At 35.4% G+C, this 72,089-nt stretch overlaps 4 protein-coding genes and 1 pseudogene across 4 annotated transcripts; 3 read left to right on the forward strand and 2 right to left on the reverse strand.

The window, feature by feature from the left end:
* The first annotated feature begins 1,302 nt into the window (after positions 1-1,302).
* On the forward strand, positions 1,303-3,487 carry LOC132562744 (collagen alpha-1(XXV) chain-like). The gene is made up of 4 exons (XM_060227502.1): positions 1,303-1,493; positions 2,219-2,325; positions 2,592-2,645; positions 2,838-3,487. Exons 1-4 carry the CDS (start codon positions 1,303-1,305, stop codon positions 3,485-3,487), a joined length of 1,002 nt encoding a protein of 333 aa, XP_060083485.1.
* A 7,172-nt stretch (positions 3,488-10,659) lies between these two features.
* LOC132562745 (hemicentin-2-like) lies at positions 10,660-33,782 on the reverse strand. Its single transcript, XM_060227503.1, has 15 exons — positions 33,776-33,782; positions 32,848-33,207; positions 29,460-29,723; positions 19,016-19,270; positions 17,263-17,544; positions 16,070-16,396; positions 15,033-15,332; positions 14,229-14,333; positions 14,090-14,111; positions 13,880-13,935; positions 13,461-13,488; positions 12,933-13,015; positions 12,500-12,527; positions 11,177-11,244; positions 10,660-10,936 (listed from the first exon to the last, which is right to left on the reverse strand). The coding sequence occupies exons 1-15, from the start codon at positions 33,780-33,782 to the stop codon at positions 10,881-10,883; spliced, it is 2,241 nt and encodes a 746-aa protein (XP_060083486.1). The 3' UTR covers positions 10,660-10,880.
* An 18,092-nt stretch (positions 33,783-51,874) lies between these two features.
* On the reverse strand, positions 51,875-54,455 carry LOC132562746 (uncharacterized). Its single transcript, XM_060227505.1, has 8 exons — positions 54,374-54,455; positions 54,219-54,240; positions 53,901-53,956; positions 53,670-53,697; positions 53,456-53,535; positions 53,097-53,133; positions 52,446-52,513; positions 51,875-51,976 (listed from the first exon to the last, which is right to left on the reverse strand). The coding sequence occupies exons 1-8, from the start codon at positions 54,453-54,455 to the stop codon at positions 51,924-51,926; spliced, it is 426 nt and encodes a 141-aa protein (XP_060083488.1). The 3' UTR covers positions 51,875-51,923.
* A 2,204-nt stretch (positions 54,456-56,659) lies between these two features.
* Positions 56,660-58,110, forward strand: LOC132562747 (uncharacterized). The gene is made up of 2 exons (XM_060227506.1): positions 56,660-56,704; positions 57,223-58,110. The coding sequence occupies exons 1-2, from the start codon at positions 56,660-56,662 to the stop codon at positions 58,108-58,110; spliced, it is 933 nt and encodes a 310-aa protein (XP_060083489.1).
* A 3,441-nt stretch (positions 58,111-61,551) lies between these two features.
* Positions 61,552-65,057, forward strand: LOC132562748 (monocarboxylate transporter 12-like; annotated as a pseudogene).
* Positions 65,058-72,089: the final 7,032 nt, after the last annotated feature.

Below are 72,089 nucleotides of genomic sequence, written 5' to 3' on the forward strand. Positions count from 1 at the left end.
ACAGTGTTGATGGTGTTTTGTCCATGTGTAGTTATACAGGGTATTGTTCTTATAACTTTTCTGCCACCCTTAGTACCTCTCCTAGTGCGTGAGCAGAATTCACTGGTCAGGGTAGATGGAGACTTAGTAGCACACGGATTTAATCTCTCAATAACATTCTGCCACGGCTGATTAGGCACATGCTTCACACGTCTCAGTGCTAACAATAGGCACCTGGTGTAGGTAAAAGTCATGGTCTGATAGTCACAGTGTGGTCATATAGAGTATCACATGAAATTAAAACATCCAAAAGTTCATAAAACAGGAAGTTCATAAGACAATCCAAAACTGATTAGTAGGATCACCATGCACCAATGTAGGTATCTGCTAAATCAGGATGATGTCTAAGAAGTATATCTGGTAAAAAAACATGAGATTGTCAGGAGCGCAAAATGGGAGCAGCCTATCCAGCGCTAACCAGTACTCATACACCTATGTTCGACTTCATTCAGCGTTTTCTTACCAATACTGTAATCCGTTATACTGGTTCTATGTAGAAGTTCTGTATCATTTTTTCGAATGATCGTTTACGTGATAATTATGATCATGCTATAAGTGGCACGGAGTTTGTAATACCAATATCCGTGTTTATATCTCTGTTGAAACCAGCAGTATGTTGTATACCTTGTTTGGATAAATTTACACGATTATTGTAAAAGCTAAAAAAAAAAAAAAAAAAAAAAAAAAAAAAAAAAAAAAAAAAAAAAAAAAAAAAAAAAAAAACAAAAAAAAAAAAAAAAAAAAAAAAAAACAAAAAAACAATATTTAAACTCACATTATCTTATAAACTTAAATGTATGTTACCGTACCACTACCAAAAGATCAGCTACGCTATTATTCTATGCTTAAAATTAAGTTTATTTGCACTGTCCTACACTGTTATTTTTGCCTATTGATTTATAGTAAAGATTCTACTGTGATAATAAATAACTTACGATGACAAAATCTGAGAGCAATTCTACATTTGTTAACTTTTGACCTGTACTGATAACTGATTTAGGTCAAGTATGGGAAAGTATGGTTATATTAAAGATGCGAACATGTGCGTTAACAATTCATAACTAGTCACTGCGTTAAACATAAAGGGTGGAAGTTTAGAGTAAATTATGATTAATACATATAATATAATGTTCGAACAAAAATCTAATTCTAATTCATATGAAAATGATTACATTAAGACGGTTGTATGATAAACCAGAATAATGATTGAACTTAGACATTTAGGCAGCTTATCAGTTTGGTCATTCGTGATATCGAATCAAGATGGTGTATGGTGCGGTTTTTATAATGGTGTTGGCTGTGACATTTGCCATCAATGATCAACAGGATGTGAAATATGAAACCCTTCAAACTGAAGTGTCGGCTTTGAAGAAATTCATGGCGACGATGAATATCGAATTGGAAAATATTCGCAAACAGTATGACAAAGTAAATGAAGATTTGAAGATTGTCAGGTTAGTACAGGCTTAACTAATTTATGATTAGATTTGGGAAGAGGTGAATGACATCAAGCATGTATGGAAATAAGACTTGATATCAGTGATTGTACAAAAGACGCACAACTGAATAGCATTTCTTAACTTTAGAGTTAGAGTCACACGCTGATTTACACTGCTTCATACAGCCGTTTCATCATTCCAGGATTCGAAGTCTAGATAGGCGGTGCAACAACCCCATATTACATAATTTTCTCATTTCTGTTAACTCAAGAACAGCATTAATCACACATGTGTCTTGTTATCATAAATCACATGAAGAATTAAATGTAAGCGTGCAATTATAGAAGACGCAGCTAAGTGACACCTTTCTCTTGATAAAATTTGAAATCAGTTATTGTAATTGTGATAAATTTACTGAATCGTGCAGAGTTATCGTCCTTCTTGGAATCACCAGTGCTTCTAAGTATAACGTTTGAAGAAATAAGTATTGTATATGATAATCAGATGTAAATCAGAGAGAGAAAATATACACAATTCATTGGACATATTTATAATAAGAATTATTACATGGGCGGATATTGACATATTATAATCACCGGCTCATCGGCTAAAGACGTCGGATCTTTTAAACTGTTATTAAGATATATATATTCTTACACAGAAAGTTAACCCCCATTGAGATCTAGAAAAGGCGGCTAACATTCACTGCTTTACGATTCATGTAACGATTTATATTAAAGGAGTAAACAGAGGATTGTGGACATATATATGTTATTGAAATCAGAAGAAAAATATCAATACCCGTACAAAGACCAGGGGGAGGTAACTCATAGCAAGCGATCTGGAGGTAAGACATCTATATTTAGTATTAAGTGTACTTATTTATTTGGACATATTCATTCTAAGATTAAGAGAAATCATTGATCAAGGAGTGGTTCTTGCCAAATGAAAAGTTTCTTTGGTAGAATCGATATAAAATGGCATCTTCTATGAAATACCTTGTTCATGTTGAGTTTCACTAAAATTATCAACAGTTTTGTGTTTTTTTGTTTTTTTTTGTTTTTTGTGATGTCATTCGCAAGCAATTTTTCTTTTCCTTTTTTATTTTTGTAGGAACAGTTTACCATCCTTCTTTTCATTTGTCTAATGTTTGGACAGGATCAAAAGGTAGGAAGATTAATTCTATGTCGTTATAATCTATACTTACTTCATGCCATATAAGAATGTTGTTGAAAGTTTCCATTCCATATGCTTATAGCAGAGTGATGATGTTATTTGCACGATTTCATGCATGATAATACGATTTTGCTGAACTTAATCTGTTAGATGTGAAATGTTTCTGACTATACATTTACGTAGGTTCCGGGCAAAAAGGCGAAAAGGGTGATTCGGGCATAAAGGGGACTAAAGGGGATAATGGAATACCAGGTTTCCAGGGACCAAAAGGAGCTACAGGGCCGACGGGACATACCGGGTCGCCTGGTACGGCGGGGCAAAAGGGGGATATAGGGAATACCGGGGCTACAGGACAAAAAGGGGCCATGGGAAGAACAGGGGCATCCGGGCCGAGGGGACTTCCTGGAATACGTGGTACTACAGGACAAAAGGGAGATACTGGAATACCAGGGACTACGGGGCTTAAAGGTCAAATTGGATCACCTGGTCCTTCTGGACCGAAAGGGGACTTAGGAGTGAGAGGTGCTACTGGACCGAGGGGGCCTACTGGAGCAACAGGTACGAAAGGGCAGAAGGGTACAACCGGGAGAACAGGGGGTACGGGACATAGAGGTTACACTGGATCGCCTGGTGCTCCGGGACTGAAAGGGGACATTGGAATCAAAGGAACTAGCGGACCGAGAGGAAGAACTGGAATTGCGGGTACTAAAGGACAGAAGGGGGCAACCGGAAGAACAGGGGCTACAGGATCGAGAGGGAGGTCAGGAGCGAAGGGACAAAAAGGAGACACCGGAAGCCAAGGAATACCACACAGAGGTATAAATGCAATTTAATTCAAGCGCTTTTTACATATAAAACGATTGATCTCGTATATTATCATTTTAAGCTGTAGTGATTTTACATATATTCTCGCAACTCAGTATAAATTGTGTAAATTCGGTTTAGGAAAGTCCTTCTATCTACCTTAGTATTAACTGTGGCTTGTTTCTATTCAAAACTTTGACAGGTCCCTGGTGGTGGTGTCATGGCTGACACACTGGTGATGCATATGTGACAAGACTTTTTTCTGCACAGCTGTTTGTTTTATGTTTTGCCCTGATGCACACACTCTGAATGTGAAATCAATGTAAATAGCATTGCAATAAATGTGTGAAATGCTTATCACTGGAACTTATTCTGCTTGTTCCCTAATATCTACCAGAGTCATCGTTCCTTACAATTGTAGGTTACAGAAATGCACGACATGTATGCCACGTAGCCAATACCAAATGTGGCCAGTTTGAATTTTGGAAAATTGCCAGACAGCCATACATTAGATATAGCAAGACATATATCGTCCACAGATTGGAACTAAACATTTATAGAAAACTGATCTGGAATGGGAAGTCATGAAACATTAATAGTCCTCATGAATGTGAAGTATCGACTTGTTCGGACCATGATACTATGCATGAGAATTTGTGTTAAGTGCCTCATTATAGTGTAAAAGACGCTGTCGTCCACGTTTACACAATCCCGCCGTCAACAGATAAATTGTCATCAGGACCATCAACCGATGAAAGACACAGCGATCCGAATGGAAATAACATTAAACGAACTTAAAAGTAAAAGTCAAATGCCTTAAATGGGTATATTATCACAAAACATATTATATAATATATTATCGACAGTCCCAAGGGGGGGTGGGGGGGGGTGGTGATGGTGGGGGGTGGGGGGGGGGGTGGGGAGGGGGGTAGGGGGTGTCCTTAAACTTGTAACGACATGATAAAAGTTTTCTTGAGTAGACAGAAGGTCAACGCAGTTCAACCAAAAATGTTTAACGTTGAATGGCTCCTATACACTGTGGATTATCTTCGCCTTTCAACGTATATTAATGTGTAAGGTAAGTATAGCCCATCCGAACACTGCATGTATATAAGGGTTACAGAGAACAGCAAGGTTATGATAGATCTAGAGACATAATGCTTATACAAGTACTTATATATTCACTATAACGTGTTATGAAAGCATTTGAAGATAATAATTCAGTTTCGTTCTACATGTTTCACAATATGCTAATTTGTTAAAGGTGGATTAAATCTATTATTTTCGTTCAAACAGCCTACCTAATCGCCACAATCATATCAATATTAATAATGATTGTCATATAACCCAACTCTTTGACGTACATCTTTAAAAATTGACAAATGTCGCATTTCAGTGTTTTTTGTTATCTTAAAGATATCCGGTGTATGATAACGCTTCTGTTTCAAACGACACGAACGTGTACAAGTAAAATGATGACATACAGAAACACAAAAAGGAAATTATTGGCTGCATCCATTATTCATGAAACACTCAACCGTCATCACAGATGAGAAATGGAACTTAGCAGTATAGCATACACATCTTCTATCATGAAAACAATTAATCGTAAAAATAGCTAAAAGGTTTTCGAAAAAAAAACTCTCATTAATTCATTTTTATTAAAACTCCATCCATCATCAGTAATATATAGTATTCAAGATAAATGAAATGGTTTATTAAGTTTGATTAAAGAGGAGATCATTCCAAAGAGCTCGGATAGAGATTTGAATTGTCTCTGTTTCAGTATGTAAACCATGTACAAACTCCCTCTTGTGGTCAGTTCAACTAATTGATTAAAAATATACTCAGATCAGGTGTTGTATAGGGCATTTATATATATAAAAAAATATTATTATTATATGAATATTCAATTATCATATTTATAATTAAGAAGACTCAATTCTTTTCATCACTTATGTACCCGTGTATAGGACAACTCTATTAGAAATATTAAATATTGTGAAACATTATTGATATATATGTTGTTAATTTTGCATGCGTTTGGTGATGTTAAATTCACGCTGACTTAAGTACTTTCAACCCCACTTTTTCCGACATTTCATCACGAAGTATAAATATTACACTTCACAAAAGTTCAGGGAACAGCACTTACATATCACGTGATAGATAGAAGATCAAAAGTTCACTGACTGAGGTGTGATTCGTTACATTTGGCTCTACTTTATCGAATTCTAATTTTGCATAGAGAAGTGATATTTACTAGAGTGCTTTAATTTCAAAAGCATTGCAATGTCGTAATGTGACACTTATGATATTTGTAAATTACAGGGCTTTTCTGGCAAATGTAAGATTTTGCTCTAGTTTATGAAAAGGACCATGAATACCACAACACTCTTAATGTATTTCAACGCTTCTGTTTTAATTTCAAACTGTTTAGGCTGCCCTTTTCTGATGAAATATTAAATTATAGTGTTATCCGTCCAGGGGAACAGTCATCTTAATGTTAAACCTCTGCAATTTCTATTCCTGTTTTACAACCTGTAATCCATCTTTAATCCATTCTATTGCCTTGTGAGAAAAATATAAATGTATGAACCACAATGGTCAAATTATATCCGATAGCGTTATGTACGTATTATTCAAGATGTGGATAATCAATTGACCATGTCACCTTACCTATGTGGAATAAACACACCTATTACGGTGTTTGACTTTAGGATAATGGACGAATAATGATGATGATAATGGTGGTGATGATAAACCTATTTTAGCATAGATTTGACGATCTTCTTTGACATGTGTCATAAAAGTGAGTAAGATCAACATGTCAACTTAATCATAATCAAACTTCAACTATGATGATATGTTTTGGCAATATATGAGCAGACAGAAATGACCTCATCAACAATATCCGTCATGTAAATGTTGATCCATCCAAGTAAGAAATGTCACGTTCCCAAATGAAAACATGTTATGCAACAATAGAACCACTAGGCAAACCAGCTTCGAAATGTCCAGCTTTATATTGCAAAAAATGAGAACATTATTCAATGTAAATATTCCTCATAGCATTAATCAACCTGCATCATTTGTAAACCTTACGAAAGAACAAAAACATCATAAAACATCTCTTTGTCTAGATTTTTTTAATTCCCTATAAATTTGATAAGGTCATCCTAAAATTGTACTAGGTAATAATCAAGAATAGCATAGCAAGTGTAAATCGACCTAATGAATGGTATAGTATTGTTCGGTCCAATATACAGGAATATAGTCAACTTCATTATACAAGGTTATATTAGCTATACATGTTAAGTTAATATAGGCCTGGTCACTGAAATAAATAAAGGGGTTTGAAGGAAGTGTGAAACAATTAGTACATACGATCAAGTACTCTAACAATCATGGCAAATAATGAGAGTTAGAGAATTTTATGTTATTACTTAAACAGGGAAAACACCTCTACATTGACATCCGTGAAACATTATCGTCCCGATAACTCATTTTTGAATATCAAGATGCTGTAGTTTTAGAATTGTGTTGGCTGTGACATATGCCATCAATGGTCAACAGGAAGTATGAAACCCTGCAGTCTGAGGTGTCGGCTTTGACGAAATTCGTGGTGAAGATGAATGTCAAATTTGGATGGTGTTCGAAAACGGCATGACGACCCGAGTGAGGAATTTAAGGTAGATGTTAGATCATAAAAGTATGGACAAGAAAGGGATATATTTCTATATATTTCTTGTTTGTTTAATAACTTAAATATCATTTGCTAATTTCATTTCAAAGCAAAAACACGTTCTGTGATCACTTTCAGTATCAAAAGTTGTAAAGATCATAGTATATAATAATAAATCGATTGAATATAAATGTTACCATCACGATAAATTGAAGCAAAATAAAAAGGATAGAGAAAAACTCTTCTTACATTATAGCCTACCTACTTCCAGTAATGAAAGAACACTACTGTTACCGTTGGCGATGTCTTACACTATTATATAACTAACAACTGTTATTTCAGTGTTACACTCAGCCGACCTGTGAACTTCCTGGTCGTTGTAGCCTAATAGTTATAAATATAAATGGTCGCTTACGTTATGGACCGATAGTTAACTCGTGTATCTGAACAATTATCGTGTTTTTTTAAAGTTTGGAAGGTACTTCGAAAATCATATTTTAGTGCCGAGATCAACAAGAAACCTTGATAGCGTGTTTTCTATAAATTTAAATTATATACACTTACTAACATATACATGAACTACGCATAACATAAGGATTTCTTGCTTTCACAGCAAACTATTTATACATTTCAAACTAGCGAATCTAAAGGTGAACCCGAAGATAGTATTGTTCTGATAAAAGTGTCGTTCACTTACCAAGAATTCGCTTACGATCGGAGATTTACTGATGAACTACTCACTAAAGATTTTATCACCGTGATAAACCGAATACCATGGAATATCAAATACACAGTTTCGGTATAAGATATATTATAACCCATATATCAACACTCGTAAGCTACAGTTTTAAATCGTAGATATTTTAACGCATACGTCTCATGATTCCGTCGATATACCACAAAAACGAAAATGTTGCCCCCGCGTAAATTCTAAGCTATACAAGTAACCTCTTTGAAATTAAATATTGTGTTAGTAAGGAGATATTTAATGCTGTTTATCAGAAATAGACGAACTATTAAATAACCTTAACTCTGACATCAAAACTGCCTTCAGGAATCTAGACGTGAGATCAAATTCTCTACATTCAATAAGTGCATGTTAGAGCAGATTTCTTTCTCTTTTTTAAATGTTATCATACCAGAATCGGTTCTCAAAGACACGACAAACTCCTCTACATCAGCAGCTTTTCTTGATCTTTTCCTACAACGAAACCAATGTGAACAGTTTTCCATTATTTCCATTAAGCTGTTTGATAAACGTGATAATTGCAATATCCCTTGTGTTAATTGTCCTTTTTATAGCATCTCCATCCCATGGTGTTTACCTGGCGCATTTAATTTGATATTCAAGAACCTGTTCTCACTATCTCTATTATCTTGCAAGAAGTCGCCAAATGACGGATGAACCCATAACGCAATTGATGCATTTTGATGAAAATTATTGAAAAGTTTAGCGGTCGTCATGGTGATCTCATTGCGCAATATTATATATATTTGTGTATTATGAAGCTAGACGTGTTTGATGCTCGTACGTTTGCCTGCTATTTCCATTGTTGTATATATCGTTCTCATTTGAGAACGTAACATTACTTACATTGCTAGATCAGGATATTCATGACGAGTGTCGTCGATGAAACAAAACGCTTACTTCTTCCGGAACATCTGCTGTTATATGACCTATAGTGGCAATTATACCCACAACAGTAACGCAAATAGATGAAAAATTAGCAAATTCAAACTGAAAAAAGATATGAAAAAGTATGACTTCATCACTTTATTGTAAGAATTTAGCATTTCATTATCTATACAACCAGTTTTCTGAAATTACCCGATTACCGATATGTTCATGTTTATCATTATTTTAGACCGAATCAGACACAAATATAAGTAATTTATTTAATTAACATTTACCAATTTTTTAAAGTTCATTTTCCGCAATTTGTACATGAAAATTTTATTAATGTTGATATCTTGTTAATTATCGAACCCAGTGAAGTTTCTGCAGGAAATATTACACTGGTTGTACTCTCTTTAATAAAGGTTTATCATTAGTTAGTATAACTAGAACTTCATCCCTTTTAGTTTCCCGTTTTCTCGTCATCTCTTATTTTTGTTTGATTGTTTAAGAATCGTTATTCATTCCGGGTGTGGGTTGAAAGCTTTATCATCGCGTGTTATGTCTAGTTGTATACTGTTATATTGAGAGAGGGACTAATAGAATGATGTATCGTGAATGAAATATTTCTTAATGTAGGAATTCAGAAGGACATAGTCATGTACGTACGGACGTTTATCTCGTTTGAGCCATTTGTGGAAGTAATATAAACAATTACACCTAACCTTAACCACCGAACGTGTATCTATGCGTTTGGCAGGATGGGAATTCATAACCTATCTGACTTGCATAGACCTAAACAGGAAATAGGAGGTAGCAATGTGAAATACATATTGATAAAGGAAATATTTACTATTACCATGATAGCATCGATTGAAATGTGACTCAATGAAAGACAAAATAAACACACGTTATAAAGCTTTATTGCAAATGGAAATTAGATAGTGAATACATCATTAAAAAGATACAAGAAAAAACATAAATATAAAAATATTAGAAAAAAGGCAAGATATCTTTTCCGCGAAAATAGTCGGCCGTGCGTTAAATTTGCATTTTATATGAAATTAAACTCTAATAGTACACATCTACATGTTTTGATATACAGACATGACAATATAAATCACAGGCTAATTATATTAACAAAAATACTTTGTATATGATCACAGATGATTGAACAATATATAGAGACTTTAAGTACAGGAGCCTGACTACCAAACCATATCTGTAGGTAAGAACTATTGCATATACATATTATTGATGGTAGTATATAGTTGTAAGACATGAAAAAGAAAACAAGCTAATTATCAAACAATGCTAGTTCCATCGTTTATTTTTTGGGGGAATGAAAGAGTCGATTCATGAATGAATGAAGTAAAACATAATTAGCATTTAACATGTGTACTCTAGTTGATCAATCACATTCGTATTTTATAACTTATATAAAATCATATTACTGTATGGTTGTCGGACAATAATACAAAAGTACTTTCCACACCCATTTGTTTCGTTCATCACTTGTCGTGTACAAATATCATATACAAGGTAGATTTTATATAACGTTGTATTTAAATTGATCTGATTGATTCTATGTATTCTTTAAAAAAATACTCCACAATTCAAGTCAATAGAGAATATATACTCGAGTATTACCGGCAATCAATTCGAAACAACAAACGTCACCCGAGTTTAAACAAGACAAATATATACAATATCAACCATCTACATTGTGCATGTGAAATGTAAATAAAAACAGCGTTCTTGATCAGAACAATATACATGACCAGGACCAATAAATATCTTGTCCATAGCTGGAATCTGTCATAGAAATACAAGTCGCACATCAAATATTTAGAATGTATATTAAACATGAAGAACCTTTGATACTACCAGAATTCGGGCACCTGATAAAACCCTATATTTTGGGAATCTAGGGTTGTCATATTCTAATCTGCAGGATATTTTATTCTGTCTTGAAAAAAGAACAAAGTCAAAAATGTCTTCTTTCTAAATTGACACTCTTGATATTCAACAGAGTACGTGATATACACTACTCAATGTATATTCAATCCAATGTTTTAGCACATCTCCATCGATCGTTCCAATATACATACATCCAAATGTTTCAATTGTAATGATGTGTAGATTTACATGAAGTGTTGGTATATACACCTTGGCTTCCTGAAAAACAAAACAAAAATCACGCTGAGTAAGGTTTGCTGAGGGAACGGAAATGAAGGAATTAATAACAAAGATGCCAACATGTTAGCTTAGTCCTAATCCAACCTTGAATGAAATGGGAGACTTTTCACAATGGGGGGTTTATGACCACATTGAATAATTTTGAAATACAATTAATTGCAATGCTTCGTTGTCAGTGTCACGCATCATTCAATACTATCATGTAACAAAACATTTTACCAGATGCAGTGTTTTGCAACTCATCATAAACATTCGCCCTTGACCGCCCTTTCAGTGACTCATAGTTTCTGCAAATAAAAAAGGAAATAAAAAAGAAACGTGCTCATTTTCGATTGTTAAAAAAAATACCAACATGTCATCATGATCATAACAAAAAAATCAAAATTCAATAAAACGTTTACAAAATATTAACAAAAGAAAAAATACACAACACCTCATGTAGCAGTACAAGATGATGAAAACAAGATGTTCCGGAAGAGAAAGCGTCTTTTAATTCAATGGCAAAATACTCCAGGTTAATCGTGCTCAATCCAAGTCAGTAAAATAAGAGCAGGGTATATAACAACGGAACGAACAGGCAAACGTCATCTCGCTTATGGAAATGATCATTATGGCGACCGTTATCAACTTGCGTTCCTCAAGGCCCTGCGATTCCATATATTCCATAAGTATGTTTGAATTCATACTCAGGTCGATGAAAGGGGTTTTTCGATATTAGAAGTCTTTCATTGAAGGTTTCAATGCAATATGTAGCTGAATGTTTTTTGATAATGATTATGCCACCAGTTACTATATTCTAGATATACCACAGTTAGAAGGAGAGGCAGAATAAGAACATGTCTAAATAGCTCTTAGGTCACTTACATGCAGTTGTCGCATAGTTGTTTGAAATGAAACACTTTGGACGCAACTACAGGAAATGATAAGACTAAAATTTTATATACGATGACTTGTTAGCTTTGACAGATTTCTGGTGTAAATATTCATGATGTTGACAGCAACCTTTCCTTATTTTCAAACACATTTTTCATAAATTGCCGCGAACCTACTATTCGTACAGACAGATTTCCTGGAGCAGTATTCGTTGAATTAATTTAACACTTTTGTAATATGGAGAGAGTTAGTGAATAAAACTTAATTTGAGCAAGTTGAACACAAAATAATTTCGGTAAAGTCTCCTTGAGGTCTTCAATCTTGACTGTGAATCCGATACATGTATTGCAATGCCAGTGTCCAAGGCTACGATAATGTCTAATTTTACCAATAACGTCAGAGTAACTATATCCATGGCTGGAAAAATGTCCAACAGTCCAAACTGTCATAGTAACCGTATTTGGCATTAATACAGGCGTGTAATATATTGTTATCCATGTTGTTTACGCTATCGTGTGCAAAGTGTATGCTTATTAGTAGGGTAGTATATTTTCGAAAGTGCAAAAGATATAATTTTATTCATGTGAATGTCTTTTCAAATGTTCCTATGTAAAACTGTTCCTTTGTTTGAATAAAAAATATTCAGCCATTACATTCAGTAGTACTCACCTGTTATCTGTTGCATCATCGTTAGTATCTGCAAAAATGGCAGATGAAAAAGTCTTTGTTATCATTACGATTTAATGAATGTGAAATAAAATGTCATGGCAAATGTTGTGTATTCGATAACATCTTGATTGTTCAGATGTATTATAAACTTATAAGTAACGAATAATGTGATATAATGTGCTATTTGGTGTTCAATTTATCCAATGAGAGAAAATCTGCAATGTTGATTAAATGGTTATCAGTAGTTTTTCATTTGTTTCCTAGTGAATGTCAATAATTAATTGTATTCACATGGAAAGAGGTCAATAGTTTCATTTTTAACGAAGCCTGCCTTTATAAAAAAATACATAAATGAACAAAATATCATGAAAAATGCGTTTCGTAGCTAATTGTTCAAAAGCTTATTCATCATAAAAGCATTATGTATCTTTACCTTGCTGTTGATTTCCGATTTGGCCGATTTCAGAGTATACAGAAGGCATGCCAATATCACTTCTGTCAAGTTGTTGGTATGATCTTATCAAGGTAGAATAAAGATAGTGAATTACTCTTTTACTTTTCACCTGTAAAACTGCCATAGATGCATGCAACTTATCATAGAACAGCTCACATGCTTGATGTTTAATCTACGTATGTGGTTCATAAGATTCCAAATATTTAACAATTTATCTAACAATCAAAGCAGATTTACAATTGTTGCTTTAACAAACGAAGAACTTTTTTTAATGAATATGAAGTTTGTAAAACGTATTTCAGTTATTTGGGAAAACTGTATTGAATGGAAACACTAATAGTATAGAAAATGAATCAAATGGAATCATTTACATTATAGATACTGAATCAAATGAAACCAAATGTTATAGATGTCTTGGAGTAAATCTTTTTTCAATTTTTATGTGCCAAAATTTGTACAAGAACAAGAAATTGTAGTGTCCTAATGTAAATGAAAATGATTTTTTACCTTTCATCGTCCCCTTGAGAATGAACATCTTTATATCAAACAAAACGAAAAGAACATTTCAGAATAACATATACAAAAAAGACACATTATGTATCAAAAACTAATAATGCATATCAATAAATAGTTATGTTTATAAACACGACAAAATACCTGTACGTTCAACTTTTAAAGTGGATCGCGGTTACATAGATAACTGTCATTGTTAAATCATAATAAACGAATAATATTGACAGAGTGTTTTAATTAATGAGGTATCGGAAACAAATTATGATAACATTTAATATCCTCCGTCCAACACCCCCCTCCCCCCTCTCTGTATACTTTTCATAATCTAATAAGAACCCAGTTATATATATATATATATATCAACAATCAGTGTAGATTGTCTGTTTTATTTTAAATGTCATTTAAATACTTACTTTGTTCGCGAAGTTGTACGTTATCAACCTTCTTGCCCTTCAAACGCCGGCCTTTGCTGAAATTATGAACATTCAAACAATAAACGTCAATAACAGACATGAATTACATGTTGTTCAATGTTACTCACCCGCGTGAGAAAATTACATAGGGAATTTTTTTTAATAAGAAAGAAAAGAATAATGTATCATTTAAAGCCGATGTTCACTTACGTTAATGGAAGTCGACCATTTCCTGGAAAATAAATGTTAATTCTGAATTACTTAAATAAGTACACGAAAAAGCATAAAAGGTGTAAGATACGATGTGTTGTTGCGGAATACTTAGTATTGATCACATAGATATACATACGAGAGATGAAGATTCCAAGTCCAAATGTTAGCGTAATCATAAGTCCACCAATGCATGTCAGCGCAACTCCTGTTATACAGATGCTGTCAGTACTACAGGATTTACCTAGAGTAAAAGGGTTTGCGGTTTTATTCACTTAATATACTCATCCAGTATCGTTCGTCTGAATCCATGTATTATGAATTAATTATTGTGACGTCACAGCTAGCTAATAGAATATCGTAACACCCTTGTATATATACATTGTGAAGTAACAGTTAAAGCTGATCGAGATGAATTTCGACAAAATTCTGAAGGTGGATATTAAACTGTACTGTGTAAGATATGTCTTAATTGTATGCACACTATGAAACACTTATGTCTTCATTTTGGGAATGCTTTTTATTTCTTTTTTTTAATTGTATATGAAAGGTCAAGGTCAAGGTAACATTGTCAAAAATGTTGCTATCACCGTGAAAGGCATTGTCACAAGGAACACACGTGCCAAATATAGAAGCCCTCCCTCTTACGGCTTGATAGCTGTTGGCAGGGATAGTGTTGACAACATACAAACAGGCAAACTCACAAATAGATGAAAAACAATACGCCACGATCATTACTTTTGTGTTAAAGAAAATTCTACACATTATTATTTAATATGTCATTCGTAATTAATATATTTGTTTTGTCTTAGCTCCAATTTGTCATTTCTTGATTTTCATTACATAAATCTCTCATAGATAAGAATTTCAGAAAAATATCATTAACAAAATATCTTCAAAAACAAAATGTATTTCATATTGGACACAAGATATAGTACCGTACCTTCCAGAACTTTGCATCCAGCTGTTTCAAGTGATGTACGGTTCGCGTTAGAGTTGTAAGCTATGACCTTAAAGAAGTATAGCCTGTTTCCTTCGAGATTGTCTATAGTAACATTGTAAACGTCATTTTCGTCTGCGCTCTTTTCTGAAATATCGGTGGGATACGTAAGTGACCGTATGAAGTTATCAGTACTGTATAAAACATGGAAGTAGTTTGTGTACCCTCCGTTATTCCACGATACATGGACGGAATATGGATTCCCACAACTGACTGATAAATTCGTTGGCGGTCTGGGATTTCCTGTAACGAATCCATAATATCGATACTATACAATAGAGTAGAGATCATAATCAACATGACAAATACAATATATTCCAAACTATTTGAAACAAAATAGTAACGAATTTTGTGAATACATGATGGTGTGTGTGCAGGGATAATAATATTTCCATGGAAAATATTTTTCATTTAGCCTCCCGCAAATTAGCTCATAATTAAAAGATGACACAAATGCTGGTTTGTTACTTTTGTTCCATTGAGTATTATTACTCCTTATTTATATATTATATTCACGCTGCAAACATTCGGAATATTTCCATGAATGCTTGATTCGATACCTTTACACATTTAAGCTTATACACATATCAATGTATTTACACGGATATAAATTAACTGCTGATGCTACATTTGAGAATTCGTCTTTATAAATAAACCAAAAAAGAAGAAATATTTATGATCATCGCCATGTTAACAAGATTGGTGGATTCAGATGGTGGGGCATTGTGATATTTTCAAAAATAAGTTTATAGGTCCTTTAAGGAGGAAACAGCTACTGTACCTGAACGCTAAATTATCAAAACGTGCTATTCACTTTTGTGTCTTTTACACAGTCTTATAAGTAGTGTATATAGATAGTAAAACTTTACAGTGGCGATTTTACAATGATAATTATATTCTATATAGATTAAATATCCCAGCGAAAATGTTATCTTTCAATAAAATACTCGGTACCATTAATTTAAAGCGGAGTTGTCTACCTTTTGCCAGAACTGTGAAAGTCAGTGAGTGACTGCCTTGACTGTTTGTTGCCGTTACATTGTACACGCCAAACCATGGTTCTTGTATATCTGCACGTGTCCCAACTGATACTGCTGACAGATTCATCATTACGAAGGAAGATTGTACATTAAAATTGTTTCTTCCATCAACAAGATCAGTGACAGCTGCTGTTGTTGGTGATTGAAATGACCAACTATATGATGGCTCTGGATTAGACAGGAATCTAGCAGGAATGACTAGCGTTTCCGACGTTGCTAATAAAAAGGTATGTTCAAGTGCAACTCTTTGGTCCTGGCGAGGTTTACCTAAATGAAAAATATAACAACATATTACAACTATGGCAGGTTACAACATTCATTAACTAAATACGTATTAATTATCAAAATATTTGGGTTTGGATTATGATTACTTTGACATGTTGGTATATTCCTCCTTTTTCCCCACATGGTTCCCAAGTTCCATAAGTACACTTTATTAAAAGACCATATTTTATGTAATTAAGTTAATGATTACATCAATGCGTGTATTACGTCTATAATCGCACATAGTATGTGCAGTTTATATTCATGTAACAGAAATAATTTGATGTTATTTTGCATTGTTTTAAACGACTGAAACAATCAAGCAATGTTTTCCATTTGGTGGAAAATCTGTTTCAAACGGCCGTTAATGTATGCTTTATGGTTATCAAAATGGAAAACAAAAATAGCATCGAAAACCGAGAAACAAGAATTTGCAATAAGTACGGAAAGTACTGTTCTTTTCCAGTGCTATATAATCGGTAGTGAGATAACATTTATATCTATAGGTAGTTTGTGAATTTGACGGCTCAGTTTATAGAATAATAGAAGTCACAGTACACAACATGAATTATTTGGGAATCCGACTCATGACGGTTATGTTAATTGTTTTATCTGTTAACATCCTTTATCCAGCAACGGGAATTCGAAAACAACATGTAATGAGTAGTTTGACTTTTAAAAATGTTAGGAATTTAAATATCGTATTGATTATTGGAGAGCCTCTGTAAATGCTTAATTTGATTTTCTTTACTGTATAATCACAGCTGATAGGAGTTCAGCTCCAGGAATTAATGTTAACAAAAAGTGATCAATGTATTACTTCATACGCGTAAAGATAGTTTGACATTCGCATCGGAAATGAAACTTACAGAGAACGTTGACAGGTATGTCCCTGGTGACAGCTGTTGCAGACATGCTGTTCCTTACGACGCAGGTATACAGTCCTGTGTCCAGACATTTAACGTTAGTCAGGGTAAAGGTACTCTCTAAGACGTCAGGGGTGTTGAGTAGAATAGTGTTGTTAGCTTTATAAAGCCACTGTATTGTGGACGGAGGATAACTCTCCACAGTACAGATCAGTGATTTAGATTCATGTTCTCTCATGTCAACATCTCCTCGGCTGTAAACAACATCGATAATTCGAGGTGGAACTGAAATGCAGAGTATTTTACGTTAACAAGCATTGAGTACTAATCAAGCAAAACACGGCAACAACCTTTATACATTTTTTCTCTGTAATCGTCTGTTAATTCCTTTCTTATCATCAAGTGTGTGAACTTAAACCATTACAAATATCAATCTCAAGTTTCCAAAGCAAGATGGTGTTGTAACCCAAACATACATTAAATGAAAAGGAAGAAAAATCCAACACCAGTTTTAGACCCCAAGTAATCTGTACGTAAACAATAAGCATTCTAAAGAAATTATTCGGAGAATGGTAATCTGTATTACCTGAACTACTTACACAGTGCTGTATTGTAATGAGTTGTAAATGCTCATTCTGTTGACCCAAAAGGCTTAAGGCTTAATTAACTCTAACATGCATGTTGTTTTCCTGCAGAGCGTGTTAGACGTTTTTGTCACACAAAGACAAGAACCTGAATATATCCATCTGAATTAATCATTTATTCTGTTAAGACGTCTACTTAAGATACTTTTTTTTTTACTTTAATGTTTTCAGGAGATGGACACATTAAGAAATATTGGTGTTATTCTGATTTGAAAAAAGAGGACAACGCTCACGTGATTTTGTTGAAATCTAAACTTAATGGAACATATTTAAATTATTTATATATCATTCCCCTATTTGGTCTCATGCTCCTGTCCCATCGATATAAGGTATATCAAATCACACATATTTAAATTCCCTTCATCATAAGTTCCTGTATTTTTAACTGGGACAAAATCCAATCATTCCTAGAGATTACCTATATAGAATCTTCTGTATTTCCCCTATTGTTACACTACCGAAGGGGTCTAGACCCACTGTTTATACATAATTTATTGCTTAAACTTCATCCAAAGAATTATTCCTGATATAACTAGATTTTTTTTCTGCTTTCTCAAATTGAACCGAACCCTTACTGGCAAAGAGTTTCGAGACCCACCTTTTAAACAAAATGGTATCTCCTTCACACAAGAATGCTTCAGACAATCATTCCAACATGAAATGAAGGTTTTTTTTTTAAAAAAAATCCGTATTTCCCTTCTTGAGCCCTGTCTCTACCCTTCAGGGAATCAGAGTCTACCATTTATGCGAAACTGATTCCCCTTCACCGGAGAATGCTTAAGATTAAATGTATGTATAATCCAGTCATTATTACAGGAGGGGTAGGACTTCATATATTTGGCCCCGCCCCTCCTGCATTAATAATGTTAAGATCGTTTCGTGATCCTTGAGATATGCATTCAGAAAGGTTAAACAGATCCCGCCTCATCCACCATTATACAAAGTTTTCTATACGATACCGACCTTGCTCGTGTTATTATTTTGTTTTACGTTATAAAAGAACAACTCATTAGCATATACGTATGTGTTTGCTTGAGACATTAAGCTGTTTATTGATATTGGGTCTATTTCATTCGGCCCGAGAATTCCAAAGAAACAAAGTCGTATCTTACATCTGACAAAAAGGTTCCACGTCTTAGTGCCTTGACTAACAGTATTACTGGCTGTACATGTGTATTGTCCAGCATTTGTCCTCGTGGCCATAGATAGACTCAACGGGTTCGGGTAATTCGTTCCTGATTTAGACCAGGTGTAGGTACACAACGGTCTACAGTCAGCAGAGCAAGTGACATCTGTGATGGTATGATTTTCAGCGACGTCAACGGTATCTTGTTGAGGTTCAAATGAAATGCTGTCCCCAGGTCCATCTGAAGAATTACATTTTCATTCATATACGAGGTTGAATTTGCGTCTGGGTGTCAAATTGTAAATAGATAAACAGATAGATAGGTATTCAGATAGATACATATAACGATGGGTTGTCAAAGGTCGGAATTCTTGCTTGTGCTGTTAATAATTTACAGGGTAAATATTAATGGTAATACATTTACATATCAATAATAATTGAAAGAGTACAACATATCTATCACATTATTCACTTATTGTATTATCTACCAAACTTATCACTTCATGTTATATGTGAACGAGTCATAATCAGATAAGTTCCTAATCTACTGCAATGCTCACCAATTCAGAATAATGTATCTTTGCAGTGCTAAATTTATAGTTCACAGAGCTGTTATTTGTATTTATGAGTTTTCCTCGCCTTAGCAATCATTACATTAATATGTACAAAGACCATAACACAAATAATTACTATATGGTGAATTGCTTCAATTACTTTCCCTTTTTCTATCAGTCTTTACATTTTCATGGTAAACTCATAGACATTTACGTCACATATCTTTAAAAAAGACAGTGCTGGTAATATCATGAACACTTTGTCCACATATTTACATTTTCTGGTGATTATATTAAAACTACATTTTCTATTATTAACCATATTAACAAAAAAATATCTTGTCAGTGATACTGTAGTACTTATGAAAGGGTTATATTTGTTTACATTTTAGAATATGACCTTATATACAAATGATAGAGAAATCACGTTGGGATATCTGTGGTGTTACCAATATTTTAACAGTCATTATCCAAGACGTCTGTCAGCTGTTTTTTCCTAACATCGAACAGACACATCATTTTAAAGTAAATACAAATGAAGTATACGTAAAGATTAAAACTGAACCATCTAAAAAGTAAAGTAAAAAAGTGGGAACAATTTTCAATAATTACACATTTATCCGGTTCCTTTTTCTTTATTTCAAAAGGAACAAAATTGTACTTACAATGTACGGAAACACTGACTGTTGAAGTTGATTCCCCAGCAATATTTCTAGCTGTACACTTGTACGTCCCGTGTTCCGACGTCTCCAGTTGTTCCAGTGACAATACAGGTGAAACAGTAAAGTTGGTATTGTCCGGTCGTGTCCAGACGAAGGTACAGCCAGGTCTACAATCCGATGAACATGTGATATCTGGTAATGTATCGCCCTCTGTCCTGGTGTATGTAGTGTCCGGCGGTGACAGAGCTATGGACGTACCGGGACCGCCTATAATGATATTGTTTTGTTACTCATTTTTATGTACAATCTCAATTAGCAATATCATTTACACAGTCCTGACCACGCTATAATAGTATCTGTATATAGTGTGGTGGTGGGGGTTGAGGCAGAATAGAATCCGTCTTCAGTCGATGATGCTTCAGACCAAATTTGCATAACATCAACTTCTTCCTTTTAAAGAGGAAGGATCTTAAAAAAATACTCTATCCAACATATCGCGATATATGGGACTCATATCTACCGTTTATACAAAAGTTAATCAGTTTTACTTCTACCCAAATTTTAACAATTCCCTGTCATTTCTAGATGGGCACATTGCTTCATTTACAGCCTATGGTATTTAAATGTCGTAGTTGATCACATATTCAAGGGTCTGTTCCCGTCATCAAGATTTTTATGTGAGACGTCGTCAAGAGACAGACACGTGGTTTCTGAAGACTCAGGTTGATGTAAACTACGGGTTTTACGATCGTCGTACTGATCTCGTTGAGAAATATTTTATTTCTTTGTATGATATGAAGCTAAACATGGTTGATGTTCGTTTGGTTGCATTTTGGAACCTTATAATATTATTAATAGTAATATTACTTACTTTGATTGATCAATATCTACATGGCGCGTTTTGGCGATAAGGCAGACGAAACTTACTCTTGGGGAACTACAGATGTTATTTTCACTCTATTTTTTGCATGAGTCTCTGTGTCAAAATATAAATTGCCCAAGATTTATTGAAATTTAGTTAAGATGATGATTATATAAACACGTTGGTATGGTCCTATAGCAATGTTACGAAATTTCCCTTTTTTGTTTATAGGCTGCAGGCACGAAGGAGAAGTACGATTAAAAAGTTACACCCATTTTATTTCTCTATTTGGGAACGCATTTAAAGAGTAATGAAAACTAAAATCCAATATCATCAATATTCCTACCCCCGTTGAAGTTTCCGACCAAATTTGATTGAAACCCACTCATACATTATGGCAGTGAAATCCCTTTATGGTTGTATGCACAATATTTACATCAACGAAATGTTTAATCGGACCTACAGACAAATATTTTCAACTTTTCGGAGCTACATCTAAGCGTATCCATGTTTTGACACGGCAAGGACAGTGACGGAGTTAACAACTGCTGAACTTGCAAAGGAACCGGCGATTATTCCACCTAAACGCCACGCATTAAAAACACTAGATTTAAAATACAGTTCAGATGACTTTCAATCGTAAAGAAAGGTGTCAACATGTGATCATTATGTAAAGTCATTCCTAATTTGATTTTGCTGAAGCATAGTAACTTGTTACTTTGGCATCACCTATGATTTTAGACACTGAATGTTGAGAGTGTTGTGAAGATGTAGTTTTGGGTTGAGTTTTGAGTTGGTAATCATAGTAATCCCAAGTCGGAAACCAAGTGGGAAATTTTGGTGTACATTTTTCATTTCTTTACTGTTACCAATGGACTTTTGTTGATGTTGAACTCTGCTGTGAGTTTCATCGGTAACTCTTCGCACTGAATATATATATTTCTATATGAAACTGCCTCTGCATGTTTTAGCTTCCCAAAAAGTCACACAGAAAACAGTGATTACGATGTACGTGACTAACAGATCTCGTATGTTGATATTGTAACCCTGGTAAAATGCTAACTGCAATATACCACTCGGCTAGAGAGGACTTGGTTGAGCGTCAGAATAGTACACCAGGGGTCCCGGGATCGATTCCTAGTGGAGGCATGAAAATAGATAATGACCTCTGTTACATTGACGGCCATGTAGGGACCCGGGAATAGTACTTAGCCATGCCCCACCAGCATAGCAGTAACCCCTGGAAACTCGAGGACGAGTTATTTTCTGGAGGGGGAGGTTGTACCCTGGTAAAATACTAACCACAATATACCACACGGATAGAGAGAACTTTTCATTAGCTCGATTAGTTGAGCGTCAGACTGGTAAGCCAGGGGTCCCGAGTTCGATTCCTAACGGAATCAATAAATAATGACCTCTGTTACAATAAACTGACCAAACATTACTCCAAAGGAAAGTTTCCAGTTGTCAACAGTGATCAGTCATATTTCATAGGAAACTTTGATAATTCACATCACAATATCTGGGTGTGTTATCATGATATCTTGTATAACAGGTTGCACACATGTGTTATATACACCTCTGTTTATACACAGAATTAAACATACACAGAAATAGTTAATTTCCCCAAATATGACGACTCGACCAAGGTCAGTAGTACTAAGATGCACGTATTTCCTTATTCTAAAATATATTTGATGCATGTCACTGGTTATTATTATCCGGTATCTGTGCTCAGTGGCCAAAGGTATATCAGTTGATCCGTTAGATAACAGCAGATAAAAGCAGTACAGGTAAGTCGCAGAGATTGAGATCGATAATATGCCAGATCAGAACACCGAATATATTTTTCAACAAATGAAATAATAGTTCATTGATAATGATTATGATTTGATAAATTGTCTTGTGTTCGAACATACCAAATTGTATCCAGTATATTTTATATATAACTGTCGTTTTGCTATGTTCGCGTTATTTGTATGTTCCATTGTGGTTTGTCATCCGTTTCATCTTTGTCTATTATTATTCTCTTTATTTCCTCCTTTAAGAAGATTTCACAAAAAGAACAACATTAATTTAGTGAAAGAGAACGCTGAATTGGCATACAAATCAAAATTATTACCAAGATATTATAACATTAGGATTATTATAGTAATTAAGTCGTTCCAAAATCACATCGGAACATTGAAGTACATCATTTTTGCAATAGTGATTATTATAACATAAGCATAATAATGATTAAATAGTTACAAAATACCAAAGTAACATATAAGATGTATCATAATTACATTACTCATATATATATATATTGCACTTAATGATAATTCTTTAGATGTAATTTGTATCATATACATTTTAGCCATAATATGCTTTAAGCATTTTTGAAATATAATGGACTGAATTAAGGTAAAACTGTGATATTTCTTTTAAATTCAATTCATACATTACTTGTCCACCAATCAAGATATGGAATAGGTCAAAATCTGAGTGATTATGTAAATATACGCTAAACTCATGATCACTGATATTGATCATTTGACACCATAATTGATCTCGAATTTCTTCAGTAAAATTGCACTGTAAGACTATATGAGTATACACATCTTCATACGTTTGGCCACATCTGTGACATAATTCAACTGTGTTTACATTTCTGATGGACACAATAAGTTTCATAATACTACCTATGGATTCCTTATTCTGAGGAAACTTAATTAATATCTTCCACAATATGTGTGGAGCTAGTTTATTATGAATTAATTTAAATCTATAGAACTCGCGGTCATCATCCATTCTTTCTTTCCACGAGTTTTCTTCGTATGAATGAACTGTACATTTTACTTTGTTCTTCCATTTACTCTTTGAAGGGAAAGATCCGCGTGCTAAACATTCTTTTACCATTTCATACAGATCATATTTTCTCAAAACTCGAACAACATCATTCATGAATCCGCGATCATTCAAATTACTTTCATGCATATTAGTGCTTACATCCGCCATAAAAAGGCGAGTAAAACATACAGTACAAGACACACTCTCTTTCCCTAAATTACACAATCTTCCAAAAAATGTTAGCTTCCTAATATCTATATATGATTCTAAGCTAAGCCAACCAAGCAAGCTGCTACACATATCCGTTCGAGTCCTCATATGGAACCCCTGAATCGATTTGAGAATAAAACGTTGAGTTCTTTCCAACATTAAAACTTCTGCTTTTGCAAGACACCATAATTCACAGCCATATAGGGCTGTTGGATAAATTCTTGTTTTAATTATTTTACTTACTGTTATGGGGTTTAATGCACAAGGATGAGCACCACACTTAATGAGGCTCATCACACCACTCTTTAATCTGTTGCATGCACGTATTGTACGTTCTGTACTGTTGAAATTATTGTTTAACATGACACCAACATGCGTTATATTTTCTACTACTGGAAGAGGATGCTCATACAGATACAGTTGTATACTTGACCCTTTCTGCTTTCTTCTAGAAAAACACATAATATTACTTTTCACTGCAGAAAACACAAAGCGCCACTTTTTACTATAATCTTCACACACGCTTAACATGTGTTGTATACTTTTATGTTGTGTACTGACTAGACAAATATCATCTGCCTGTGTTGGTATATTAATTCTTAAATCGGCAATAATAGCACCCATTCCACATTTTTCAACACAATCTAGTAAATCATTAATGAAGACGAGATACATTTTTGCAGATAATGCGCTCCCCTGTAAGATTCCCCTTTCCATCTTTATCCATCTTGATCTTAAACCATTAAATAAGACACTACTTCTTATGTCTGTATATATTGCTTTCAAAATGTGCCATGACTTAGCAGTTATTCCCAATTGATGTAACTTATAAAGTAAACCGTCATGCCAGACAGTGTCAAAAGCTTTGTTACTGTCTAAAAAGGCTACAAAAACGTTTTCACCCCTTTCTACATTATAATGTATACATTCCTGCAGGTTAAATGAGGTTAACAAACTACAGAGCCCTTTTTGGTAAGCTGATTGTTGCTTATTTGGAAAAGAAACAGAAGAAAGAACTGGTTCCAATCTATTCGCTAAAATCATTTCGAACACTTTAAAGATGACTGGTAGAAGAGTTAACCCCCTATAACTATTAGGATCATCCTTAGGTTTAGGATGACCTTTGTACAATGTGATAATAGTCCCCTTCTTCCATCCATATGGTATATATTGACTCTCAACTACTGCATTGAATAACTTTGATAAATGAGCAAAAAGGTCTGAGTTTCCCAATTTCAAGTGCTCATATACTAGACCGTCCATACCTCCTACCTTATTTGATTTTAGATTCCTGCAGATTATTTCGATTTCAGCTTGCGTGATTGGATCTTTTAAGAATCTCTCATCTTTCAAATCTTTTCTTTCTATTTCTTTCACTTTACTTGATATATGGATCCTAAAGTTTTCATCAAATATACTATTAGAATCATCTTTAAAAATTCTCTCAAAATGAGAAGCCCATTTATCTACAATAATTTCCGGGTCTCTGAAAGTTTTTCTGTCACATCTAAATTCAGTTTGGCAACGTCTTTGTTTTGTCGTTTTATTTCTGATTAAATGCCAAAAAAGTTTCTGATCTATGTCATTTGCTCGCTCAATTTCTTTTAATTGATCAGACATGTATTTATCGAAAGCTTGTCTAAGGTTTCTCCTGAATTCTTTCTTCATCCATTTATATTCTTTATAACTGTTCGAACAATCTCTAGGTCTACCTTCAACAATCCATTTTTGTCTGCTACTTTTCATATTACTATGAAACTGTGATAACTGATCATTCCAGTATGGTTTTAAGTAGGGTTTGTATTTCGACACAGGTACAGATTCTATGGACGAATTATATATAGCACTCACAATATCACAATAATATTTCTCAATCACATTCTCACTTAGACTCACATTCTTATACTCAATATTCTCAGCTCCTACAATCTTAATACGAGCTAAATTCCGACTTAAAGCTACTTTATAGTTCTCAGCTACAGCTCTTTTCCAACTAAACCGTGTTTGTTTTACATGATTATTTAAGGAAGCATCTACTGGTATTCGAATTGAACTGATTACAGGAACATGTTCCGACAAATTAAGTTCACTTTCATCTAAAATTGACGCACTCTGTACTAAATCAAGGGAGCTTGCTTCAATGATAATATGGTCAATAAGTGTTGATTTACCCGTTTGGGGAAAAAACGAACTAAATGGACCTCTACACGTATTTTGTACATTGATGGATATCAAATTACACCGGCTTAAAAACTCCTGAAAAATCTTAGACCTATCATTTTCAACAAAGCTACACCGAGGACCTTTAATCTTGACATTCATATCGCCCATAAACATAACCTGCCCCTTCTCAGAATAAACTGAGTATAGGCATTCCAGAAGTTCAACATGTTCTGTAAACATTTCTATTGTTCTAGACGCGGCAGGCATATATACAACAAAACAATACAAAATCAAATCGTCGGAAAGAGTAATCTCTGCTCCAACTATTCTTGGACTATCTACCTCTATTTCTTGTACTCTGAAAAATGGTTCTTTGTACAACAGAGCTACACCTCCTCTAATGTTACATTTGTATTTGAACGGATCTCTTTCAAAAACGGGTTTAGCTATAACACTATACCCTATGGATTTAAATGTGTTGAAAAAAGACATATTAAATTCACGTAACCAGTGTTCAGATATACCACAAATATTAATGTTGAATTTCTTGAGACAGTTCACTAGGTAAGGTGTTCCTGCCATGATACCCTCAATGTTCCAACACAGTGCGTTCACAAAGTCAGCCATGCCTGTGTTCACTCAAAAAAAAAAAAAAAAAAAAATTCACGCGGCTGCCACTCCCTCATGTAAATTCCTTCAGGCCAGAAGGACTTGTTACTGATAATCTCCTCATCTTCCGCCACGATATTGAGTTGTGCCGAAGCGGTATTTTTCCAACGTTTCTCAAAGTATCTAATCCATGTTACACGTACGTTTGCCTCTTCGAGATAACTTCGCATAGCGTTTTCAGAAGATATGTGGCGGTTAATACCATGTACATAGAAACGTTTGATTCTCCTTCTTGGCTTTTGACTGAATCCTACAAATCGATTTGCCACCGGATTGCAAACTGAAGAAGGAAAGTGGACCCTGATAGACTGTTGCGACTCTGCATCAAGCTCGTGACGCCTTAATACATTGTTGTTTCGCCTATTGTGAAGAGATTGCGTAGAACCGTTGACAGACGTGCCTTGCCTACCAGCCACCTCAATGGACTGATTGGAATCCTGAGAAGTGCCCGGGCCTGATGCAGTCTTGGCTGCTACACCTTTTGTGATATCTTCCTGGTTTTCTGAACACAGGACCTCAAATCGGTTGGATGTCACGATAGCCGGTATCGCTTCTATTGTACTCGAGTTGATGTTGGCTCTGACAGGATTGATATCTCTCTGTACTTCTTTACGTACTTTGTCGATTTGTTTCTTGAGACTAACAACTGACGTTGCACATGACTTGATTGAGTCTTTTGTCTCATCTAGGTCGGATTCATGACACTTCATGTAATTTGTCACACGCTCTGACACCAATTTCAACGCACTTTTGACACTAGCGACACCGTTAAGTTGTTCATCATCATATCTTTTTACTATGTTTTTCATGTCTGCTGTAGATTCCTGTGCGTCTTTGAAATCCGTCTTCACTTTCATTAGCTGTTTTTCTATTTTGTCTCGATGTGTTTTGCTTTTACGTATATTTTCTTCAAGAGTTTTAATTGAAGACGACACTTCCTTTTGAGTCTTGCTGTTCTCAGCTCTAAACGAATTTATTCCAGCAAGATTATCGGTGCAGTTTGCATTCGCTTTCTCTACATCTTCTTGCAGCTTTGCTATGGATTGCTGGTAAGTAGTACAGGCCGTTTTACATTCTTCTAATTCTGTTTGAATTCTCTTTACATCTTCTCTGTACTTTGTCGCCCTGTTTTTTGCACTTTCCTTTTCCTTTAGTAAATCGTCAATTCTCGAGTTCAGATGTTTAATTTCCTTATTGTGATCACTTTTAAGAAAGTACAAATCGCGTTTCAGGATTGCGACAGATTCCTGAAGAACACTGAAACCTGCTATTTCACGAGCGCCAATGTTTTTAGAGTTATTAGAAGGTAACTGGGTCCTCCTAACCCTCGTTGGGACAACTTCTGATAGCTCATCCACAAATTCGCCTTCGCAAGCGCGTACGAGTATAAAACAATCACGTGCTAATTTGGCTTGCATTGTCGGAGCGTTTGGTGTCCTAGTTTCTTTTCTTTTTCTCAAATAACCTTCTTTGTAAGGGAAATCGTCGCGAGAACAAGCTTTTTCAAACAATGAGTCACGCAGCAATTCAATATCCGCAACGTTATCACTTGTCAACCGTCGTATCTCGTCGACTAACAGCGTTTTCGGGCAATCTTTTGCCTTTTTCAATCTGCTCCATATATATGTCTATAGTACGTTTGTTTTTGTCCGTTGTAGTCGACTCCCCACTATAGCATACGTTGTCATCATGCACCTGATTACAAATCACTAAAGAGTCACCATCTACATAACTTTCCTCAAATTCAGCATGGTCATCGTAGATTTGACCATTTTGCCAAGATGACGGCTGCATGTACACTTGGCTGACCGGTAATAGTTCTGTGAGTGTATTTGTATCTGAGCGTTCGATATCACCCACTTCCCCGTCATACTCCATCCTTATTGGAATTGCATTATCAAAATATTCACAAAAAGGTAAACAATTCAAAACTATAGGCCGCGTACTTGCCCTGGGCACGTCTGTAGTGAGTGCGCATTCACAGGTATGGCCAATGCCACACAGGTGAACACAGAGTCTATTTATAGATCAATGTGAATACAATTGAGTGTAGCCCATTGTATTAACTAAATCTTTGAAAAACGCATAGAATTGCACATTTATCGACGATATGAGTAAATCACTTGATACCACTAACCATTACTAACCTCTGAACCATTTTGCTGTGAAAACGTCGCTGTGTTTCAGTCGATAAGAGACAAATTATTTGGAGCTTGCACATACGGTGTGATTCCCGTGACTCCGCGCCACGTAAAATATATTAAAATATTTTAACAGTCATTATCCAAGACGTCTGTCAGCTGTTTTTTCCTAACATCGAACAGACACATCATTTTAAAGTAAATACATATGAAGTATACGTAAAGATTAAACTGAACCATCTAAAAAGTAAAGTAAAAAAGTGGGAACAATTTTCAATAATTAAACATTTATCCGGTTCCTTTTTCTTTATTTCAAAAGGAACAAAATTGTACTTACAATGTACGGAAACACTGACTGTTGAAGTTGATTCCCCAGCAATATTTCTAGCTGTACACTTGTACGTCCCGTGTTCCGACGTCTCCAGTTGTTTCAGTGACAATACAGGTGAAACAGTAAAGTTGGTATTGTCCGGTCGTGTCCAGACGAAGGTACAGCCAGGTCTACAATCCGATGAACATGTGATATCTGGTAATGTATCGCCCTCTGTCCTGGTGTATGTAGTGTCCGGCGGTGACAGAGCTATGGACGTACCGGGACCGCCTATAATGATATTGTTTTGTTACTCATTTTTATGTACAATCTCAATTAGCAATATCATTTACACAGTCCTGACCACGCTATAATAGTATCTGTATATAGTGTGGTGGTGGGGGTTGAGGCAGAATAGAATCCGTCTTCAGTCGATGATGCTTCAGACCAAATTTGCATAACATCAACTTCTTCCTTTTAAAGAGGAAGGATCTTAAAAAAATACTCTATCCAACATATCGCGATATATGGGACTCATATCTACCGTTTATACAAAAGTTAATCAGTTTTACTTCTACCCAAATTTTAACAATTCCCTGTCATTTCTTGATGGGCACATTGCTTCATTTCCAGCCTATGGTATTTAAATGCCGTAGTTGATCACATATTCAAGGGTCTGTTCCCGTCATCAAGATTTTTATGTGAGACGTCGTCAAGAGACAGACACGTGGTTTCTGAAGACTCAGGTTGATGTAAACTACGGGTTTTACGATCGTCGTACTGATCTCGTTGAGAAATATTTTATTTCTTTGTATGATATGAAGCTAAACATGGTTGATGTTCGTTTGGTTGCATTTTGGAACTTTATAATATTATTAATAGTAATATTACTTACTTTGATTGATCAATATCTACATGGCGCGTTTTGGCGATAAGGCAGACGAAACTTACTCTTGGGGAACTACAGATGTTATTTTCACTCTATTTTTTGCAGGAGTCTCTGTGTCAAAATCTAATCTGCCCAAGGTTTATTGAAATTTAGTTATGATGATTATATAAACACGTTGGTATGGTCCTATAGCAATGTTACGAAATTTCCCTTTTTTGTTTATAGGCTGCAGGCACGAAGGAGAAGTACGATTAAAAAGTTACACCCATTTTATTTCTCTATTTGGGAACGCATTTAAAGAGTAATGAAAACTAAAATCCAATATCATCAATATTCCTACCCCCGTTGAAGTTTCCGACCAAATTTGATTGAAACCCACTCATACATTATGGCAGTGAAATCCCTTTATGGTTGTATGCACAATATTTTACATCAACGAAATGTTTAATCGGACCTACAGACAAATATTTTCAACTTTTCGGAGCTACATCTAAGCGTATCCATGTTTTGACACGGCAAGGACAGTGACGGAGTTAACAACTGCTGAACTTGCAAAGGAACCGGCGATTATTCCACCTAAACGCCACGCATTAAAACACTAGATTTAAAATACAGTTTAGATGACTTTCAATCGTAAAGAAAGGTATTAGAAAACCCCATTATTAAAATTAAAAAAAAAAAAAAAAAAAAAAAACTGATATACGTCATACTGAATAGGAAAATATTGGGCTTCAAACTTTTCAGAGTCGTATTTTCACTTTTTGGTTGATCTCGAATCTTTGTATAGGCACCAAATGCTAGCTTTACAGGAAGTGAAATATCCTTAATGTCAACATGTGATCATTATGTAAAGTCATTCCTAATTTGATTTTGCTGAAGCATAGTAACTTGTTACTTTGGCATCACCTATGATTTTAGACACTGAATGTTGAGAGTGTTGTGAAGATGTAGTTTTGGGTTGAGTTTTGAGTTGGTAATCATAGTAATCCCAAGTCGGAAACCAAGTGGGAAATTTTGGTGTACATTTTTCATTTCTTTACTGTTACCAATGGACTTTTGTTGATGTTGAACTCTGCTGTGAGTTTCATCGGTAACTCTTCGCACTGAATATATATATTTCTATATGAAACTGCCTCTGCATGTTTTAGCTTCCCAAAAAGTCACACAGAAAACAGTGATTACGATGTACGTGACTAACAGATCTCGTATGTTGATATTGTAACCCTGGTAAAATGCTAACTGCAATATACCACTCGGCTAGAGAGGACTTGGTTGAGCGTCATGAAAATAGATAATGACCTCTGTTACATTGACGGCCAGGGGTACTTAGCCATGCCCCACCAGCATCCTCGGGATAAAATACTAACCACAATATACCACACGGATAGAGAGAACTTTTCATTCCTAGTGGAGGCATTAAAATAGATAATGACCTCTGTTACATTGACGGCCATGTAGGGATAATTCACATCACAATATCTGGGTGTGTTATCATGGTATAAATGCACACATGTGTTATATACACCTCTGTTTATACACAGAATTAAACATACACAGAAATAGTTAATTTCCCCAAATATGACGACTCGACCAAGGTCAGTAGTACTAAGATGCACGTATTTCCTTATTCTAAAATATATTTGATGCATGTCACTGGTTATTATTATCCGGTATCTGTGCTCAGTGACCAAAGGTATATCAGTTGATCCGTTAGATAACAGCAGATAAAAGCAGTACAGGTAAGTCGCAGAGATTGAGATCGATAATATGCCAGATCAGAACACCGAATATCTTTTTCAACAAATGAAATAATAGTTCATTGATAATGATTATGATTTGATAAATTGTCTTGTGTTCGAACATACCAAATTGTATCCAGTATATTTTATATATAACTGTCGTTTTGCTATGTTCACGTTATTTGTATGTTCCATTGTGGTTTGTCATCCGTTTCATCTTTGTCTATGTCATATTTTTTGTATCAAAGGTCATTTTATTTCGACGTTAACCTGTGTTCCGGTCATTGTTCCAACTGGCCATGAAACCACGAACACGTTTTTACCTAGAGAAGCAATGCATTCTGCACGTGTCATAACTTAGCATTGAGAAACAAGATTGAACTTGAACTTATTGTATGTTAATTAAAAGATATGCCACCAGGATTAAGTTCGTCTATTGTAACTAATATATACATACATACACGTATACATGTTAATGAATATGACGTCACATAATTTAAAATATTACTATTCTGTCATCTATTGGAAAAACAAACATATATTTTGGTTCACATGATATTAGAACATCGTACCCATTCATCACATTTCCTACTATCGTTTTACACCCGGTAGTTGTAACTTTACAGATAACCAACATCATCTCTATTTAGATAAAATAGTATCACGTTAACGTGTAAGTCTGTAATTGATATCATATGATTGTTATATCACGACTCTATATACAGATACTGTAAAATTATCAATGGAGTACTTACGTAGTAATATATCTATTGTATTGTTCTCTTACTTGCAACTTTGAGGATGAAATCAGCACTATCCAGTGACGGGTTAGGTAGGTTGGTGTTAGCACGTCCACAGAACCACACAGATCCATGGTCTTCAGTCTGTGGCTGTATGATCAATCGGAACACTGTACCGAGGCCTCCAGACGTTACACAAGAACAGACATCCGGGGTACAGGGGACAGGCGGGAATGCATTCATGTTTAAACATTGATAAGCATCTACTTGAACATATCCTTCTCGAAATGTCTCTTCAGAACGGCGGAAAAACCAAACCCTCTTGGCCTCATCTGGTACATCACACGTCAATGTAAACCCAGACCCTGGTACAGCGTACACAGACGACCCCGTCAGTGTGACAGCATCTGGTATAAATAACATCAGTTATGAGTATTGATATAATACAATATTATATGAATAATTTATAATAGTCACGAACTACGACATAACACTATTCATTTGATTGATACCCTTGCTCTTACGAACAGGTTTATCTAGGTAAATTTATCGTCATTAGAATAATGAATTGAGATCTTAATTAAAAAATAGTGGAGACATTTTTATATTAGAAAAGGGGTTGAATATTTACAGAAATTGTACTCGGATATGTACCGAAAATGAATAGGCATCATCATCATCATCATCATCATCATCATCATCATCATCATCATTATCATCATCATCACTAGGTTTCAATTGATGAGGAACAGATACTTCCTGTATAAACTTATTGGCAGACACTCAACAATTACGCGATATGATCACCAATCACAATATTTGCACGCTTCTATAAAAATAAACAATAAGATTCCCTTACTCACAAAACAATTATTTCGCTTCCGATTATCAAACCCGTCTGTTTTAGTAAAGTACGTAAAAAATCACAGTATGATACTGAGGGATCGTTTATCTTCCAGTTATGGTGGCTTATACCTGACATTTCGCCTTTTTATTGAACGTAACTGGAGTTTGAATCAAAGTTCCGTATACGACCTATGAAAAAACTATGATATTCTTAATTTCTATCTGACATCGTGACAGACACTCTCAACATCAGTGACACTTCATAGTATTTTTTTATATCAACATGTGGCATCGTGACAGACACTGAATATCAAAGACACCCCACGGTATATTTTACATTAGGAGGTGGCACCGTGACAGACAATCAACATCAGGGATACATCACACTATATTTAAAATAACGATTTGAAAGAAGAAGAAAAGACGAGAAAACGAAATAAATGATGGGACGAAAAAATCCAAATGACTGAAAAACGAATTGTCGGAAAGACTAAACAATGAAAACAAAATGACGAAAACCAAAGCCAAAAAAGACGACCAAAAAACTAAAACCCGCCACAGTGAAACATCTTATGCAAAAAGTTTGTTAACTTACTCGATACAATTAAATTATTTTGTATACTTTACTGTTCTTTGTGATGCCTTATACTAGTTTTCGCAAGAAAACGGGTCATTTCAGGAGATTATATTCTGAACAAAGAGTTCCAATTAGCACCTCTTCAGTTTCTATATTAATTTCGATCTTTTATTTTTGATTATGAGTAATACACTAGCACATACATATACTCTTAATGTTTGTAGACAACATGAAAGATGGCCACGGAAATGAGATGTACATCGCTATATATATACCACATTGATTGATGAATTGATTGACGGATTGATATAGCCATTATTAAAAAAAAAGTTTGACCCCGATTTTGTCCGAGACTTCAATGATCTGCAATTATTTCAATATATAAATATAGTCACTATCAATTTTAAGTTCTATTGGACACGTATAGTAACATGTACATATTCCGCCCACTATTTACGGAAGGAGGACCGGCTTAAATTTCAAATGTCTTCCATTCAGCAGGCTGATACTGTTATGTATAAATGTTGTGTATTAATCTAAATTGAGATGTGCTGTGTTTACATGTATTGTATAATATAGATTGTTTACATAAAAAGCATGTTTATAATTATTTCGCACAATATGTGTAGAAAGTGCTAGATAGATTTTTCTAGAACGCTCGGTTACTAGAATGACCTGGGTGTTTCCGGAAGTTTCTAGAGACACATGTAAATAAGCTAAGTACCTGCTTGTCTAGAATTATCTAGAAAATAACTTTCTAGAAACCTTTAGTGTATATAAACATGATGGAACTGAGTCTGTGGGGCCTTTTTTGAAGTATTGACGCCTTGAGTGAGCTTATTTTGAGACTTCAGTCTGTGAAGTGTGGACTTTTAAAGTGATTTAGTGATAGTGCCTTGTGGACTTGCACTTATATATACCTAGCGAGGAAACCATTATTGGATTATTCATCGGTTATCCTGTTTTCGGGACAATATATTGTGAATTCTTCTGAATTTGGAGGACTTCCACGGAAAGATAATTTCTGACTTTTGATTAATTAGTAGCTAGCTCTGTACACCATCACAATATTTGTAATTTCACTGCATATCATTTATTTTAAGTTATTAAATTGTTGAATTCTAACCTAGCTGTTGGGTTTTATTTGCTGTACGTAACGTAACAATACTACAAAGGTCCCTTCCTCCAACGGCCCGATAATGTATAAACTATAGTATTATGATTTATGAATTATTATAATAATTATTTGTTTTATGTACACTTGATCGTTTACATACGTAATTAGACATGTTTAGCAGAATTAGATTTTATATGTGTGTTGTGTGGCGTGTGGTGATGTGTGGTGATGTGTGGGTGTGTAAGTGGTGTCTGTCTGCCTCTCTCTCTCTCTCTCTCTCTCTCTCTCTCTCTCTCTCTCTCTCATGCGTCCTATTTATTTCCACTATATTTGGTAGCTGAATGTATGCAAAATACTAAAAATACTTCGAACATTATGTGAGTAATATAAAGTGGACACATGCTTAAATATACGTCCTGAGTATTCGTATTTAATGTACATTTGATCGTTTACATACGCAATTAGACATGTGTAGAAGTTCGAATGTATATGAGTGTTATATAAGTGTCGAGGCTAAGTTTAGAATTAAAACAGGATGCCTTTTTCCAAATCAGAGTTCGCTGATATAGCTCTGTTTGAATGACATTATGACAAATTCATTCAAATTATGACCCTTATTTCCTGCTGTATCATAAAAAATCTCTATCAGGCTATATGTTTGTATCATTTGTCGATATCTATTCAAATTGTGCAACTTAAACAGATTCATTGCTACATATGGTATTTTCGAACACAAAGGGAATGTAAATCAGTCTGGCGTCTTTTCATTTTATCGATTTGACGGGTTTTTGTCTTTTCGCGTTTATTCGTGGGCAACAAAACGAAAAGACGAAATGTCAGGTATAAGTCACCATATTCAATAATTGTTAGTCTCCTGTTTACATCCCCGGGAACAGCCACGGCAATTTTGAGACGGATCACCTTGTAGCAGCAGGTGGTTGTCTCATTGAATAACACACGACAGGTCCGTCATATGTCATCCATACCAGTTAGGATGAAGTGTCTCATCTTGGGTACAAGCACATCAGCATAGTGGCTAAACCTTCACAGTTGGACTGATTACATATATATGGTAGCATCAATAAAAGAAAAGAACCATATATATTCACTTATGTGGGTATATGTAAGCCATTTTAGTCAAATATGATCATTATTTATTTCAATTTTCCTGACTAGCACAGCTACAGGTAATACAATCTTGCCCTGGCTAAGGATATCGCAAGGGTGTGAAGTCTTCACAACTGTATGTATGTTATTGAAGGCTACATAACAAATCTATATCCACGTATGGTAACCTTATGATCTCCCGGAGTGTTTTGCGCTACCCCATTAACACCTCTGTAAACGTATATTTAAAGATTCTTGAATAACGGATTTTTGTTGAATAAGACAATATTTCATTTTTCTTTTCTTTTTGTTTTTATCGGGGAATTTTTTGAAAACAAACTTATGTTGACCTGGAAAATGATAACATGAATTAAAATTGGCTTTAAACTTCGTGATCCTCCCTTAAGCGAGAAGGTCATCGTTAACGCTGATCGATGGCATACAAAACAGTCTACAAGCTTTTCTTTCGTTGGCAATGTCGCCATATTTCCCCGACGTCAAACTTTGACCCTGATCGCAAAGTCAACTATTGGTATTGAAAACACAGACTTACCTGTTGACGTAAAAGTTATCCATAGTAAGGTGAATATACATAGACTGGCTCGTTTTTGAAACATTAGAAGTATTTCTTTTTTCATATGAAGGCAGAACACATACATGTTTGTGCTCACTGATATTAACCAGCGAACTTCCTGGTCGATGTAGCCTTGTATTTATCTACAAACGGTCAGTTTGATGTTGGCCCAATGTATCAGAACAAAAATAGATTAGTTTTGTTTAATACACAGTGCTTGTAACAGGTTTTTATTTCCTCTGAAGTATTACATCGGTGATATTGTAATGTTGTAACATTATACCTTATAATATAGCAAGCCTATGATTTTAACTATAAGCATGACTATATACATGTTTCTGTAGTAGACAGATCACGCCATACTTTATATATATCATGGATCGCCATATCTGGACGTAAACAACCACGTAGCAAACTTATATCCGTAATGCATTTTTACAACCAAACAGATTGCATTAATGAACTTTAGGTATTTAATGCGCAACATTATAGCACATATCTAATTTCAAATCAACTGAACAAATGTCCCGGTCGTGAATAGGTATCAAAAATGGTGATTAAATTTTCAATTAAATTAATCTATTTATTTTTCATCGTCTCGTAAATTATTGTTAAAAGTGTTTGGTGTACAGGCTGCGGCACTTCGAAAGACATCTACTCCTACAATTTGAGCGTGTGGATGACCGGAGCATGTACCTCAGCGACTGCTAATAGACGATAGTGATCTCGATCTATCAAAGGAATTCAAAGTTCAATATCTTACATAGTTTTAGTCGCGCTTGATATGTTACACTTCAACTGAAGTACACTGTAAACGAAATAACTGGAATGTTACCATCAAAATATTGATAACGTACTTGTATATGTGTATAACGATGTTCACACATATATAAGAAAGTGATACCGAGATCAGGAAACATATGCTAAATTACCTCCTTTCGTTTTGAAATCAACAACTTCAAAAATTACTAACATACTGATGCATTAGTGGAAATAAATATCATTTTATATGTTCTAAATCTCAAGTCTTCTACTACATTAGGCAGGTATGTCAATCATAACAGGCGAAACATGGGTTATGATTCATTAGAACTTTATGCATGAATGTATGTTACACTTAATACTTTTCGCATGTAGCTTCAAGTTTGGAACTGTTCCGAATTTAATCATGTTTATAAACACTATCAAGGTGAGAACTTTTATAATGGTGGTACATTCACAGCCTTGTTTTCATCTTCATGTTATATTTCTCAAGTAAAACAAAAGTAGTATAGTTGTTGTCCTAATGTAGGAGATCCGATAGCCTGAGACTGTCCCGACTGAGTGTTTTTATATTTGGAGTCAGTCCGAATTCCAGTATGGATGCCATTTTGAATAGCCGTGACATCTTAAACTTCTTAAGTTGTTCTTAATCTAGATAGCAAAAAATTGGTGGGGATGAGTTGTTGTTTTTACGACGCTATAGTTTAGCCTGTAATAGTGCTTTCCTTATATATTGATATTAGAAGCATCAAAGAGAAATGATGGACGGCAGGGAAGAGAATAATGATGAAGGTAGGTGTTTGGCTGCCTAGGATGTCCACCAATTATATTAAAATTTATAATGCTTTTATAAAAGAAAACACGATCAGTTTACTATCTATCTGGAAAGGAAGGCCAGGACCTACTACATGGCTAGTGAGTGTGTATTGGTAAGGTTCACCAATACAGTTAAAAACAAAATATACGAAAAAACTATCTTAACATTTCATCATTCTTTATCTCATCAAAATATTGTGGTTCTAGACATATTCATACTGTCTCTAGAGCTGTATAGTGGAAAGCCTTTTCAGCAGTTTAACATTCACCCATTTTCCAACAGTGAATTAACGTTTCCCAACAAACAGTACTAACAAGACAATAAGTCAAAGTGATGAATTTAACAAGACAGCTAGTGAATGATAGTCCCCCTTCAAAACTGAAATTGAGTGTTTTGGCCCAACTTTTAAGTTCACGTGGCAGATAGTGTTTGATATAGATCTCTAACCGACTTTATCTTTGATGTAGGTCAAAGTTCAAAGTGTAGGTCAGTGTAATCTTTTTTGTAATTTATACATAACTCGCAGTCTCACTAAAAGAGATCAATATCTCAAGCATGCAGTTCAATTGACTAGCAGAATGTAAAAAGTAAAGACCATACACACGTTTTGTTTGATGAAGATCAAAGGTACTCCTCCTTACCATTTTGAGCCCAAGGTTTCTTCTGAACAAATGTGAAAAAAGGTTTCTTTTCAAACTTCCATGTAGTGGAAACTGTTATTTAAATTGTGTTTCGTAAATGCTAGGGCAGAGTCACAATATTTCGTATGAAATCTCCCCTGAGAAAAAAAAAACAGTTTGTAATATTGATGCCGTTAGCACTCCTGAAAAGGGCTGGGTGACACTGATTATAGGGCAATTTGGATGTTTCACATGCTTTCAGATACTACTTCATTTGAAAATACTGCGAATTTCTATCAAATTAAATCTGAAACATTGTCTTATAATGGTATGAATTTCCCTCCTTGTATATGACTTGATTATACAATAATGCATTATTGCGAATAAATATCATCATTGGTCTGTAAAGACACTAGGGTTGCATATTGTTCTGCTGTGTTATTTTGTTACGTAAGTATTGTATTAATGCAGATTTTACCTCCAATTCCTCATTTCTTGGATTATAATTTGTTTATAAATTTTCTATAAAGGAGGACGTCAACAGATACCAGATGATCTTCAGCAGTGTGAGGTTGACTTCACGCGAACTAGCTATACACAATCGGTGGATAAATGTTTGCGTTAAAGATTATAAGACTCTTTCATATGCGGGTATGTAGGATAGGGATATTCCACCCGAGGTCACAAAATATGATGAAACCCGAGGCTCTGCCGAGGGTTTTACCATATTTTTTTAACCCCGAGGAGTCTTTTTCTCTTATATCTTTCCAAAATTTTGGGAAAAGGACAGTCGGTCGGCCATTATCTTCATTTTTTTCTTTTTTTTTTAATCCGAGATTTTTATAAAAAACGAACTGGATTTTTTAACGATCATACCCATATCTTGCAAACTTTAAGTTTGCTCTCAAATTTCAAACTATTTTTGCAGGATGAATATATTATTCGCAGATGAAAAAAACCACAAATGATCTCTGTGTGATTATATAGTATGTGTAAGTAAACATCCGCGAAAAGAAATTGTTCCATTGAATACTTCAAAGAAATCAACAAGGAACGGATTTTTATAATTCAACATATAGTTTTATCATCAAAATCACATATTTGATCATTTTAAGAAATATATCAATGTATCTTTTTACTGTTTTAACATTTTTTCAAAATACTGTGACGCTGACATGACGTCACCATAGTCAAAGGAATTCCATTCATAAATTCAAGGCGTGACGTCACACGAAATCCTATTTCTAGTCGCTGTCGCTCTCGATCGCCATGATTCGACGACGTTTGGGTGGTGGAACATTTGTGGTGATATTTACGGTGATTTGGCAATTTTCAGTGTGAGAACCAGCAAACAGGGATTCGATGCGAGTTTCAAATTGTTTCTGTGATACAGGATTGTAGGTGTTAAGCGTGTTTTCTTGTTGTGATGACCATGGTAAACACACTGTGACATTAGATGTAGGCCTAGTAACTGTTGAAGTTGATGAAATGATGGCAGAGGATGGTGTTCGGTTTGATGGAATAAATCCGGAGTTTTTAGTATTTGACAACATATTGGAAATCATGTACTTCTGTCTGTCATTCAGTGTCCTGTAATCATTCAGTGTCCTGTAATTATTCAGCGACTGTGTGTTTTTATGACCCGTGACATAAACCTGCAAGGTATCGGGTACATGGTTTTCGGTCATTTTATGTACAAGGGATTTCCGGACGCTGTAAGAGCTGTCTCACCTGAACACAGATAACTCCGCGCACGTGTTTTCCCATGTAAGATAGAATTTTCTTACATAGCTGTCTTACATGGGAAAACGCTATCCAATATGGCGGGATATGAGAGAAAATGAAATATTTTGAAGGAACTATAAAGATACAATCAATGTATATAGACACTTTATTGTTAGAAAAGCAAATTTAAAGAAATCAATAACACTGCAATCTATTCATGCAGCGCATATCATTACATAATTATAACAGATGAGCAGTATTTGTAGTAGATAAAAGGGTTAAATGGACATAAAAATAAATTGCTTTTTGTACAATAGTATATAAAAATCACATGAAATCATCTTAGTATTCATTTACATTGAATAACAATCCAATCATAGTAATATCAAAAAGAATTTAGTATAATACACTGGAAGGTTATTCGGAATGCATTTGTTGAATAGGACAGTACTGGTGATGCCCATCTCCCTCAGTGTGGTTGGTGCCTGTCTATCAGTACTGGTGATGCCCATCTTCTTCAGTGTGATTGGCGCCTGTCTATCAGTACTGGTGATGCCCATCTCCCTCAGTGTGGTTGGCGCCTGTTTTCCTCAGTGTTGTTGGCGCCTGTCTCCCTCAGTGTGGTTGGTGCCTATCTATCAGTGCTGGTGATGCCCATCTTCCTCAGTGTGGTTGGCGCCTGTATATCAGTACTGGCGATGCCCATCTCCCTCAGTGTGGTTGGCGCCTATATATCAGTAATGGAGATGCTCATCTCCCTTACTGTAAAAAAAATGACGGAAATGAATAAATTACTTATTTTCAAGCTTTTAAATAGAATAAATGGCAAATATGCATCTGAGATCTCACTGTTGTAAAGCAATATACCAAATCAATGATACAACATTGTTATGACTTTGATAGAAACAAAGAAACTTTCTGTTTTAATTTATCTCAAAGTCCCACAAATGAAGCAAATATCTACGAATTTTAAAATCAAACTGATTATAGAGAAAAATTATGTTGACATTCTGATGAAAAATGTCCCAAACTGTTTTACGGAAACTCTTAAACAAACAGTGAGGATATTACATTAGATATAGACTAAACCAATAGTAAATATACACAGAGTAGCAAACCATATGTGTATACAATAGAGATCTGATATACATATCATATTAATTGTGTGGTATGTGTTTAAACTAAGTAATGAAGATAAGGATTCATCAATAACAATCACATATGTCACTCATCTCACTTGTAAAACTATGTTAGTGAATGGCTAACTGATGATAACACAGAAGACAAGATATGACACAAATCTTGTTACATAAAACCGATAAAAAGATATTATGTCTAACTGATTCAGTAAACGACCTATACAAGATATATCTTAGAAAACATTGAATTCACACTGATCTTATTGAATCTGTGTCATTTGAAAATATTCCACATTTCGAGTGAATCCAGAATATTATCACTAGAATATTACCAGCAAGCCATTGAAAACAAGATGCCCAACAGGGCCTTAACAGTCACCTGGGTTCTATATAAGATATACATGTAGCTTCAAGTAAATACATTCACCTTGCATCTGCAATATCTAGTAGACTGATTAAACTGAATCTGCAAAAGTTCAGTCAATTAATCCTCTTTTTTGCTACGTCCATAGGGTCATATTATGATACTTCAGTTCTTTCAAGTATTACTTATAAAAAAAAGACCCATGGACATTAAGGGTAAGCTAACTATAAAGACCTATATTTTCAAGAGGCAAACAGGCCTTAAAAATATTTTATTTTTTTATATCTTACATAGAAGTTACTGTTGTTCACCAAGGCATTTTCTTTTTAATTTGAAAACATATTCTTTATACATGTATTACACAACTGCCGTTATTCCAGATGTATTACTTGATGAAAGGCAAACTGCCAGTCTATTATCAAGACCTTTGGCCTTTCAGGTTAATGAGAAGAAGTTGATTAAGCATTTCAAGAGATTCGACCAAAGTGACTTTGGAAGTTGGTCCAATATCGGCACCTTGGAATTTTTAGTTAATGAGAAAAAGTCGTTTAGATAGTTAAATACATTTGATACCTGTGACATTGAAAGACGGTCAATGTCATTGATATTTACAACCCTGATAACCCTTTATCATAGCATGCTACATGTCTAATATCATCATCTTTGGCATTTGTTGTAATTGAGAAGAAGTCATTTAAAGGTTTTAACATGTTTTATCCCTGCGACTTTTCAAGCAGATCGATTTCATTCCTATAAACTACAGGTGGAATCAATTTTCTGAATTTATGTAATGATTCCCCACTCTCCATGATGTTATGAACTATTTTTTTAAAATCAATTAAAGCCTTAAAGAAGAAGCCAATATTGCATCGTTAGCCAAACCATTGATTCTCTGATCAGTCAAAGATAACTCATGCAGTATTTCACAAGATATACCAATGGAAAACTTCAATTTTCAAGAGGCTAGATGGCTTAAGTATTTGCAATACCTTTAAAAAGAACCAAAACTAGAGGGAGAAATCCACCAAGTCATGCTCAAAGAGTAGGTCGGCCATGATGATTTTTGGTTAGTGAAAATTCATTTAAACATTTTGCTATATTTAACCTCTAAGGACTGAATTTGAAAGTTTTTGTTATATAGGAATTAAAGTTACATGAAGTAAAATATTTTGTATACATTGTAAATATAATGTAGAGTATAATCCATATGTGTGAAAGCACTGTCATATAGGGAAATTGATTTTATATTCGTCATTTATTTATTACACACTAAATAGTAAGCTCGCTCCGCGGGAAAACTGCACGCACCGTGGGAAAACTACACGAACTAATTAATCGTGTCTGCGCGAAAGGAAGAGTGAATCTGTGCATAGGTAGACAGTTCTGGAAAAAAACTTACACTGGGCTGGACCGGTAATGGACTCGTAGTGAGAATATAATTAACAAAGAAAACAGTTACGCAAAACAGTAGGATGACTGGTGATCACGAGTGATACGTCTGTCAAGCTGACAATGTATGTGTACTCGAATGTCGATAACGATGACACGTGTGGAAATCTAGGTCACATCTCTAGAAACTCTAAGTATTGTGTTAACATAAGGGCCCACGCGTTCGCGAGGTGATGCTTAAGCGTGCAACGCGTGAACTACGAACTCTAGATATATTCGGAGGGTTAATGGTTAACTCTCTCATATATACCAATTTTGTTTACTATTGTACATATGTGTATATATGTCGCATAGTTATTTAACCTTTTGCCTGTACTGAACTGGTTGATTAATATTGGTACTTACGACCATGGTATATTCTTACCGAAACAGTAAATAAGTATAGGTGTTTATGACCTTGGTATATTTATACCTTAACAACTCACAAGGAAATATTAAGGTTTACACAGCGGATGTTGTTAATGTGGTATACTTAAACCTTCACTGCAAATTAAACGAATGTCATTTATTACTTAACAAAACAAAAAATACTTACATACAGACATATTTCCCTGTTACAGAAAAAAGGGGAAACGAGTAATATTTCAATCGTGAACAAAATGCTTCAGACATATATATGTAATATACTCGAGGGATAAAGAAACGCAGGGTAAACTTTGAAGATGATTCTAGGCAAGACGTCGGGTATAATGTTCAATATATTTAAGAAGGAATGAAGATCAATGCATATAGAACAAACTGTAAAATCAATGATTTGTAACTGGTGATTTAAGGGTAATCTAAGGGAATTAAAAGATAACTCTGTAATCTGTAATCGAAACGAACTGACGGTGGAAGCTGACTAGTATTAACTGGGTATGTCCCCTTCACTCTCGCCACAGTCCTGATTCTCCTTGGCATGGAGTTCATGAGTAAGTTGATCCTCCTCATTGGGATGTCGGTCAATTCTGCCAAAAGGGCTGCCCTCAGTAGGGCCAGAGTAACAGAAGGAGGTTGGCGTCGTCGAACCTATCTATCCAGCTGGTCCCACAAGAGCTCAATATGGGACAGTTCTCGGCTGTATTGCGCCCAGTCCAGTGGGTGGATATTGCTGTTAGTGAGAAAGTCGCGACAGATCCTCACTACATGGGGCCTATCATTATCCTGCTGAAATTTGAGGCTGTTTTGCTGAAATAATAGGACAACATGGAGTCGGATGATCCCATCGCTATTCCCAGCAGCAGTTAAACTACCCGCTACCCAAACATCCTGGTGGTGATTGGAGTCATTGTGAGTTTCCTCTCCACCCCCAAATCTATACGTCTCTACTACGCAGCAGTCGTCGTAATGTTCTTCACGACATCGATGTACACGATGTCGAACGTCTGCTTCAAACAGGGTGAACCGGGACTCATCAGTAAACACGACCCGCATCCACTGTCTCAATGGTAAAAGTCTGTTCTTACTTTTTCGTGAATAACGGGCATTTTCTGTTAGTTTTGCAAAACCGTTTTTTCAAGGAATTTGTTGTCTTTCATTACAAGATGAGAGTATTCAACTTTAATATTAAGGAAAATAATACAAAGTTTTCATTTGCTTTAATGAGTTTTTAACTCCATAGCAACCAAAAAATGAGAATGTACCAAACTGATTCAAATTCTTTAATTGATTATATCAAGAATCAGAGAACGTGATCCACCTAGTCGGAATACACGAATTTGAAATCTGTGTTTTGTGGTGTTAATTCATGCAACTTTTTAGTTGAAATTTAACAAAGATTCCCAGAGTTATATCCAAGAAAAGTATTAGCAACGAGAAAACACTGAAATTACTGACGCTATTAACCGACAGCCGCCAACTACGCCGTTCAAAAAGAACTTTACAAGCGCAATTTCTTCAGAATCATCAGTTACATTTTAGATAACTAGGTGTATAGGAACAGTAAGTAAGGATCAGAAGGTAATTTATACGTGTGTGTTACGTACTTTACAAAGACAACAATACCATACATGTATAGTATATTCTATGTTCTGAAAGTCTAATAGACCTCCTGAATATGTAATTATAAATAACAATTATGTCTAATTAACTAACATACCATAAACGGATTCCACAACACAAAACAAGATAAATATGATATAACATAAAATACTCATGTTACAATCAGTCTACTTGATAACTATGAATAAAACTTTCGCACAATGAATTCTACTTATCACGGTGCTTAATGTCTACTCGTTAAAACAATGACAAACCACTTGTTTTACCGTTGAATGGTTTGTTTTTGCCAGTTACTCAATAGCTGTGAAATCACTAAAGACTAATTTCTATTGGGATACAACAGATAACACTAATACTAACCTGTCCTTAAAAAGCATGTCTTGTATACCGATAATTTCATTGAGAACATCTGTAGCAAGATATATTGGGCAAAGCAAGGGTAGTAAAAGGATGGGAGTTCAGTGTAACGTTTACATGAAAACAAAACAGAAAAGAAAAAAAGTCATTTGTTGCGACTAGGGCTAGCAGATCTACGTAGCGTCTGCATTGTCACTCTACGGTCTTTTTTATCTTTGATATTAAGTTTGAGCAGAAACCATTAGCTTCCTCAATATTGCTCATAAAGTGGGGTTGACAAAGGGAATCAATAATATGAATACGTGGTAAATGTTTGTATTTTTTTGTACCAGAGGAAAAATTAATAAACTTACCATTAACACTTCAGTTCAGAGAGAACAAAATTATTCCATAAAGTTCGAAAAAAACTATGGAATGCCGATTTTGAAACAAACCTACTGCAAGGAGCCTCCGTATTGGAAATTATATTTTCCGGAAATATCAATGAGCACAATAAACGTCAAACTCATCATGATGTATGTGGAGATTTAGAATATATGTCCTAAGAACTTTGTAGTGTTACAACGAGGTGGGCTATACCACACGATCGATGGCTTTATCCAGGAAAGGAGGGTTTTAATATGACCAAATTAAACCACCAAACTATTTTCAAAGTGAATGGCATTGGGAATAGGCTTAGAATTAGCTCGTTGATCAGTATTCATATCTCAAATGTAAATAATGAATCTAAGTTTCTAAGCCTAATACTGCCTTCACACATTTAATAAAAGATTGTAGTCACAAAAAATATATGTATATGTGATAAACATTTACAAAGCGTTTGATGATGCTACTGTAAGAACATACTCGGCAGGGTGTATAATATCTGTATCGTATAAAACACTAAACACTACCACTGCTCGAGGTAAAGTTTAAATAAGGACAGTAATATTTTAAAAACAATTCATAGAATATACTTACCAAAACCAATGCCAGGATGTGGAATACAGACCGATTATGTTTGCATATCACGCATAACACTAGCTTTGCCCCTGTTGAAGTTGGAAATTATGACAACATTCATATTTTGAAAACAATTCATCGAATATACTTACCAAAACATGCAAGGTGTAGAAATGATATGAACAACAAAATAACATTCTTGTTGTGACCGATGGAGTTTTGAAGTAAAAATTAACAATTCTTTATTACTTCCTGGTACTAATTATGATAACGTATGCATTTAAAAGAACGTAACTATACTGGTATTTTGGCTTGCGAAACACAATTTATTACGAGGATTTTATATATTCTATATATGACCATTAATCACGAAATGAAATGATTCCGACATTACTTTTATAGGATTATATTGTTTGCGATTATCTAATAATACCTGAAATTTGCATCCGCCACCATGACCATCCTTGTAAGTTCATTGAGTATATTAATCAATTTGAAATTTTAAGTATAGAAGTACCTTTTAGGAACAATAGCATTTTCCCAAAACATTTTAAAACTTAAACGGGTGTTTTGGATGTATCTATAATACTTGAGGACAACCTATAAAATGTGTTTGAAAAGCAAAATGTCCTTATAACATGTAATATGACAGATTAAGTGCAGCAAACTATTTGTGCATGGACATGTTCACTATTTTGTTTGTAATTTTTTACCTCAAAATTTCAACACTATCAAATGCTACTTTATTTCTGAATGCATTGAGAATGCTAAAATTATTATTTCACACATGATTCAAATAAATATTTCAAAACATGAAAAATGTCCTTTTCAGGGGTTCACAGGGGTTCAAAAGATACTGGTTGATGAATATAAATGGAAGTTTTATAGTCTCAATAGTGATTTTATTGAGAACTATTCTATTTCTGTGTGTGATGTGAGTCTTGACGTGTTGGAGAAGGGAAGTTTGCCTGTTGGTTTCCTTTTTATATACCTTGTCCCCATTTTAGGACATGACATTTTTTATTTTGTTTGACCATGGATTACAGGGTCGGTGTCGTCGATGAAACTTTACTGGAACACATGGTCTTATTCTCCTTTCGGAACTCTTCCTTTTTTATTTTGTTTATTTATTTTTGATTGATTTTGAGTTTTGTTTATACCTTTGTTGACATGTTGACTTTTTCTTATTGCTCTTTCAATTAAAATGCGTCTCCAGACGTTGTTACATTTTCTTATTATGTTTAATGTTTCAAATATACCTGTATCACTGGTAATTTAGTCTTATCAATAAATTATACTTGTCCTAATATCCTGAATATTCAGTACCGAAATGATATTACGTGTATCTATATTAATAAATTTGCCTTTGATTTTCCTTCTTATCCAGACATATTGTAAAAACTGTCGAGTTACCAACATTTCATAAATATTTGTATCGGTAGGAGACGCGTATTCACACACCAAAGAGTCAAATCATGCTCTCAATATATTTCGTGATGTACAAAAAACCAGTTAACGATACAGCAGATCACATTGCCGAGAATACAGTAAATTTTTAATGTCATATCAACGATATAAGTATCTGAACAATTACACATTTTATGAAAGGTCATCATGATCATCGTTGTGAAAACGGAAACATGTTCTTGACATTGACACACTGGGGTGAAAGATAGTTTATATTTTGATAAACAACAATTCCTATTATTTTTCACATCGGGCTTCTATGTAAGATGTTGTAGCTTTAAGGAATGAATACCATTAAATATCAAACCAATTTTGACTAGATGGAAATAGTATATTATCACATGAAACTGAATTCAGTACTAAGCGGATATACATAAGTAGAACATAAACGAATATATATATATAGGTCGTTCTCTAAGGAGATCAATCTCAACCTGGCGTTTAGGAAATGCGACGTTAATGTTCAAGGTCAACAGATTACACACGTGATACACGTCAGTACGCTCGTCATCTTTATAATGATTATATTATTAATAAACTTTCTGTAATAGCGTTATAATGCATCTCCAGAAATTTAGCTCACAAACTAATAATGGTACCTTTATCAAATGAACCTTGTTATTCAGTCCAATAACTACCTGCAATATTTGAACTATTACACTTATGCTTTATAACCTATTGTGACATAATGTACTATGGTGATACAAATAATTAGACAAAGGATAAGAATTATTCCAGTTTAATGGTAGATAGACTGACAAAGAAATGATATTTAGGGATATATAACAGGAAAGAGCAATAGTGGTACAAAAGGGTGACCAAAGGTTATAATTGGTACATAAGACGATACATTTCTAGTAGTACATAAGATAACAAAATTTATTGTATATAGGATTGTAAAATAAAAATGATAAATTGGGTGACACAGTAATAATGGTATATATAATGACAAAATAATAATTGTAAATAGGGGGACAAAGTAATAATGGTACAAAGATTTACAAAGTAATAATGGTACCTAGGGTGACAAAGTAGTAATGGCACATAGGATGACAAAGTAATAATGGTACATAGGGTGACAAATTACAGATCTTTTAACAATTAATACAACACATACTACATTAGTCCATATCAAAACCAGCGAAACCTTTACCTAATTGGCCTCAGCTAAATATTCACACATGTCTGTTCTCAACAGAGGAACTCCTCTTCTCTTCCCACTCTCCGACCATTGACTTAAGGTCAAATGTCCCGGTTAGGTCATTAGCTGTCTCAGTCTGTTGGCGATCAGCACGGCCCTCTCCCTTTATTATAGTTGAAATATATAACAAGTCATTTCCCATTACACTTGTTGTGTCCCTCTCATACATAATATATATGTGGTTAGGAAGATACAATACCGAATAATTACTGTACATGTGAGAGCAATTCATCGCATTATATTGAAACCTGACAGTTGATGGCGGAAACAAAAAAAAAAAAAAAAAAAAAAAAAAACAAAAACAAAAAAAAAAAAAAAAAAACAAAAAATGTTAAAATGATATTACAATCAACATATTTAGCACATATTGATGGATATTCACCAAAATCTAACATTTCAGTTACATGAATTAATGTATATGTATATCATTTGGTTCATGTCTAAAAATGTTTTAACGAAAAACAAATAAGGATCTCAAGTTCCAACATATCTGGCAACATCAAGCACATTCTTAGTCATATGACAGTATCATTGGCGGAAACAAAGATAACACCATTGTGAAAAAAACAACATTTAAACGTACTAAAGCTCCGTAACTCTGACAAATATTTGACTTATTTTGTCCTGGTCAATATTTTGCCACATATCAATAAAAAGTAGCAAAAAGTAAAATTTAATTATGAAAATTTGAGTTATTTGAAGGGATTTGTTTTTCTATTTTGATATAGTTTATATCCCATATATTTTGCAAATATTGGTTGATATTGTCGTATATAAAACTACTGCACTTATATACAACACTATACTTTTAAATTGGGCAGTTATTTATTTATTTATTTATTTATTTTTATATATAATAAAAACTTTGAAGAAATCCTCTAAATTACTCTAAGGAAACGTTCAAACCAATAACTGTGTCAAAGGTCAAAGTAAGAGATTAATTTGATCATATTTGATAAATAAGCCGAATGTAATAGGTTTATCTCTTAACGTTGAAAAACGTCAAATCTTTGTGATGACAGACATACCAATAAGAATAAGCAACCAGATCTTCAATAACAGTAAAATATTCAATCTAGTCAGCTCAGATATCATACAATATCAATACAATAAAAATTATGTTACATTTTATTTTACAATATATGCACTTGCATTTACCGGAAAAAAAAATCGAAACACTTTTAAAAATCATACAACAATAAGATATAATAAAAAAGTTGAATTAACCCATCAATCAATTGTATTCAGTTAAACGCACGACTCTGTTGTACGTTGCACAATACATAAGACCGTATGGCATGCTAAATGTAATTTTGGCCAGTTTAAATAATTAGAGATAGACAGATTACTTATGAAAGGAAGAACTTTCGTGATACGACTCTTGCCTTACATATTTTATTGATTTCGTCACATCCGATAACTCAATACTTTTCATTTATGAGCTAAAGGGAATATAATATGATAAATGTGCATGTTTCTCGCTTTATTACTTCAACATATACAGTTTTCATTCACTTACGACGGAAACAACTGCAATAATCAGAATGAAGTATCTTAATCTTGCTTGTACCAGCAGTCGAACTAGCGACTCTTCAGTCACCAGTCCTATATAACACAGCATTATTTCCATTTAGCACAATCCAAAGGTAAGGGAAACTATCGTAGCACAAGTTAGAATATGTAACTTTCTGAAGCCGATAATATTATAAATTTCAAATACCATCTTTTAAAGGAATTTTCAATCGTTATGGTATAATTGATCTGTATTATTATTGTGACTAATCCTGTTTATTTAGTGTTTTATCGTCTTTGTTACTGGAATTGTCGCTGACGTCGCAAAAGAATTTCAATATTCCAGAACACATGCTATCAGATATTACTTTAATCTATTGGTATTCATTAAGAGTCGTTGTAGTGATTATTTATTTTATCTAAGGAACGTTTGATTAAAGACAGGTAAAGCCCGCACATTCCCAACAGAAAAAGTAGCATCTTCAAAGATTGTTTTTAATTCATTCTTTGGCGTTGTAATTCGCATATAACGAAAATGTTACGTTGGTTTGATTTCTTTCTGCAGTATCAACGTTTATGGTCACTGGTGATTTTGGTGTTGACATATGTACCTCTGTTACCTGCAAGCGAGTAAGACATGTTCTGTCATATACGTGTAATATCTATTTCCGTTTATTTATTTATTCATAAAATATTACATGGCTCAAGAAAGAAGGATATATTAAACTTCACATTTTTAAACCCTGAATATTGAAAATGATATATCACCTGATGTCTTGAAATTCCTTCAAACCATCGAGAATGTTAATTATAACATTACAGTTATCAACAAAATCATTTCTAGCTGAACTCAAAATGTATATTCATTCAAGAGAAATGGTTTCAGGGATATGGACCCAGTACTATGCATATGTTTAGAATCATGATTATGCAAGCGTTTATCTTTGATGACTTATAATGAAAAAAAGACAAAAAAAACAGATTCGAAAATATCATTATTCAAACCTAGTGCTTTCTGGTTTATATATCTGTTAAGGAAGAGTTGTATTCAAACCAGATAAATCTATATAACATTGAGATATCACTTACCTGAAGTTGTACCTTGAAGCTCTTCATATACGTTTGGATTCGAACGCCCTTCTAGCGACTCGTACTTTCTGTTTATGCAAATTAGAAGTATATGATGAAAGATCTTGCAGCAGAATACCAATTATACATGTAATTCTGAAATGGTTACATTTTAACAACAGATTAAGCGAGAAATTTAGCAAAAAATTATTTCAAACGTTGGTCGGACCCAAATATAAATTTCACCCATGTTAAACAAATGAAAAATAGGCTATTACAGCATATAGCAATTCTTGATAAAACGAAAGAGCGCTAAGGGTCTCAACTATACAGATAATGAACAGGTTTTCTAATTTGTGTTCATCACAAATAACAAAATTGATACAGACAGTTGTATTGCGGAACTTCCATTTAATATGCAATTCCCGTAACATTAAGATAATGTTTTGAAATTTTGATAAGACTTCTAATGCTTAATATTCAACCGATACATATTTATACATTATTAGCTTTGTGTACCTAGCTAAAATCGTGGTTTGTCACTAATTGCCAATATCTAGAATACGAATATTATTTTGTTTTGTTTTTTTTTGTTTTCTGAATTATATATTACTACCGCGTTTATTTTAATTATACAGTATCTTGCAATAACGCCTTATTATTTCTACCTACCCGTCATCATTGCTTTCGACTGATTCATTTTGGTAACCTGTGAAATACAAATAGCATCATCTGGAATATCTGTACTAAAATGAATATACCGGATCTCTGATATTTAAACAGGAACTATTATCATTCAAATATGTGATACAATTTTCACATATTTTTCTAACGATGCAATTTTAAACAACGCAACGTGCACTAACATTGTGTTTATTAGAACATAACGTGGACCATTTTACTTAAACAAGTAGGAAAGTAATTGATAGATATATATTGATATCTTATTTTGTCGTTGAATAATTATCAAAATTATCCAAACAGATTTACAATTCAATTTTCAGTTTTGATAAGCTAATAATATGTCTTACCTTGATTGTCATGCTGTCCGATTTCAGAGTATATTGACGGTTTACCAATAGCGTCTGTATTAAGTAGTTGATATGGAGATCTGCATAGAAAGGAAGTAGCATTAAACATAAGTTAACACATTCACTGAATTGTAACATTATTTGATTTAATATTAACAAAATGATTTATCAAAGCATAGGGATGTAGGATATATGCTTGTCCGAACAATCTTACCGTCCATCATCACTCTGAGAAGTCACATCTGTGAATGAAAAAAAAATGAAATAAATTAGTATAAAGTTTTGGATGCCAAGTACAAACCATGTTAGTATTTGTAAAAGGCCATATCTGTTAGCTAATCTTATGGAGATGAAATAAAATTGATGTAAACTTAGAAATAAAACAGTTAGAACACGTTAAAGTTCATTTCTTGATCTTGTATCCTCAAATGCTCTTTAATATTACCTTGCTCCGATAGCTGTATATTCTGGAATTCCTTTTGTTCATGACGATGACCTTTGCTAAAATCGTCAAAACAAGAAAAGTATGTCTGAAGACTGTTAACATTAAAGGTGGCTGTTTTATTAGTATTAGTGGACTGCGTTTAAAATGGAAACGTTTTTCAGGAAACAGTGGTTAATTTCACAAACACCAAATATATTATATAAAAGTATGTATAAATTAGCATAAATCCAGATGACATTTTGTTTCAACTATTCTCCTAAATACATGTTTTAATATGGAGACCAATTAATTAATTCAACGTTTACACTATTTACTTACATAAAAGGTAGTCGTCTATTTCCTGAAAAAAAAAATCATTCTTGTTTATCGTTTAAATGAAACATGTATATGACATGTGTTGCAATGATTTTATCTTTGCATATATATTGGTTTCGGATTAATAATAACAGTAGATGTCTTATCTATATACGTACGTCGAATATATATTCCGAGTCCAATGTTTGACAAAAGCGTAAGTACTCCTATAACCATAAGAACAACTCCTGCTGTTAACATGCTGAAATTACCACCGGAAAGAGCTAGTTCAAATAAAAATGAAAGAAATTCCAGTTAAAAGATACGAATTGTGCATTGACATAATTATCGTGAAATACATCACAGTGGCTGCACGACGGACATTGTTGCATCAGGTTGATTTCGCAATTTTAGTGTGCGATGTTGCGGTAAAAGGAACCAAATGGTTAAGGGATTGGTGATGTAATAAATAAAGCGGGGATCTTAAACACATTTGTATGCATCATATATGTCATGACGAGAAGTAGAAAAACTATATACGTACACGTATCTGTAAACAAGTACACCACGACTGTCACGTAAGCATGTATAGTTTGTCTATAAATGGTAAGTTTTAATTTGAGTTTTTTTTTTTTTTTTTTTGCGGTGTAAGGACTCTTAATTGTCCGCACCACTGGGCGGATATACGTCACGGGCTTGACCGGTTGTGCACGGAATGGACACTTGTTTACGGTCCACAGTTTTGTGAGTTCGTGTAGCCGATATGTCAATATAGCTGTTTCCTATATTGTGAACAAGGCACAGACGACAGACTGTGGTAAGTTATGTTTCTTTCTTCCGTTTCCATATTTTTTTTCTGGCATCATTTTATCCATGCCGTCAAATCTATCGGGTCAAGCAATCGAGGTGTCGGTGCGCTCCAATCATGCGTAACTATTGTTGATACATGTAGTACACTTGTTTTTTGGTGTGTTTCTGCTATATCATTATAATTTCATACTTCCTATTGATTTCTGGTGTAGTTAGATAATATAAACATAATAGATTGTTGTGTGTAGAATTATTTAATAAATATAGGGTTCTTGTCCGTTTTAAAATTCTATGGAAGCCCTGAGCTGGAGTTATAGCGTTAGTTGGAGTGTGTACGCGCACTGGGTAAAAAAGTATGGAAGCCGTGAGACGCCAACTTCTATGAATTGTGCTGAGTCGTGTTTTTATAGCCATTTGGAGCCGCACACTTATCCCTTTATCTTTATTATATTGATTTACGTATATTTACAATATATTAATGAATATTTATATTATTGATAATTAATTATTAGTTACTGTGGATTCATTTATTTTCGTTGGGTTCAATTTTCGTTGTTTCTACAAATTAGACAGTTTCGTGGACTCATAAATTCGTGGATTTTTGATTCTGTGGGAAAAAAATAAAAACGTTAGAATTTTCTCTTTTTGCTTCCAGTCGAAATTTTTTCTGTTTGTATTAAGGCTATGTTCACAGGAATTAACACTGATGACAAGAATAAAAGAACGTTTTTTTCCAAGATGGCGTCCTGTGTCTCGCATTAATATCAAACCACAAATCAGTATATATCCAGGCGTGTAATCAATCGGTAATTATCAGAAACAATTGTTTTCAGTGGATAAACATTGTGTGCTGATCAGTCGGTGTACCGCAGTCATATGAAAACACCACGCGTATCGATTGGACCATGTGTGTAAACAGGTGTGTAAACAAGATCTGCCGAAACAATTATGAAGTAAAAACACAACTCACTGACGATAGTATAAAGAAATCACAGTGATGAACATATCATTATGTATCTTATCCATCATGTCGTTAACACAGTGGTTAAAATCCGGGAAATTGAATCTGCGAAAGCCTGACGTTCCTGGGCTACCCGACTCCCGACTAATTACGGGGCTTCTGTCATTACCGGTGGACGTTTCCGGTGTCGGCAAAGATTACTTGGTTAAATTCCAAAATTACTTTAGTAATAGTTCATATTTCGTTGTGTTTTTAAATTCTTGGATTTGCTCATCCACGAAAACAACGAAAATTGGACCCCCACGAAAGAAAATGAATCCACAGTAATTAGTATGCCAGGTAAGAGTGAATCTGTGTGACTACAGCATTATTTTCAACTATGTATTATTGTAGCTTCACATGACGGACTAGGAGTCTCAGCTATCAAGCCAGGACCAGTCAGCTGTGCCAACTCATTGTGACTCCAGTGTCAGGACCGACCGGATGAGTTCTCTTCACCAGGGTCAAGGTCAGCATGGAATACATGTGTTGGGTCGTTACGTAGGCCAGGGTCAGCGACTTGCTTGGAGGCTGAGTCACAGTATATCTACTATTGGGATGGCTGTCATGTCAAGGACACTAGTGTGTACATCCCAGCTTTCCTGTCGTGTCTTGGACACCAGTGAGTTTGCCAATTTGGGCGTTTCAAGCAAGCATGGTGCTGCTTGATGTGTTTATACCTCTTGGCTCTGGATTGAGCGTAGTTGCAGGTTAGCGATCGTCTTGTACCGGAACTGTACCAGGATCCCATTCGTCGTTGTGTGTGTAGCTACAGACTGTAACTTGTAATAATTGTGTTTGTGAATGAGTGAATTAGTGAGTGTGACGTGTGGGTATTATAGGGTTTTTTATTTAATCTCTTTATGGTCATCATTGTAAATAAACATTTGTCATTGCAATCAATCTTTTCGGTGTTCATTCCCCGGATCGCTGACCGACGCTCGTTCCACGTTAACAACTTGGTGGCAGCGGTGGGATTAGCCAAAGTTAGTTGTTCGGGAATAGAATCCTGTTTGATTGGTTTCAAAGTCTAGATTGTTTGACAGATTCCCGCCAAATTTCCTTTACTTTCATTCTCTTCTTAACGTTGGCATTTGGGGACTCTATACAGGAACTCTGAGGTGAGTTAATTGGCCTGAGCAAGGATGACGCATGACTTCCGGTAAGTTCTTATGCCTGGTTGTATTGATTATTGTATGTGTTGGTTATCTTTTGCAGTCTAGTGATTTAGTTGTTTTGAAAATGTCCTCTCTTTCAGCAATTTTGGAAGCAGGTAAGCGACTTCAACTTGAAGGCGACCAACTACGATTGTTCATTCAAGAGCAGCAAGCCAAGGAAAGAGATGACCGTGAAAGAGAAAGGGAAGAGAAAAAGTTGCAAAGGCAAATGGACGAGGAAAGAGAGGCTCGGGCTGACAGGAGAGCAGAAGAAGAACATAAACGCAAAATGGAATTAATTCGTGCAGGACAGGAGTATCAATCTGAATTGGACAAATCGGGACGTCGGAGGGAGACCAATCCTAGAGATACAATAAAGAAGGGTCCCAAGTTACCTGCCTTCAATGAAGAAAAGGACAACATCGATGCTTACATCCAGCGCTTCGAACGGTACGCAACTGTACAGAATTGGGAACGTGATGGATGGGGAGCTAACCTTAGCGCTCTTTTGACGGCTAATGCATTAGCGGTGTTTTCTCGTTTACCAGTCCATCAGTCTCTGGATTTTGACGAACTTAAGAAGGCATTACTGAGGAGATTTAATATGACAGGGGAAGGATTCAGGAAAAGCTTCCGAACATCAAGACCCTATGGAAGTGAAACATTTTCACGGTTTTCCATTCGCCTTGAAAACTACTTGGAGAGGTGGGTCGAACTAGCCGACACTAACAAGATCTATGAAGGCTTGAAAGACTTGTTTTTGAGAGATCAGTTTCTACAGGTATGTAACCAGGATCTGATGTTGTTCCTGAAGGAACGGATTCCCGTGTCCCTTGATGCAATGTCCAGTCTGGCCGATCAATATGCAGAGGCAAGAAGAACGAAAGCGGCAAACTTGATATCTTCGAAGGGAACCAAGGCAGGAAGTCATAAGGCAACAGCTTCATGACATTCGCCGTCAACAAGTTCTACACCTGGGAAATCTACAATTGGTTCAAGCGACTTGCCCAAGAAGAGGACTTGATTCTATTGCAAAAGGTTGGACATATTGCTTCAGATTGCCGGAAGAAGAAATCTGACAAGATGAAAGAAGGTCAGGCAGCCTCTATGGTAGAAGATAAAGGGAACACGAGTGGCGCCAACACCATACCGAAGATGAGTTTCGCCTGCAATACAAAGGAGACAACTTCCATGCCGGTGGTGCTGGGACGTGTGGGCGGTAAAGTTGTCACCGTTCTTCGGGATTCGAGTTGTGATGAGGTAGGAGTGAGACGTAGTCTAGTTGAACCTGAGAATATCACCGACAAGACCAAGACTTACATTTTAGCTGATGGTTCTCGTCTTGTATGCCAAATCGCCAATGTAAAGATCGACATGCCATATTTTAACGGAGATACTGAAGCCTTCTTGTTAGAGTCACCCTTGTACGATGTGATTATTGGAAATGTTAAGGATGCCCTTCCGGTAGGACAACCAGATGAGAAGTGGCAGCTTGATTCGTTGAATGCGGTTCAGACGAGAGCGGAGGTCAAGAGGAAAGCTAAGCCGTTGAAACCGTTGCAGGTATCGGAGTTTATGACGAGTTTAGGTAGTGTGAAGGAGTTGAAGGAGGAACAGCAAAGCGATGGTACCCTGGAGAAGTTCCGTAAGTTGGCAAAGGAATCGGATACGTATGAACGCGAAGATGGGGGTAAGTCTTCCCTGTTTTACCACAAGGGATTAATATATCGAGAGTTCAGAAGCCCTGGGATTGCAACTGGAAAGGTGTTTAGACAATTAGTCGTACCAACGAAGTATCGACAGATGATAATGAAACTAGCTCACGAGTCGATTATGTCGGGACATCTGGCAGCAAAACGAACGACTAACAGGATTCTTGCAGAGTTTTTTTGGCCTGGTCTGCAGGGCGATGTGACTCGGTTCTGTCGTTGGTGTGATGTGTGCCAACGTACCTTCCCTAAAGGCCGAGTACCGAAAGCGCCACTCGGCAGTATGCCATTGATCGATACGCCTTTCAAGAGGATACCGGTGGATTTAGTTGGTCCTCTCGAACCTGCAACAGGCCGTGGCAACCGGTTGATACTGACAGTGGTGGATTTCGCGACTAGATATCCGGAGGCAGTAGCACTTAAAAGCATTGAGACTGAGCGCATTGCAGAGGCACTGGTTGATATCTTCAGCCGTGTTGGAGTACCCAGTGAATTGTTGTCCGATCAAGGGGCCAATTAATGATTAATGAAGGAAGTGAGCAGACTATTGTCGATCCGCCAACTAACGACAACGCCATATCATCCTCAATGCAACGGGTTAGTCGAGCGTTTCAATGGTACACTGAAACAGATGCTAAGGAAAATGGCCGCTGAGAAACCCAAGGACTGGGATAGATACATCAATGCCCTCTTGTTCGCTTATAGGGAGGTGCCGCAAGAAAGCTTGGGGTTTTCACCCTTTGAACTTTTGTACGGCAGAGCGATACGTGGTCCGATGATGATTCTGAAAGAACTGCTAACGAAAGAGATTCAAGATGACGACGTCAAAACAACTTATCAGTATGTAATGGATTTGAGGGAACGGATGGAGGAGACATGCCAAGTTGCAATGGATCACTTGAAGGATGCCAAGCGAGTTCAGAGAAGGAACTTCAACAGGAGAGCCAAGCCACGGGAGCTACGACCAGGCGACAAAGTGTTAGTGCTTCTGCCAACAAAAGCTAACAAGTTGCTGATGCAATGGCGTGGCCCATACGACGTTGTAGAGAAAGTCGGACCGTTCGACTATCGTGTGAACAGGGACGGTAAAATCAAGACTCTACATATTAACCTGTTGAAAAAGTACATGAAGCCAGTGGACAATGTTGGGGAAGATACTAAGGGAATTCTTGCAAATACTTTAGCAAGTGTTGTTGCTGATGGTGAGGAGATTCAGGGGGACGCGGATTTTCCCAGCAGACTGGAGTCCCTTCCTAGTGATAGGGGAAAGGAACATGTTGAAGATGTTGAAATCTCTGGAGGCCTGAACAATGCACAAGCAGATGAAGTGAAGGAGCTCATGGACAGTTATACAGATGTGCTAACTGATCTTCCAGGCCGGACAAATCTCGCCCAACATGAAATCAGGACTACTACCGATGCTCCCGTTCATGTGAAACAATACCCCTTGCCTTATATTACCAAGGAAGTGATCAAAGAAGAGGTGCAGAAGATGTTGGATATGGACGTTATCGAGCCATCATCATCCCCATACTCGGCTCCTGTTGTAATGGTCAAGAAAAAGGAGGGGACGAATCGTTTTTGCATTGATTTCAGGAGACTAAATCGAGTCACGGTATTTGATACCGAGCCGATGCCAAAACACAGATGATATTTTCTCTCGGGTAGCGGGTGCAAGATACTTCTCCAAACTGGATCTCTGTAAAGGCTATTGGCAGGTGCCGCTCTCGGAAGACGCAAAAGAGATGACAGCCTTTTCAACTCCACAAGGCCTTTTCCAGTTTAAGGTAATGCCGTTTGGCTTAGTAAATGCCCCGGCAACATTTAGTAGGCTGATGAGGAAACTTTTAGTTGGTATGGAACACATCGATAACTTCATCGACGACATATTGATTTACACAGACACCTGGGAAGAACATATGGAAGTACTTCGCGATCTTTTTGCAAGGCTTCGAGCAGCAGTGCTAACAGCAAGACCAACAAAATGCTCGATTGGATTTTCCAGTTTGACTTGTTTGGGTCACATTGTTGGTGATGGAAAATTGGAATTGGAAGAGTCGAAAGTGACGGCCATCAAAAACGCAGAGAGACCAGAGACAAAGAAACAAGTTCGCTCTTTTTTGGGGTTGGCCGGATTCTATCGGCGTTTCATTCCTAATTTCGCAGCAGTTGCCGCCCCCTTGACTGATCTGACGAAGAAGGGATGTCCAAATAAAGTTCTTTGGAGCGAAGTGCACGATAAGGCATTCTCTACTCTCAAGAACATGCTAACAGCTAAACCGGTGCTCAGACTTCCAAATTTGGAGCAACAGTTCATTCTTCGAACAGACGCATCGGATACTGGCTTGGGTGCTGTGCTGCTGCAGGAAGAAAACGGACAGAAAATGCCTGTCGCCTACGCCAGCAGGAAGTTATTTGCCAGGGAAAAGAACTACGCAATTATAGAAAAGGAATGTTTGGCAATTGTCTGGGCAGTCCAGAAGTTTGAACCTTACATCTATGGGAAAGAGTTTATCCTTGAGACGGACCATCACCCATTAACTTACTTGCACAGATCAAAAACTGCGAATGCCAGACTTATGAGATGGGCGTTACTCCTACAGCCATACAGATTGAGGATTCGTGCCATCAAGGGTTCCGACAACGTTGGAGCGGACTATTTGAGCAGACTCTAGGAATACATGTTCCGTGAGTATGAAAAAGTGTATCCACTTTCTTCGAAAGCAGGGGGAAACTGTCACGTAAGCATGTATAGTTTGTCTATAAATGGTAAGTTTTAATTTGAGTTTGTTTTGCGGTGTAAGGACTCTTAATTGTCCGCACCACTGGGCGGATATACGTCACGGGCTTGACCGGTTGTGCACGGAATGGACACTTGTTTACGGTCCACAGTTTTGTGAGTTCGTGTAGCCGATATGTAAATATAGCTGTTTCCGATATTGTGAACAAGGCACAGACGACAGACTGTGTAAAGTTATGTTTCTTTCTTCCGTTTCCATATGTTTTTTTTGGCATTATTTTATCCATGCCGTCAAATCTATCGGGTCAAGCAATCGAGGTGTCGGTGCGCTCCAATCATGCGTAACTATTGTTGATACATGTAGTACACTTGTTTTGTGGTGTGTTTCTGCTATATCATTATAATTTCATACTTCCTATTGATTTCTGGTGTATTTAGATAATATAAACATAATAGATTGTTGTGTGTAGAATTATTCAATAAATATAGGGTTCTTGTCCGTTTTAAAATTCTATGGAAGCTCTGAGCTAGAGCTATAGCGTTAGTTGGAGTGTGTACGCGCACTGGGTAAAAAATTATGGAAGCCGTGAGACGCCACCTTCTATGAATTGTGCTTAGTCGTGTTTTTATAGCCATTTGGAGCCGCACACTTATCCCTTTATCTTTATTATATTGATTTACGTATATTTACAATATATTAATGAATATTTATATTATTGATAATTAATTATTAGTTAATTAGTATGCCAGGTGAGAGTGAATCTGTGTGACTACAGCATTATTTTCCACTATGTATTATTGTAGCTTCACATGACGGACTAGGAGTCTCAGCTATCAAGCCAGGACCAGTCAGCTGTGCCAACTCATTGTGACTCCAGCGTCAGGACCGACCGGATAAGTTCTCTTCGCCAGGGTCAAGGTCAGCATGGAATACATGTGTTGGGTCGTTACGTAGGCCAGGGTCAGCGACTTGCTTGGAGGCTGAGTCACAGTATATCTACTATTGGGATGGTTGCAGGTTAGCGACTGTCTTGCACCGGAACTGTACCAGGATCCCATTCGTCGTTGTGTGTGTAGCTACAGACTGTAACTTGTAATAATTGTGTTTGTGAATGAGTGAATTAGTGAGTGTGACGTGTGGGTATTATAGGTTTTTTTTATTAAATCTCTTTATTGTCATCATTGTAAATAAACATTTGTCATTGCAATCAATCTTTTAAGTGTTCATTTCCCGGATCGCTGACCGACGCTCGTTCCACGTTAACAATATAAAACTAGACGTATTTGATGTCTTTTGGTCCTCCTTTTAAAATATAAAATTGCTTACTTGGATTGATCAATATTTACATTTCGTAGGCGTCATTAAGTTCCAAGTCTACATTAAAATTGTGTTAACTGAGCGTTATTTTCTTGTTAACAGTAGAATTTCTAGTATCTACAATGACAGTTTATAGTGAAATTGCTAATATATTGATTTGTCTTAAAATGAATCACTGTATTTAACTCAAATCTCTACAGGTAATGTTTTACATTTGTTGAGTCAGTTTCTTATACATGAAATAACTTTGACGGTACACATCATGTTTCTAGACGTAGCTACATAAAATGATATGTTCGATATTGATTCTGAAACTCTAGAGAGTGCCACAGATGATGCACAGCGATGCATTTACAGTGTATTTGTTTTGTTAAAATAAATAATTCAATGTGTTTTCTTTTACAGGTGTGGGTATGTGCCTCGTCCATTCTTCGGCCGTTATTATTGTCAATCAGTACTTTAGCAAAAGACGTGGATTGGCCAATGCTCTAGCGGGGTGGGCAGTTTGGGCCTTCATTGTTCCTGCTGCAATCAATTTTCTGTTCGAGTATTACGGATTCCTCGGAGCCTTTCTAATACAATCAGGAGTAGTGTTACATATCATTGTATGTGGATCCCTTTTCAGACCTCTTCTTATCGACATCAACAGCAAAAGGTACCTCAACACCGACGCCCTAAGTATGAAAGTATTTTAGTATTGCACGTATAATGGTTTCCAAAATCTAATTTACTATCCTAGAATAGCACCTGATATGTCAGTCTGTGTACGGGACTGTAAACGGCCATTGTGAACAGTCTATCACCATAAGAATGATACTGCAATAACGTACTTTATGAGCAGATTAATGAGACTAATGAAACTTTGGATAAAGCATTATCTCCAGTGCGTATTTGTACACCTCATTGAAATTAACACCATATGAGCAACTTTGTATAATGAAAAAGTGTCTTATTGTGTTATAAGCTGTAATACGCCTTAGGCGTGTACAACCCTATTATGATGATAACAATAGAATAAAAGGCCTTCTAGTACCAAAACTTTTACTTTATGATAATTTCCAGTATATGTTCTCTATGCTTAATTACTCTTAGCTGTAGTCTATTAAGCATTAGATATTTTGTCTATATTTGTATTTTCTTTTATTTTAGGAAGAGTCAGCAAACAGCAAATCCAAAACGCTCAATCGAAAGTGGCCAGGTCGATAAAGAATGCTGTAACAAAACATATTCTTGCAGGAGATGCTGTAGTCATTCAAACATTAAAACGTTAATGGCGGATTATAGATTTTTGTCGTATTGCATTGCGATTGCCCTTTTCTCTGTTTCAACTCAGTCGATATTTGCATTTATTCCGTTGTTTGGAAGAGAGATGGGCATTACGGATCGGAACTCTATCTATGTTGTTTCTGCAACAACTCTTTCTATCGGAATAGGTCGTATATTTTCAGGGGCGTTTTTCGATATGCGATTTCTGGCACAATATAAAATCTTTGTGTATAATGTAATACTTCTGTCTGTTGGAATGATATTATGTATTCTTCCTGTTACTATTTCAACATTGACTGAAATGTTTGTACTATGTTCAACACACGGAGTTTTGATGGGAAGCGTTCTTTCACAAAAACATGTCATTCTTGTCGATATCATTGGCTCGGAGAATATGGTCAATGCTTTAGGGATATTGCTGTTTTTCCAAGGAGTTGGATCATGTGTTGGTCCCATAATTGCAGGTATATTAAACAAGTCTTGTATAGTTATCTTATTATTTTTTGATCCAATAAGATAGGTTTGATACGCTGTTAATTACAAAAGTTTAGAAAATACAGCATGTAATGTTTTAGATATCTTACCCAGCTTTTATATTAAACACATTGTCTGTGTCATTTATTCACTTTCAATATACTTGTTTATGTCACGCTCTCACGCGCTATCATTTCCTAAATGTCAGCCCTTATACGTTTATTCCAAATTTAACTACAGGTTACATCACAGATATCAGTCATACTGTCAGTGGCGGGTTTTATTTCGGAGGACTTTGTACGACCGGCGGAGCTATCATCTTTGCAACGGCAAATATAGCGCATTGGAACAAAACTAAGAGCCGGCCTAAATTTGTGAGCGACATTTAAAAAATATCAGAAGGCGATACGTTCCCAAACCGAGGTGATACATCATGCAGATCAGAAGGCTTCAGGCCTATGAACTAATTCGACAAATACAATAATTTCATTTGAATTTCGCTAATTAAAGCACATTGCTTTCTCACGATGTTATTTTTCTTTTCAAGATTGCATCGTTGTTTGGAGTGTAAACTGATTTAACAATCAGGGAAAATCAATCCTTCATATGTTTGCAAATAAAACTTGTTACACGGTTGAAGTTTAATACTGCACTAAATTGTAATTATTTACCCCACATGTTTATATTTTATTTGTTTACTGCTAGTGCTTTTTGCTTGCAAACAACGGAAAATTAATTATATTTATATGAAGTGATGTCCGGTCGTTGGATGTTTGTTAATTGGAGCTGCAATATGTTCTTGTCAGTGATCGTATGGAACTTTAATATTAAGTAATGAACACCATTGTTATGTATATAATGCAATGTTTTATACTTATGTTTGTCACAATTATAGTACTACAATGCTGATATTTATTGCTTACCATATGCGACTTCAAATAAAGCTTCTTGACATTTTTCATGTGTTTCAGAATACATGTTTACTTACAGCATTGACTCAACTATCAAGAATTATTTTGAAATAGACTTGTAAAAATAAATAAATTGATTGACTGTATATGCTATGTAAAGGGAGATAACACAAATTGCTCAGCATTATTTAAAAGCATTGCAATGATGTGACTTTGGTATCATTTTGTTTGTGAAAGTTCTAATTCCGGAAATACAAGTGATGAACGACACAACGACTTTTGACTAAATTTGGCCAGAAATATCTTTGGAGGAAGATAATTCAATGCGGTATGAACAGTGTGTCACAGAAAGATGGAGGTAGAGAGTTTGGGCAAGATCTTAAATACGATTCCTTTTTGTCGCTGAAAGTATTCAGGAGTTTTTCCTTAGCGATAATGTTGGACTCTTATGACTTCTATATTTCTACCAGAAAGAATGGCTTTCGATAAAGTAGAAGGCACTTACTCTTTCGGAACACCTGGTCTTATTCTCCTTGTAATTTTTCAAGAGTCTTCATGTAAATCTTTCTTTTGTTCATGTTTTGTAAAAGTTTCATGGAATTCAAGTTCAGACCATGGTTATGTTGACATGTTGGTATGTCGCATATCAAGCTAGGGAACATTCGAATTACGAATATCAAATATTGCATGACGAACTGGTCAACATTTCAGTGCCGAGTGTTATTTGTCGAGCTAAACAACATCGAAAGCCTAAATGATTTTACAACACAAATCACAAACCATCGAGAGGAACGTGATGTGCTATTTTGGTTAAAGTGATCAACCTTTCTCGATCAATATGTTAGGATACCGTTATACATTAGTTTGTAACTCATGTATGAAGTACCTTGATCCAATTAATCAGATAACACAATTTTATTGTTGGAGCACAGTTCCGTCTCCGGTGAAAATATCACATCTGCGGTGAATCTTTCTATGCAGGAAATGTATCATCACTCATTGATTATCAAAATAGATTTTAGTTACTCTGGAACAAAGCCCGTCAGCTTGAATATGATCCAGTGTACAAAAAATATTCCTCGAATTCTGTTATATTATAACGAAACGTGAAGAATTTACATTTCAAGCACAAATTTATTAATATAAACAACATATAGAAAATATAGAGTATGTTGGAAAACAAAAAGATATATGTGGAGAGTGTCGTAGTATCTCAATGACATCTTAAAACCTTTTTAACATTGGAGGTTTTGTAACGATGATGATATATCTCGAAATTGAAATAAGACATGTTCAGTTTAGTTCACAACACAGTTGCACATACATAGTACCAGAAAAAATACACATTTGACGCTAATGAATAAGCTTCAATACAGAGCCAGCAACTGATGCTTAAATACCATATTACCAAATGTGATAATAGCTTACCTCAGTTCAGTTGACAACGCACCCGACTCGTCGATCAGAACGACTATGCAAAATATACTTATCACGACCGCCTACTTTATCCCTGGATATGTTATATTATTACTGAAGTGGCGAACGTTATTGTACCATGTAGGAACTATCATAATGTTAAATATCTTAAAGATCAACGACAAGCTAACAAAACACAGTTTTCTACTCTTAACGTCGTATGTGCTATTGGTATAATCGTGACAGAACAGAGGAAACATATTCCTGTCAAACGCCCCGACCTGGAGTTGAACCCGGGTTTCAAGTGTGATAATCAATAGGATCTACCAACTGAGCCAAAGACGCATGCTCTGTCATCTGAGTGACAGAGATTGTATTTAACATGTATCCTGAACGCTTAGCTACATTGAGCTATAAAATACTTCATATCATACAATTAAAGTCCAAGAACGTGTAAACGTCATAGTTAGTTCTGTTGACTCAATGGCGATCGCCTCGTTATGGTAGCCCACATCTGTGGCGTCACAAGTTCAACGCTGTCGCTGGGAATCTTCCATCGTGTGTTCGACATCAGATCTTTTTAGCTATTTATGTGATATGTTCTATTGATACTTACCTCTGTAGGTTATAATTAAAGTGCTACATATATACAAAATTACTTTTTACAATTTCAATTCAGAATTGTTTTACTTTTGAGTAGACAAACTATGTACTGTATGTGGATGTCTGAACACACATGTAGAAGCTTGCAATATTAAACACTTCTACATTGATATTTTGGTTATTAAAAAGATAATGATAAGGTTGCCGCGTCCATGGTTACACATTGGAATCAATATACCGATAATAAATTGTACTCCGTAAAACCTTACAGTGGTGAATGATCTCCATGCTCCAAAGCACCTTCCAATACAAACGTAAAATTAAATCTGGCAGAACCAGTCGATAAAGGAACCATTATCATGTAAAATAAGTTAATTCAACTTTAACACGAACGATCGAATGTTCCGTAAATTGCTAACACGATTTTACATGAACTCTTCTTCTCGTGTTGCAGTAAACACCGAAAAACACTAAGATGAAATGATTTGAGAAAGAACTATGATAAATTTTAAAGTGTCACATATGTCAATATATCTATCCGATGTGGCATGGCTCAGAGACATAAAAACAAATTTGCTTGAAGAATTTGTAGAATTCTTCGATATTGAATATTTATGGAATCATTGACAAGTCATTTAATGATGAAACAGTTGTACGAAGTAGCTTCACTGACGTGTCCTGTCTTAGAAGGATGTTTGCAGAAAATTGCACGCTACGTTCTAAATAATAATTTGTGCGTAAAATTATAAGTCAGAGGTGGTAGAGTTAAATTTCAATGCAGTCATCAAAATTACCATGACCAAGTATTTTATTGTGAATAATTAAAGCATTTCGCTAGCATAGCATTAGTCTTGTTCGACACATGTTGTTAGTGTTGTATGTGCTGTGTGCTGTGACGTTTTGTTATGTATGGAGGGGGGGGGAAGTTCGTTTGTAGCCGTTGTCAAATAGAAAGATAATATACTAAATCCCATCGATAATACTTCTCTCTCGTAGTGTCTATAAGGAATATTAAAATATTTTACCGATGTATGTATCATAGCTTCAAGTGTTACCACCGAGTATAGCTCATAGTGGGAAGGGATCTCGTTCAATGGAAATTTATCTGTTTTTTATGAGCGAACGATTTTTTATCTGAAAAGCAAATCTATTCTATTTGCTGACTCGATGTCGAAAACAGATTATTTCGAAATCATTCGGCATTATTGATATTTTGTTTGATTGTGTGTTATCTATACAGTTATTAATCTAATCGAGATACATTGCTTCATATTCAACAAATGAGACAAACAACAGCTTGCTTTTAATATTAACTATTAAAATTTTCACGGTTAATTATTCAGAATATACATAGTGATCAAACATATAAATGATGATTGCAGCAAAATTCCTCTCAATTCGGGACCTCGTTATCTAGTCTACAATCCAATTGCTGTAATTAAAAAATGATGCCCAACCCTTAATGATGTTTCAGTTGCGACAAAAATATGATCAGACGGTAGAGAAGAATGCCGTTTTAAACCAAAATTTGAGTCTAAACTTTCTGAATCGACGAAATTATTATTCCGATTGAATGTGTTTGAAATCCGCTCAGGTATTAGAAAAGAGTAGCGTTTTATTCAAACTGTCAGTCGAATTCCCCACTCGGGGCACCGTACCCATGTCCTAAGGGTATTAAACAACTTTTTGAATCAAAGAAATGATTGCCCGCCTCTAATATGTTTCAGGCTCAATTTGATAACAATATGACCAGGTGTTATCAAATGAAGAGTAGCGTTTTAAACAAAAATATTCGTAAAATATCTTATCATTTTAAATCCGCAATCACATCAGATTCGGTATACCACATAAATCGATGCTGATCAGAATTAAAATACTTGGGTTTGCCATTTGCGGAATAGAACACAACAGGGAAACACTGTAAATCATGCTCCTAGAGGTCGTTACTAAGTCTTGTAGTCAGTTGGACAGTGAAAAATCGGGCTAGTCTTAGCGGCATTGGTGTAACAATGGCTCATAGACTGTCAGTACAAACACAGTCAGTAATGTATCTGTTAGTGTAAAAGTAAATGGAGTTGGATAAAATAAAAAGTAATCGCATTTTATTAGATATATGCGGATATTGAATGTGTATGTATTTTCAACTTGTGTCTGTATCCTTTGTACCTTTTGAAGGGTTGTACTCGTTTAGGTCTGATAAAGGACAGTGAAACAACAAAGAGAAAGTAACACACAAACACACTCTCTGCCACATCTATCTTACCAGGTTTCTTAAGAGAGGTCCGCCCGACCTTTGCCTAGTACAAAATGTTAAGGGATAAAGTGGTTTGTGTGGGATGTTGCTGCGCGTGCGCCTACGAATAATCTTAAAATGCATAGTAAAAGGTGATTGAACTGCATACAGTGCTCTCTCCCACTCAGGCGCGATATAAACATGCGCACATGGACAACCCAGGTCAGGATCATGTATTGAGTATGCTGGGCTTATATATGAACAAAAATATTATTGGCGGAGACTGGAATTCAATTCAGCGATAGAAAGCCACAAAATCCAGTTAAAAGAAAAGAATTTGGTTTGACAGATTCCTGGAGACATACATACTGAATTATACAACTTTTTACATGGAAATAAAAAAAATGTCGATAATGAATCCAGCACCATTGTTTCACAATTTGAAGATTTAGTTAACAGATTCATACAAATCTTTTGATGAAGACCGATTATGTAGAGTAATAGTAACGGGTTTCGCCTATGTCAGTTCCGATCCATAACTTTTTGGCATTTTGAGAAGCTAATAAGATATAAAACAGTTGCGGCTTGCAGCACATTACATTGCGTTTCAGTATAGCATAACTGCTCAAGTGATTGTTTGTTTGAACTTGAATGTTGCATGGACTGGGTTAGTTTGATCTTGATGCTGAACATGGCCCAAGAAATACAAAATTCTCGCAACATGTGCACACATTCCAATGGCTCGCTTGCCCGCTGGACAGACACAGTAGTAATCTTTGACATGGTAATCTTGATCATTTCTGTCAAACGCATTCCAAACATTGTATTTTGACTGTGATTTATGCCTTGAATGGAATTCATCATGCTGATAGATCAAAACTTCAAAGTCTCCAGCAGGAGTCAGATGCTCAGCAATATACCTGGGTGCTACTTTCAACCGATATGATCCGAAGGTTACTGTTTCTAAATATTCCATATCCAGTACTGGAAACAGGCATCAAGTTTCACCCAGTTGGCCTTGTTGCGCCGCAGCTCCAACACATCCCTAAACCCCCGATCAACAATCACATTGTCATCTTCACTGAGCCACAAGGTCAGATTCTCAACTGTTCCAAGAATGTTGTCAAGACATCTGCATCATTTTCATTGCCATAAAAAGGCCCAATAGTGTCTAGTACATGACTATTTGTAAAGGCAATGCTCATGAAATTAGCATAGTTGCGCTTCTTTTGCCAACAGTATGATGATCTTTGAAGGGGGTGATCGGCACTTTTTGGACATAAATATAAGTACCATCAAGGATTACAGTTACTTTGTCCCCGTAGAAACATCTTGTTAAGGCAGTGTTGTGGCACTTAACGTTCTCGCGGATAATGTGTCTTGGACCAAGGAAATGGGGCACAATGGTCTGACTCAAGGCTTTTAAGACACTATGAAATGCGTGAGACATATACTGTTTGTCATGGCATGCTGGGGTATAGTGCATAGCCCCGGGCCCTCTTTTCCACATATGATGCATCTTTTATGTGAATTGCTACCATAAAATAGTTTCTCAACAGAGATTAGTGGTAGTTGGTTGGATGACATGAAATCAGTGTAAGCATCATCTGCATCATTCGCCAGGTCATCTGGAGTGCTCATACCAGAAGGTTCATACAGTTCAGACTGCAATGGCCTTTGCTTGAGGTACCGCTTGTAGCACTTTCCACGTACTATGCTTTCTTCTGTTATGCTAACGATCTCAGCAGTCGGCAGCTGGTACAGCCAGTTATACTGGGGTAAATATACATATCTTACTTGAGCTCGAACTCCTTGAGATAAAGCTTTCAACTTGTTTTTTCAACCACGACCTATGCACACGTCTGACATGATTATTAGTTAACTTGATGGGAGATTTGCAGTAATTTGAATTTAATACAGAATGTCTGACATAAGTGTAACTTTGTCTATGTAATTGTCTTTAGATAATTAGCAAAATGGTATGAATACTTTATAATAATACCTTTATGTGTGTCAGGAAATTACCATACTTGCACATTCAGGTGTCAGACAAGGTAATCATATCTGGCCTCATTTGTTAATCATCAATTAGAATATCTTACTTATTCATATCCATTATTGTTATGTTTAATGATAAACGAAGAAAAGTGGAATGACGATAACATGTTATCTGTAATACTAATTATTTAATCATTGTTAAGTTTTTATAATACAAACTAAACTGTCAGTTGTTCTTTAGAGGATAGATTTCTTATGCA

Source organism: Ylistrum balloti, unplaced genomic scaffold, assembly GCF_031769215.1.
Source record: "Ylistrum balloti isolate Yb309-2 unplaced genomic scaffold, AGI_CSIRO_Ybal_v1 Utg371500, whole genome shotgun sequence".
In the NCBI taxonomy this organism is placed as follows: Eukaryota; Metazoa; Mollusca; class Bivalvia; order Pectinida; family Pectinidae; genus Ylistrum; species Ylistrum balloti.

Coding starts and splice junctions, on each gene's coding strand:
- LOC132562744 (XM_060227502.1), top strand. CDS start 1,303: ATGGTGTATGGTGCGGTTTTTATAATGGTGTTGGCTGTGACATTTGCC. Junction 1,494..2,218: donor GAAGATTTGAAGATTGTCAG/GTTAGTACAGGC, acceptor TTTATATTAAAG/GAGTAAACAGAGGATTGTGG. Junction 2,646..2,837: donor TGTTTGGACAGGATCAAAAG/GTAGGAAGATTA, acceptor ACATTTACGTAG/GTTCCGGGCAAAAAGGCGAA.
- LOC132562745 (XM_060227503.1), bottom strand. Junction 14,112..14,228: donor ACTTGGAATCTTCATCTCTC/GTATGTATATCT, acceptor TTTATTTTCCAG/GAAATGGTCGACTTCCATTA. Junction 11,245..12,499: donor GATGATGCAACAGATAACAG/GTGAGTACTACT, acceptor TTTTATTTGCAG/AAACTATGAGTCACTGAAAG.
- LOC132562746 (XM_060227505.1), bottom strand. CDS start 54,455: ATGTTAACAGCAGGAGTTGTTCTTATGGTTATAGGAGTACTTACGCTT. Junction 53,698..53,900: donor TATACAGCTATCGGAGCAAG/GTAATATTAAAG, acceptor TTTCATTCACAG/ATGTGACTTCTCAGAGTGAT. Junction 51,977..52,445: donor GCTTCAAGGTACAACTTCAG/GTAAGTGATATC, acceptor ACTCGCTTGCAG/GTAACAGAGGTACATATGTC.
- LOC132562747 (XM_060227506.1), top strand. CDS start 56,660: ATGGTGCTGCTTGATGTGTTTATACCTCTTGGCTCTGGATTGAGC. Junction 56,705..57,222: donor CTCTTGGCTCTGGATTGAGC/GTAGTTGCAGGT, acceptor TATCTTTTGCAG/TCTAGTGATTTAGTTGTTTT.